The 68,336-nt window shown below is 58.0% G+C and overlaps 1 protein-coding gene and 1 pseudogene across 45 annotated transcripts; both read left to right on the top strand.

The window, feature by feature from the left end:
• The first annotated feature begins 2,706 nt into the window (after positions 1–2,706).
• LOC147378762 (histone H2A type 1-B-like) lies at positions 2,707–3,854 on the top strand (annotated as a pseudogene). Its single transcript, XR_015153336.1, has one exon. The product of XR_015153336.1 is annotated as a histone H2A type 1-B-like (transcript).
• A 4,808-nt stretch (positions 3,855–8,662) lies between these two features.
• Positions 8,663–65,313, top strand: BIN1 (bridging integrator 1). Of its 44 annotated transcripts, none has more exons than XM_086371870.1 (20): positions 8,663–8,846; positions 38,234–38,314; positions 43,938–43,992; positions 44,209–44,303; positions 44,991–45,086; positions 45,974–46,081; positions 46,799–46,891; positions 50,570–50,655; positions 50,830–50,905; positions 52,285–52,367; positions 53,580–53,624; positions 55,377–55,524; positions 56,745–56,873; positions 60,128–60,235; positions 60,722–60,745; positions 61,530–61,637; positions 62,396–62,464; positions 62,684–62,794; positions 63,016–63,117; positions 64,677–65,313. In XM_086371870.1, exons 1-20 carry the CDS (start codon positions 8,763–8,765, stop codon positions 64,782–64,784), a joined length of 1,809 nt encoding a protein of 602 aa, XP_086227996.1. In that variant the 5' UTR covers positions 8,663–8,762; the 3' UTR covers positions 64,785–65,313. The 44 variants fall into 44 exon arrangements, with proteins under 44 accessions (XP_086227996.1, XP_086228014.1, XP_086228005.1 ...); XM_086371940.1 differs by lacking the exon at positions 8,663–8,846 and adding an exon at positions 9,251–9,570; XM_086371951.1 differs by lacking the exon at positions 8,663–8,846 and adding an exon at positions 37,653–37,789.
• The last annotated feature ends 3,023 nt before the right edge of the window (positions 65,314–68,336 follow it).

Here is a 68,336-nt window from a genome sequence, read left to right as displayed (position 1 = left end):
GACCAGCATGTGAATGGCATGTCCTTAGCCTCTTGCCACCTGTGTTCTGAGTGTCTACCCTGTAACTTGGGCTTCCCTTGTGGCTCAGCTGGTAAAGAATCCGCCTGTGGAGTGGGAGACCTGGGTTTGCTGCCTGGGTTGGGAAGATCCCCTGGAGAAGGGAAAGGCTACCCACTCCAGTACTCTGGTCTGGAGAGTTCTGTGGATTGTATAGTCCATGGGGTCGCAAAGAGTTGGACATGACTGAGCGACTTTCGCTTTCACTTTCACCCTGTAACAAGGAACTTGGATGTCCCAATTTGCCCAGGACAGTCCTGGTTTAGGCCTAATGTCATTTAGGCTGGTGTCATTATTTTTTTCCCCCACTTTCACTCAAAACTATACGAGTTTGGACATTTCATCTTAAGTCAGATGAACCAGGTAGAGTTGCTCAAGGGAAACTCTACATCGAGGATACTTATAGCATTAGGGACTCATCGGGTTGTCTCTCAGAAGGATATCATTTTGATAACAATATATCAGTCATGACAGTTCCAGGTGCCTTCACGTTGGCTTTAGCAGGAAAAAAGTGCATTGGTTTGTTCAGCTGGACAGTGGGAGGTTGGGAGTGGGCAGGATTGAGCCAGGCACTCCAGCAATATTGGTATATCTGCCTCTCTGTCTCTGCTTCTCTGTCTCCATCTCTCCAGCTCTCAACTCTTGACTTTATTTTCTAGTCTGGCTCTTTCCCACGGTGAGCAAGCTGGCTTCTGGAAGCTCCATGCTCATACCTCGTGTCTTCTTAGCAACACCAGCAGAAAGAGGAACTTCTGTGTCTTACAGGGATACACACCTCTGAGGCCAGGGAAGACTCCTACTGGCTCTGCTGGGCTCATGTGCTCGTGTCTGAGCCAATCGTGTGGCCTGGGTGAATGGCCCACCTGGAGTATGTACTCATCCTGGTACAAGGGACAAGACAGCATCAGATCAGTTCAGTCGCTCAATCGTGTCCGACTGTCTTCGACCCCATGAATCACAGCACGCCAGGCCTCCCTGTCCATCACCATCTCCCGGAGTTCACTCAGACTCACGTCCATCGAGTCAGTGATGCCACCCAGCCATCTCGTCCTCTGTTGTCCCCTTTTCCTCCTGCCCTCAATCCCACCCAGCATCAGAGTCTTTTCCAATGAGTCAACTCTTCGCATGAGGTGGCCAAAGTACTGGAATCTCAGCTTTAGCATCATTCCTTCCAAAGAAATCCCAGGGCTGATCTTCTTCAGAATGGACTGGTTGGATCTCCTTGCAGTCCAAGGGACTCTCAAGAGTCTTCTCCAACACCACAGTTCAAAAGCATCAATTCTTCGGCACTCAGCCTTCTTCATAGTCCAACTCTCACATCCATACATGACCACTGGAAAAACCATAGCCTTGACTAGATGGACCTTTGTTGGCAAAGTAATGTCTCTGCTTTTCAATTTGCTATCTAAGTTGGTCATAACTTTCCTTCCAAGGAGTAAGCGTCTTTTAATTTCATGGCTGCAGTCACCATCTGCAGTGATTTTCTAGCCCAAAAAACGGCAGCATCAAGCCACACCAAAGGAGGAAGGACGTCCTAAGGACAAAGGGCAGTAGCCAGGCAGAGTAAATTTACAGCATCTGCTAGTCACTACATAGAATCACCACTTACAGAGTCACTTCTCACACTCCAGGGGCTTTATATCTATTGTTCTCTACTTCTACAATAATCTAAAGAGTGTTATATACCCCCATAATGCAGATGACGCTGGAACAGTGTATATGACACACCCAAGTGGTGAACCGAGGAGCTGACCTCTGACTCCAGGTCTGACTAGCCCTCCCACCACATCTTGGTCACATTTTATATATGAGAAGGACTGAGGATAATTTGAGTCAGGGGGCCCTTCTTGGACACCATGTCACATATATGCTGTCCAGAAATAATGCTTCTGGAAATACATATCCCCTCTGGTTCTGCCGGTAGACTCTTCTGCATGCTCCCTGTCTCTCTAAAAGATGAAGCTTGCTGTTCCAGGAAGAAGGAAGATGTTTTGTTCCCAGTTCTGAAGAAGGCCAGGTGCCAGGTGACCCCAGCACAGGACCCAGCAACCCTGTGCCTTCAGGCGAAGCTGTCTTCTCCAGGTCTCCACCTGAAAGAGAACAGCAAAAAGTCCTACTGCTGTTGAACACAGCATTACTGTGACGGTCAAATGAGTGTAAGCAACAAGTCTTGCTTTGTAAGACAGAACGATGCTGGTGATGACGGCAGACACGGTGCCAGCTCAGAGCCTCTTACTTGATTTTTTTTTTAATTTTTTTTATTTTATTTTTAAACTTTACAATATTGTATTAGTTTTGCCAAATATCGAAATGAATCCGCCACAGGTATACCCGCGTTCCCCATCCTGAACCCTCCTCCCTCCTCCCTCCCCTACCCTCCCTCTGGGTCGTCCCAGTGCACCAGCCCCAAGCATCCAGTACCGTGCATCGAACCTGGACTGGCGACTCATTTCATACATGATACTATACATGTTTCAATGCTATTCTCCCAAATCTCCCCACCCTCTCCCTCTCCCACAGAGTCCATAAGACTGATCTATACATGGGTGTCTCTTTTGCTGTCTCGTACACAGGGTTATTGTTACCATCTTTCTAAATTCCATATATATGCGTTAGTATACTGTATTGGTGTTTTTCTTTCTGGCTTACTTCACTCTGCATAATAGGTTCCAGTTTCATCCATCTCATTAGAACTGATTCAAATGTATTCTTTTTAATGGCTGAGTAATACTCCATTGTGTATATGTACCACAGCTTTCTTATCCATTCATCTGCTGATGGGCATCTAGGTTGCTTCCATGTCCTGGCTATTATAAACAGTGCTGCGATGAACATTGGGGTACACGTGTCTCTTTCCCTTCTGGTTTCCTCAGTGTGTATGCCCAGCAGTGGGATTGCTGGATCATAAGGCAGTTCTGTTTCCAGTTTTTTAAGGAATCTCCACACTGTTCTCCATAGTGGCTGTACTAGTTTGCATTCCCACCAACAGTGTAAGAGAGTTCCCTTTTCTCCACACCCTCTCCAGCATTTATTGCTTGTAGACTCTTGGATCGAAGCCATTCTGACTGGCGTGAAATGGTACCTCATAGTGGTTTTGATTTGCATTTCTCTGATAATGAGTGATGTTGAGCATCTTTTCATGTGTTTGTTAGCCCTCTGTATGTCTTCTTTGGAGAAATGTCTATTTAGTTCTTTGGCCCATTTTTTGATTGGGTCATTTATTTTTATTGGGTCATTTTCTGTTTGGTTTTCCTTGTGAAATATTTTGCTTCGTAATCTAGCAGGTATGTCATGCCGTGGTAAACAGGGTGGCAAGGCTCGCGCTAAAGCCAAGACTCGCTCTTCGCGTGCTGGGCTCCAGTTTCCCGTGGGCCGCGTGCACCGCCTGCTCCGGAAGGGCAACTAGTCCGAGCGTGTCGGGGCCGGCGCACCGGTGTATCTGGCAGCGGTGTTGGAGTACCTGACAGCCGAGATCCTGGAGCTGGCGGGAAATGCGGCCCGGGACAACAAGAAGACCGGCATCATCCCGCGCCACTTGGAGCTGGCCATCCGCAACGATGAAGAGCTCAACAAGCTGCTGGGCCGTGTGACCATCGCTCAGGGTGGTGTGCTGCCCAACATCCAGGCTGTGCTGCTGCCCAAGACTGAGAGCCACCACAAGGCCAAGGGCAAGTAAAGTGTTCACGTTCCCACGGCACTTTTACTTTCAGTTACCCAGGAAAAGTTGATATTGGGTCTTACTTGATTTTTGAAGGATGGAAGGAAAATATCTCGTGGTGCTCTTTTTCTCCAAGGGACAGGAGGACTGACCTTTGCCCCAGCCTGAGTCTTTCATGGTTTAAAAAATAATTTCCCCAGGTATCACCATTCAGACATGCAGACCAGCAGGCATGGAACACACGCCACAACATTGTGGTTTCCCAACCAGGGAACACTGTCCTCATTTCAATTTGTGTTTTTAATAGCATTTCTTCATGATTGTGAAAGTTGCTCATTCATGTCCGATTCTTTGCAACCCTTGAATTCTCCATGCCAGAATACTGGAATGGCTAGCCTTTCCCTTCTTCAGGGGATTTTCCCAACCCAGGGATTGAACTCAGGTCTACCACATTGCAGGCAGATTCTTTACTGTCTGAGCCACTAGGGAAGCCAGGAATACTGGAGTGGGTAGCCTATCCTTTCTCCAGCGAATTTTCCTGACCTAGGAATCTAACCAGGGTCTCCTGCATTGCAGGGAGGTAACTCATTTACCGGAGAAGGCAATGGCACCCCACTCCAGTACTTTTGCCTAGAAAATCCCATGGACGGAGGAACCTGGTAGGCTGCAGTTCATGGGGTCGCTAGAGTCGGACACGACTGAGCAACTTCACTTTCACTTTTCACTTTCATGCACTGGAGAAGGAAATGGCAACCCACTCCAGTGTTCTTGCCTGGAGAATCCCAGGGACGGGGGAGCCTGGTTGGCTGCTGTCTATGGGGTCGCACAGAGTCGGACACGACTGAGGCGACGCAGCAGCAGCAGCTCATTTACCAACTGAGTTATCAGCTACCCCTGATGATTTTGATGATTACAGAAATAGTACATGAACAAAATTTGCAAAATAAAAAAGGAAGAAGAGAGAGAGATAAAAAGACCAAACCCACCCCTTTACCACTCCACCCAGAGATACCAGCCACATTTGAATATCCATTGACACTATACCATTGTACGCATTAATATCCTGCATTATTCTATTAACAACACATTATAGCATTTCCCCATCACAAAAATGCAAGAGTGTTATTGTTTTGGTAAACATTTCATGTTTGGCTATTCTATAGCTTAATCACATCTGGTTAAAGGACTTTGTGCAGAGGCCTGGGGTTGGGTTGTGGCGAGTTGGTGCGGAGCAGGGACTGGGAGACCTGGATGCCGAAAGAACAGAAGGAAAGGCAGACCTGTGACATGCCAGACGCCTGTCTGTCTGTTCCTTTATTCCTGCCTCCGTATTTGAGGGCTTTGCCGGGCAGCAGGCTTCCCTCCCTGTTCTCTTGAAAGTGCTTCCGGTGGTCAACATCACTCCCTCAAAGAGCCTCCCAGCCCTCCCAGCCCCCACCCGGCCCCCACATAGTGAATTCCTGAGGGAGGGGATTCGCTGCATGCACCACTGGCAGAGCTAAGCCCAGGGCTGGTGCTCAGTAGGTAGGGGCTTCCCAGGTGGCATTACTGGTAAAGAACCTGCCTGCCAATGCAGGAGATATGAGAGACGCTGGTTCGATCCCTGGGTTGGGAAGATCCCCTGGAGGAGGGCATGGCAATCCACTCCAATATTCTTGCCTGGAGAATCCTATGGACAGAGGAACCTGGTGGGTTATAGCTCATAGGGTCACAAAGAGTCAGATACGACTGAAATGCAAGTCAAGAGACTGGAGGAGTTGGGGAATATGTATATTAGTATCGTAGTAACAAGAACAATAATAATAGCCAATGTACTGTCAATTTTGTACTATTATAATGGGATGGACATCTGTGTAATTAAACTTTGCTAAACTTTTGAGATGTTTCTTATACTTGGGATTCTGGGATTGAAGAGTATTTTGATAATTCTTAATACATATTGCAAGATTGCTTTCCAGAAATCCTGTATCTGTTATATTCTCAGAAGCAGTATGTGTCTGTCTCTCTGGTTTTAAATAACATAATTTAAAAAAATGACTTGCTGATTTGATGAAAATGACATCAGGGATGGTATCTCATTGATTTAAGAAGCAATTTTGTTTTTCTGGTAAGACTGAACTCTTAATACCTATGTATTGATCATTTGAATCTCCATTGTGAACTGTCCTTTTTTACCATTTGCCCATTTATTTGTGAAAATCTTTGTGTTTTTCTTATGAATTGTGAGAGTTTTATTTTCAAAAATGTTCCCCTAAATTCTTACGCTTTTTTATGTCAACTTTCTTTTCAAAATGTAAGTAATCTTTTTTCCTGATAGTAAAAACAATGGACTGTCCTGCTAAAAAAATCAGACACTATAGGAAACCATAAAGTAAAAATCCCCTACATTCCTAGCCTTTGGCCTTATGATATCTTGGGAGCATTTCCTTCCAAATTTCATCCTATTTGTCGATGGTACTTTTTGAGGTTTAAAAAAATTGAATTTTTACGTACCCCCAAACAAGTATTTTTTATTTCAAAACTTCTTCCAGTGGTTTTGTGCTTAAAAAAGTCTTTCCAAACTAGAGATCAGATCAAAGAATTGTCTTCTTTAAAGATAAAAGTCATATGTGTTTATGAAGGCAACACAGCTTATTATAGAATATTTAGGAAGTTAAGGGGGAAAAGGCTTCCCAGGTGGTGCTAGTTGTAAAGAAACTGCCTGCCAACGCAGGAGACAAAAGAGACATGGGTTCAATTCCTGGGTTGGGAAGATCCCCTGGAGAAGGCAAGGGCAATCCACTCCAGTAATTTTGCCTGGAAAACCCCATGGACAAAGGAGCCTGGTGGGCTACAGTCAGTGGGGTTGCAGAGAGTCAGACATGACTGAAGCGACTTAGCCCACAAAGGGGAAAAAAATCAGCCATAATGCCTTGACCTTAAAATATCTATTTCCTTGTGCATGGTTTGTTCCAGTCTTTGATCATGAGCATTTATATTTATTTTTATGTGGTTGCGAAGGCAGTACATGTGAAATTTCCTATCTTCTCCTTTTCACTCATAATTGTACCTAAGCATTATTTCATGTTGCTACACAGTCTCCTTAATTGTTTAAAATGATTCCCTTAATGGTCTCTGTGGTTGCTTTGCTGTCTAGCTGACCCTATCCTATTGATAACCATTCATGTTGCTTCCAATTTTTCTGTCAACTGACCCAAGTCCAGTGAAGCAGAATCTCCCACTTTCCCTGGGGGCTGACTGTAATCTGATTTGACTTTTGCACATTTTCTCCTTTCGTCAGAGGAGGGCTGGAAGAAATTGCTCTTTAGAGAATGGTTAGAAAAGTGCCATGCATAAAGTTAGGAGGAGAACACCTATGAGGTGAAAGCTGATGAGCATTTAAGAGAAAGCTGCCTGAGAAACTGCACTACTTTGGTTTTGTTTTTGTAATTCAGGAATCAGGCATGAATTTATAATAATAATTTTGACAAAATGCTTTCTGCTCCTGTGTGCTTGGTGCTTTTCCTCGAAAGCAGGTCCATGTTCTAGCTGAGGGCTTTAGTGCACAAGGGTCTAGGTCTGAATCTCTGCTTATCTCTTTGACCTTCAGCAGCTGCAGTTCCTCAGTCTGTCTGCCTGCAAAATAGGAATAAGAATAGGCTGGAACGACTGAGGTGCTGAGCAGTCTTGCAGGAAAAAGTGGAGGAGAAGCCAGGCTCTAGAGAGGAACATGTTTCCAGGGAGCCCAGGAGAAACCTTCTATTGCTGGGTCTCAGTTTCTCTGTGTATGGTGGGCTTGGTGGATGGTCTGCAAAAGCCTTTGCTACTCTTCCTGGAAGCTTGCCAGTGCCCTCTACCCTGGCTCCTGTGGGGTGCTGGACATGTCCAGGCCTCCTCAGCAGGGCTTCCAGGACTCCTCTCTCTACTCAGTTCAGCCTACATCCCTGGGACAGGCACTGGCCTCCCGGGCAACAAAATGCTGTGGCATCCTTCCAAGGCTCTGACGTGATTCTGGGGAGCCGTGGGGGTGGGATCAGTAAACCCAATGCATATTTATTAATTTCGAATAAGTGTCATTGGTCTGTTGGCACAGTTGTCAGTGATAGATTAACCTTCTTTCCTTTGAATAATGACCATTCATTTTTCTTCTAGCACGGAATAGGAGACCAACCACCCAGGATAGAGTGTTTGGAAAGCCTGGGATGTGGAGTCAGAGGTCTGGTTCCAGGCCTCTGTGTCTCACTTGTAAAAGGTGAAAAATAATAGCTCTACTTCATAGGGCTGTTGCCAAGGGGGCACTTAACAGAGTGCCAGGCACTCCTCAGCGCTCAGTACCATTAGGCTGTTGTTATCATAATAATTATCCGCAGATTAGAAGACCCAGCGTCTGGTTAGCAAGGCACTAAGCAAGAGGAACAGTTCCCCGGTGGCGTCCCAAGAACCCCGGTCGAGAAGGGTGAACCTAGAGGCCAAGAGGCTGAGTGTCAAGAAGGAGACCCTCGGTGAGCGCGCTCCTGCGCAGGCTCCCGGATTCCCGGGGCGCTCAGCAATCGCCACCCACTTTATCTTCGGTTTGTGAAAGGACCTTTCTCCTCCATCTGGCCTCTTTTCCTGGGCTGCGGGAGGTATCTACTGGGTTGAAAGAAGGGCTCGCGGCGGCGTCGGACCCGGGGCGGTCGTACTAGTTCCCGCCCCGGGGCGGTGTCAGCGAAGTGTCCTGGGAGTCCGGCCAGCCGCTGCAGCCGCGGCGACGGTGGGCGCCGCTCCCTCCCCGCCGGCGGACCGGGTCTGGCCTCCGGGGTGGCCCTTTAAAAGGCAGGGTCTTGTCCGGAGGGGGCGGGCGGGGGGCGCTGACCGCCACCCGAGGCCCGGCCCCTCCTCTCTCCCTCCCCCTCCCTCCATCCGTCCGTCCCTCCCTCGGTCCCCGCGTCGCTCGCTCGCTCGCCGGGCGCACGCTCCGCCTCCACCAGTCGGCTCGGCGGTCTAGTGCGCGGCGTGGAGCGGGAGCCCGGGGCCGGGGCCGGGGGCTGGGAGATCTGTGCCCGCCACCCGGCGAGCCTGAGCCGCAATGGCTGAGATGGGCAGCAAGGGGGTGACGGCGGGGAAGATCGCCAGCAACGTGCAGAAGAAGCTCACTCGGGCGCAGGAGAAGGTGAGCGAGCCCGAGCCCCTGCCCCCGCGCCGTCTGGACACCTGTCCCCTACCCCCGCGCCGGGGGCCGGTCCTCGTCCGCGGCTGGGCGCTGTCACCTCCAGACGAGGGCTGCCGAGGACCTTCGGGGGTCCACAGGCTGCGCCCCGCGGCGCTCTGGGTGTCCCCCCGCGCCCGCGTCCTCCGTCTCTTCACCCCCGGCGGGGGCAGGAGAGGGCGCAGCTGTCTCTTCCCCCTCCCCCCTCTCCTCCACCCGCAGCTCCAGCCGCTTTGTATCTTCGCTGCTTGTCTGCAGGGGAGAGGCGGCCCCGGCTCTCCGGGCGCGAGGTCCAGGCTAACCCCGCCTGGAGGCCGAGGCCGGGAGGCTGGGAGGCGAGGTGGCGCTCCTAGCCCTCCCCGCGGGCGGGGCCGGCGCTAGCCGGGAGGGCGTATGCCCCTTGTCCCCAGGGTCGCTTAGATCCGGGATTCCCGAGACTGTCCCTCCGCTCGCGAGTGCCGGCGCGTCAGCTCCAGGCCTCTGAGCGTCTCCTGCGCCCGCCGTGCCCTCCTCTCCACCCGCCTCTCCACCTTCTGTCCTCGCGGGCTGAGGGAGCGGTCAGGTTTCCTTTCACCAGGGGTGCCCGCGGCCTGGAAGCTCCGGTCCGGCTCCCGCGGGAGGGGAGGGCTGCGGGCCCCTCGGGAAGTGCCCTCGCCAGAGAAGGGGCTTCGCATTTCCGGCGGCCGAGGTGAGGGTGGCGGCTCTGGCTTTGGGAGCCCGCGGCCGGGTGGGGAGCCAGCTGGAGCGGAGAAGGCGCGGCAAGCCGCCGCAGGAAACACGACCCCTCGGCCGGGAGAGCCCCTGGTCGTAGGCTGGGGGATGGAGCCGGGGCTTCCCGTGGCAACCTGACTGTGCAGGAAATGCAGGGTTTGGGGGCGGGGGTCCGCGCGCGCCGGCTTTCCATCCCCAGCCACCTCGGGTTTATTGAATTGGATCGCGCCAGTTGCTGACGCCACTTCCCCTGCCGACTCCGACTCTGAAATCTGAGATCGCAGAATCTGTGATCCTACCAGGGTGGCCCCCCTCAGCGCCCCTCCCGGCCGGCTCTGTCCCCTCTGTCGCCCGACACACGGCCGGGTGGGAACCGGGAGACCGGCCGGCCTTCCCCCGCCTGGCTGTGGCTGTTTATAAACAATGACTTTTGCAGCTGAGACCTGCGGGCTCCCTAAGGATGCAGCCACGTGATCGTCGTGGGTGGGGGGCGGCGGCGGCCGCTGGAGCTTCCCCCGAGCTTCCCTCAGAGTCTGCCTCTCATCCCCGTGGTCCCGGGCTAAGGAGGTGGTGGGTCGTGTAGAGGGAAGGGCCCTCAACCAGACTCCAGATCTGGCCTGCCCCAGCTGTCCTCCTCCCCTCCCCAGAGCGGGCGGAGGGATTAGAGCCCCACAGATAGCTGGCTGGAGGCTGGGACGGCTTCAGTTGCCCAGATTGGGGGTGGGGGGCAGATGCTGCTGCTCTTGCTCCTCCTTCACACCCCCCTCCCCCCATGACTGGCTAATCCGTTTAGGTGCCTGGGTCTAAGCCTGCTTCCTGTACCTAAGGGGCTGAGGAAGATGAATGGGAAGCTGAATGAGGCTGAGACAATTTCCTTGCCCCCATTCCAGTGATGTCCTAGCCCTCCCTTTGCTCTTGCTGTGTCCCCTTTGCCCTACTTGCCTTGTTTCTGCAGCAGCATATTTCAGGGATTTCAGGGGTGGCAGGCCTGGGCCATATCCCCTGCGGGTATGTGGTGACATGTTTCCACTAACCCCCCTGAGCTGCCGCCCCTCCCTCTTTAGCCTCTGTTGTGTGGCCTTGGGTCGTTGGCTGACAGCTGCTCAGCTGTAGATACTGGCCTTGGCCAAGGGCTGGCCCTGCCCGAGCCTGGGCCTCATGGGACTGGAGTTGCTTAGCGCTGTGGCTGTTCTTTGCCCCATGGGCTCTGGTTGGGGAGACCCTCCCCTCCAGAAGCCAGAGCGGCAGCACAGGCCTCCTGGCTGAGTCTGGAAAAGTAGCCTCCCCTGTTGGTCCAGGAAGCTGGGTGCCTCGACCCACACCAGTCTCTCCCCTCTGCCCTTCGGAGGCTCAGTCTGTGTCGAAGCCTGGCTGCTGCTGGCCTGGCCGCCTCCTCAGCATCTTCTGGTGGCCTTCAGGGCCACATCTAATTCGCATTGTCAGTGGTCTCATGGGCACCCCACCCCCACCTTGCCTTGGTCAAATCTATGAGTAATGGGGCAATTCCAGTTGTCCCGTTGCCATGGCAAGGTATTTCCTGACCAGGGACAAGCAGGAGCTTGGCTGGGAGGGCCTAGGCAACATCTGCGTAGGAAGAAGGGCCCCATCTCTCCTTTTCCTCGCCTTGATTTCCCCCCATCTCCTCTCAGCCCCGTCCGCCAGGATTCAGGGGGGCCTGGGTGGGGGAGGAAAGCTTGCTCGCTGGTGCCTTTGGAACCAGCTATCCTATTCCCCGGTCCAGTGAGTCCCTCAGGGGCTTGCCATTGCTCCTCCACCTGCCAGCCTCCACCACTGGTCTGGGTGCTCCCTGGGGGTTGGGCAGATCTATGTGTGCACCCCACATTCACCTGGCCCCAGCCAGTGCTGAGGGACGGTTAGGAACAAACAGGGGTGTTTGGGGACTTGGTGTGGGAGCCTTGATGCTGGGTGGGTGATTTGACCAGAGTGCTCCTCAGCCTTCCTTCATTCAGCAAATCCCGCTTGTGTGGAGCGCCTGGGCCTCGCTCGGCCCAGGGTGCTGAGGGGAGCAGGGTGCTTGTGGCTCTGGCCATCAAGGAGCTAATTGTTGTTGTAAGGGCCTGTGGCCTCTGGCCCTGGTGTGAAGAGTGCACAAGACCACACTGGGGGGCTCCCTGGGGTCTGCCAGCCCAGCATGGCACTGTCACAGCTCACCTCCCAGCCCCCAGCTGCCCGCAGGGTGCTCAGTACCCTGAGGTCATCTTCCCATCGCTCATTTGGCTTGTCGGACCCTCTATAAATGACTCTCTCCATTTTTGGGCCTCAGTAGGTGGCTGGGCAGAGTCAAGTTGGGGTGGAGCGTGTGTCAGATGACAGAGAGGATTAGGGATTGGCGGGCTGGGTCCTTGGTGCGGGGGATGGGACAGTTGGGGAGAAGGGACAGCTGGGGTGGGGGTAGAATCTGGCCTGATTGCCCCTGAGTTCCACTGTTCAGAAGTCCTCATGGGGCATGTGCGAGGGAGGCCAGCCCGTGCTGGAGGAGCCGGAACCATGAAGGGCGCAGGAGAGGAGACTCTGCACCCCACCACCCCTCACTGCCGGCCCTGAACTGCTGGGAGTGGGGAGGCCCGGCGTGGAGGCTCAGGGCCCAGGGCTGTCTGTGGACAGAACAGCACTGGCAGGTCACAGCTGATGCTCCCTAGAGGGAAGGTGCAGTGGCAGTTATTTATAGGACCCCGACACATGGCCATGATGGTGCCACTCTCATCTGGATGGTCAAGGTCTCCCACGCTGTAGCCATGGACCTCCTCAGTAGGAGCCAGGCCTTTGCGACCAGTTCTTATGCTCAGAGTGGCCTTGAGAGCAGCCAGGCCACACGGAAGGGCGGGGGGCAGGGAGCCCAGGTCTGAGGCCCCAGGCTGCAGTCAGTGACTCCCACTGCTTTCCCCATCGGGGTGCCTCTCTCTCACCCCCGAGTGTCCTCTCTCGTGTCCATCCCCACGTCGGCTTTGCCTCCACCTCTCTGCCTCGCTGCTCTTGTCTCTTTCCTCTGATCCTGTACATGCTTCTCTGCACCTCTCCAGGCTCGGATCAGCTTCTCTCTGAACCCGAGTTATTTATGTCGTTGGTTCATCTTGCCAGTGCTTGAGGGAAGGCTCTCCAGCCAGGCGTCATCTCTGGGTGGGGTGTTTCTGGGGGCTCAGTGGACATTTGGCTGAGGTCCGTGGGTGTGGGGAAGTTGTAAGCATGGCCTCCAGACTTCCTGGGCCCCAACAGGCTGGGTTGGGCTGAGCCCAGGCATGAGCTGAGGCCCTCCTCTGTCGAAGCTGTTGGTTCATGCAGGGCCCAAAGCAGGCAGAGGCAGTTTTGCCCAGGTCGGCTCATGGGGCTGCCGGGGGCCTGGGGGCGGTGTTGGGGTAGCGGTGGGGTGGGGGACAGCTGTGGGCCAGGGAGTGTGTGTGGAGTGGGAGAGTGAGCTGCTGGTCACTAATGGAAGGTATGGGGTGTGTCAGGAGGTGGCTGGGGGATAAATTTGGGCTGGGTTTGCTTGAATCTTGAACGCCGGTAGGATCTGTGAATTCCATGGCTTCTCAGAGAGGCTGAGGCCTCGACTCTTCACTTCTTTCTTCTCAGATGACCCCGCTGGGTCCCCTTCTCACCTCCCCTCTCTGGCATCGCCCAGGCTCCTGGCCCTCTGCTCAGCTCAGCCCACACAAATTGTGCTTCTGATCCTCCTGCCTGCCTTAGCCTGGCCTTGCCTGTACTTTTTCCCTGAGGTTCTAGAACCCCTGTGTCCTTCCTCCCTGGATCTTGGGGTGGGTATGTAAGAGACAGAGCCCAGGCATGGGCTGGGTAGGCAGGCAGCAGTGACGCAGGGCTCCTGGCTCCTCCAACCAGCTGGGACCTTGGGCAAGTTTCAGGACCCTCCTGAGGCCGGTTTCTTCGGTGTGAGATGGGGATAACAATGGTCCCCTCCCCACGCCTGTTGTGGAGAGGAGGACCTTGGACAACAGTCAGTCACAGACCAAGTCTCAGTGGGCAGAGCCGAACCGTGGCCCAGAGGCCTGCCTTCCCCCAGCCCTCCTCCCTGCCCTTCTCCCTGCAGTGTCCATTACAGGCCCCTGCAGACAGCTAATCCCTGCTGAGCCCTGGATGGATCAGCCCAGGGTGGTGTGTGTCCATGTGTGGGTGCCTGTGTGTGTGTGTGTGTGTGCAGAGGGGCAGCATGTGATGGGGAAGGGAATCGCACAGTTTTCCGGGTCGGGGTGGGAGTGGGGATCTGGACTCATGTAAGTGTAAATCCTGTGGCCCTGGGTAAGTGTACCCCCCACCCCACCCCCCCACCCCCAGGCTTCCCTCTGACGATCAGTAAAGTGATCACGGGGTTTACTTCTTCATTTACTCGGAAAACAAATACTAAACACCCACTGTACTCTAGGCGCTGTGTGGAGAGGGCTGAACAAAGGCAAGTCCCCACCACTGGAGCATGGATGCTCTCCCCTCCTCCCAGGGTGTAGGCAGACACGAAACGAAAAGTATGGTGGCAGGTAGATACAGGGCAGGGTAGCCTTTCCATAGTGGGATTTGATGGTTCAGGGCAGTCTTTCCTGAGCACCCCAGGGCCAGTGCTCACATGGTGTAAGGGATTGGTGAGGGTGTGTGTGCGTGCAGGTGTGGGTGTGTGCTAAGCCGCTTCACTCACGTCTGACTCTGTGTGACCCCATGGACTGTAGCGCTAGGCTTTTCTATTCATGGGTTTCTCCAGACAAGAATACTGGAATGGGTTGCCATACCCTCCTCCAGGGCATCTTCCTGACCCAGGATTTGAACCTGCATCTCCTGCAGCTTCTGCAGTGCAGGCAGATTCTTTACCGCTGAGCCACCAGGGAAGCCTCTGGTCATGGAGAAGCTGAGCCAAAGCTTCTGGTCTCCAGGTGAGAGAGCACTTGGGGGACCGGGGCTTCCTGTTGGATGTCACCCTGGTAGGTCACCCATACGTAAGCTCCTTTTTTGGCAAGTCTCCCTTTGGGATTAAAAGTGCAAAGAAAAGGGCGCTCATGCTGAAACCACCCCGCAGGGCATTGAGAATGCAGGCCAGGCTGCTTGGGGGTTGTAAGAAGGGAGGCAGGAGGGAACAATAAAAGGGAAGGGGGAGGCACCAAAGACAGCCCAGCCTGTGGAGGACCGTTTGCAAAATTTCCGCATCAAGTAGCAGCGCAGGGTCGTGACGCAAGGTAGTGACAAGCATTCGGTTTCTAGAGAGCTGGGCTTGAATCCCTCTCCACCGGTTACCTCCCTCGGGCAGGTTGCGCTGACCTCTGAGCCTCACTTTCCTCACCTGAAGTCAGTGGTGTGAGCCACAGAGAATACTGTGAGATGAAATGGACACAAGTGAGGGGCAGGGCTGGTGGTTCCTGTGCCGGGAACTGGCTGGCACCCTGAGCTCCTGGGGCCTCCCCAGCGAGGTTGCCAGCTCCCAGAGAGGCCGCATGGTTCTGGCCCGGGCAGCGAAGCTGGCTTAGTGCCAAGGGCTGGCAGGGGTCAGGGCTGGGGAATTGAGAAGAGAAAGATAGGCTCTTCCTGCTCCGAGGGAAGCCTTTGTCAAATATTAACTTAAAAACAACCTGATTTTGTTGCAGACCTGCTGAGCGCCAGGTGCTTGGTGAGGATTCTCATCCCCAGTGCAGCCTGGGAGGTCATCATGATTCCCACTTGGCAGATGAAGAAACTGAGGCTCAGAGCAGTGGTGTCACTTGCCCATGGGCTGTTTTGGTCCACTGTCTAGGAGATTGCGTCTCCCTTGGTGACTAGGCCCTCAGGCTGGGGGAAAGCCTGGAGACACGCACTGCAAATAAGACGTAGGTCTCCACCCAGGAGGCGGCATGAGGAGTGTCAGCTGATAGATTTGGGTCCCAAGACCTTCTCCCCCGTTAAATGAGGTCTGAGGCTGCTTGTATGTCCCTGGGTCTCCACCTGGCGTCTAAGTTTATACTTCAGAATGTGGTCTTTCTGTTTGGACGTATTTGGTAGGCCTTGGGTGCTGCTGCTGCTGCTGCTAAGTCGCTTCAGTCGTGTCCGACTCTGTGTGACCCCATAGACGGCAGCCCAACAGGCTCCGCCGTCCCTGGGATTCTCCAGGCAAGAACACTGGAGTGGGCTGCTATTTCCTTCTCCATTGCATAAAAGTGAAAAGTGCAAGTGAAGTTGCTCAGTCGTGTCCGACTCTTAGCGACCCCATGGACTGTAGCCTACCAGGCTCCTCCGTCCACGGATTTTCCAGGCAAGAGTACTGGAGTGGGGTGCCATTGCCTTCTCCAGCCTTGGGTGCTAGTGGTGGAGAATCTGCCTGCCAGACATAAGAGACACGGGTTCGATCCCTGATTCAGGAAGATCCCCTGGAGAAGGAAATGGCAACCCACTCCAGTTTTCCTGCCTGGAGAGTCCCATGGACAGAGGAGCCTGGTGGGCTATGGTCCATAGGGTCACAAAGAGTCGGACATGACTAAAGCGACTTAGGACAGATGGACGAGGTGAGGGGACAGCCTGGGGTTTTGTGAGGCAAGTCTAGGGACAGGAGTTCCTGCAAGGGGGGACAAATGGTGGTGGTGGTGTGTGTGTGTGTGTGTGTGTGTGTGTGTGTGTGTATTCCCAGATGTGTAGGCTGTGTCTACTTTATTCAATATAAAGGAGTACACTTTATCCTGAGATTGTACCTACTTTGTTGATATTTTTGCAGTAGTGTTTCTCTCATGAAATGATGGTACTACTGGCTGTTCCCTATGTTCTTGGGGAGGAAATAGTCATGATGTTGATCCCTGCCCCCCCAAGCTGAGAAGATTTTCCTGGTGTGGAATCTAAATGTCTGGGGCCTCCTGCCCTGGGGCAGTTTGCTGCCTACCCTGTGGACTGGCCGCCAGGAGTTGGGGTGGGTTGGCTGTTCTGGTCCGCGCTCAAAGCTCGGCAGTGGCTTGAGCCCCTGGAACATCTGCTCTGTGCAGCTGGGTGCTGTCTGCTGCAGTCACTACGGTGCCCCCAGCTGTGCGCACAGTGGGCGCTCAGTGCATCCGTGTTGCCTGGATGCCCGGATTCTTCAGGGAGATGGAGACAGGTTGATGGCTGGCAGAGGTCCTGGAGGCTGTGGGTTCAGGGTGTAGGGTGGGAGGGGTAGGGGCGATGTGGCTGCAGGATTTCACGCCTCCAGCGAGCACAAGGGGTGTCAGAGTCCAGGTCTTGGGGTCAGGTTCGGGGGGCATACGATGGCCCTGGCACAGGCCATCCCCAGGGGCCTGGGCATCAAACACAGAACTCCCTCCCACAGTAGTCTCAGGGCTGTGATGGTGCTGACCTGAGCCACGGGTTGAGGGCTTGGGCCTAGATGCTGGCCTTCTTAGGAGTGGGCTGGGGCCCTGCTGGGGAGCCCTCCTTGGCTTTAGACCAATTGCCAAAGAGAGGTTGGCCTGAGTCATCTCTTCCGATATGAGAAAGCTTTGGGGTGACCGGGGTCCCGGGACTCACTGACCTGAGGGTCTCTGTGATTTGCCGGCCCCAAGACTCATGGCCTCGCTCAGACCCCCCGGCCTCCTGGACCTCACCTTCGGGCCCAGGCTGTGACCCAGGTCCCAGGGCCGCCACAGACAGGGTAGGAGCGAGCCCACAGCTTGGATGGACAGTGGGGGTTGGAGCCTGGTGCTGGGGTTTGACCTTGGTGCTGCCCACGGTGCCCTTGGGCGGGGTCATGTGTATCCCCCTGTGCTGTGCCCAGGGGCTTCCCTGGTGGCTCAGACAGCAGTGAATCTGCCTGCAATGCGGGAGACCCAGGTTCGATCCCTGGGTTGGGACAATCCCCTGGAGAAGGGCGTGGCGACTCACTCAAGTATTTCTGCTTGGAGAATCCTATGGACAGAGGAGCCTGGTGGGCTACAGTCCATGGGGCTGCAAAGAGTTGGACACGACTGAGTGACTGCCATATGCTGTGCCCAAGCCTGTGCTGATGGGCTGGGTCCCTGCTGCTGGCCCCGCTCGGTGGACGAGGGGCTTGGTGGATGGGTGGATGCAAGTTGGAGACACCGCAGCCTGTGCAGTGTGCAGGCTGCAGCAGGGTAGGAACTGAGCCCCAGCGGCTGGGGAGTGAGTGGGTGGCAGCCAACGGCAGGCAGCAGCCTCCAGCGGCCGCAGCGCTGGGGGCAGGGACTCGCCACTGCTGTCACAGCCGGGCTGGGCTGGGGCTCTCAGGGCCCCTGCAAGGCCTGCCCTCCCATCCTGGAGCCCCCAGGACACCTTCCTAGGGATATTGCTGCCGCTCCTTGCTTCACTCCTGGTGTTCTGTCGCCTCTCTCCCCCTTGTCATTCTCTGGTTCTGAGGCCACTCAGAGGAGGGGAACGGGCCCTGCCCTCAAGGAGCTCCCAGCCCCACACTCTGTGCCCACCGCAGCATTGGGAAGAGCTGGGGGAAGGGCACCGGCGCCTTCCATAAGGCCTGGGCAGTCAGGAAAGACTGCTTGGAGGAAGTGGTCTGCCCTCCTTAGGCAGCCAGAATCCAGCTGTGCCCAGGAAGGCAGGGCTGCCGTCCTGGAGTCCACTACGTCAGGGCTGGGGTCGGGGCCTTCCCAGAAGGCTGCTCTACATCCTGCATTCCCTCCCACTGCGTGCAGACCTGCCATTCTGTGTTTCAAGGCCCCAGGGTGGCACCCTGGAGGGGATGACGCTGCTAAGCTGGCAGAGCTGGACAGCTGTGAGGGGTCAGTGGGTCAGCTCACCCCCAGGGCCAGGCACTCCATTGCACTCGCCTTTTGAGACCAGACCAGATGGCCAAGTGGGGGCCCCCTTGGTCCTGGATCAGAGCCGGGCTGGGTCCTCAGGGGGTGAGGGGTCATGCCAGCTGGTTGGGATCCTGGCTCTGAGCGCAGATGGCCGGGTGAGGAGTGGACGACAGTAACGTCACGTCGTGAGGATGAGGCTCAGGACGAGCGGCTGGCCAGTGAGGGGTCCGGGTTTCCACCCAGGCCTGTGCCTGAGGAGCTTTGCAGGGGCTGTGCAGCCGGAAGGGGGCTGGAGTGAGCGGAGAGCCAGCCCTTTTTCCAACAGCTGCTGCTACTTTCTTTGGACCCGTGCTCAGCTCAGCCTCTCCCCGGGACTGCAGCCAGCACACTGGAGCCCTGGGCGGGCCAAGGCCCGGCACTGGGTGCTGAGGTCAGACCTGGCCCCGGGGGGCGGGGCCGGAGAGGCCCCTCTAGGGGACCCCTGTTGCTCCCTCTCCGGCCCCTGTGGCCCTCCACCCCCCACTTTTCTGCTCTGAGGCAGCATCACCTCTCTCAAGACATGCCCTCCAGCCTATCAACAACTACCTTGGGACCAGATGTGGGTGATAAGGTGGATGAAGATGGTGACCTGGGTTGGGCCCCTGGCAGGTGGGCAAGAGTCAGGGAAAGAGACTGAACAAGGGAAGGGGAAGAAGGAGGTTGATCCCAGGAACTACCCGCCTGTTCTGGGGTCCTGGGCACTCATGCCTTCTCTGAGCCCGCGTTTCCTCCTCTGTAAGTGGAAACGGGGGTTCCTGCCCATGGACTTGTGGCGAGAGTCCAGGAGGATGTGATATGATCAGGGCCTGCTGGGGTGGACACGCAGGTTCTGTCCCAGGGAGCATCTTGGGGAACCCCTGGGAACCCACAGGTAGGGGCCGTTCTGGCTTTTGTGTTTTGAGCTGTTTCTCTTTGCTGATGAACAGATTCTTGAAGTTGAACTGCAGTGCGGTTTCTGTTCCCTTTTTCCCTGTATAGTCTGAAAACGCTAAATTGGGAGGGGTGGTGTCATCTCCTACAGGAGGGAAGCCAAAGCGCCCCCTGAGCCAGAGCTTGATTGAGCGGGTTGGGGCAGGGGAGGGCAATCGGTTCCAGGTGGGCTGGGTTGAGGGGTCTCCCGTCCCTCATTCACTCATTCATTTGAGGAGCCGGAGGCGCAGCTAAAGGAGAGCCGGAGCTTCGAGACCTGGGTGGAAGCCTGCCTTGGCCGCCGAGCCTCAGTTGCTCATCTGGGAACGGGGAAGCATGAGATTCCCCTGGCAGAACAGAGTTCTACTGGATGCAGCTGGGTCTGGATGATTCTGGAAGGGAGGACAGGAGAGCATCTCTGCGGCATTTCGTGGGTTTACTCAGAGCCTTCCCACCTGCCATTTTTCGTTTGTTCTTCTCAGTGACCAGTGCGGTCGGCAGGACTGGATTATGGTCCCACTGGGGAGGTGAGAACACTGGAGCTCAAGCAAGCCCTGGGATTTTTTTCCCCCTTCTGTTCTCCGACTTGGCCCCAGGCTGGCCTTTCCTGGGAGCTAGCACCCCCATCCCTGAATGGGGGAGAAGGTGGTTGGATGATGCCGGAAATAGATTATTGTAGTGCAAATATAAATGCCTAAGTGTTTTCAAATGAAAGCCAGTGTGTGGGGCTGCCTTTGTGGGGCAAACACCTGGGGGAAGGGGTGTGTGTGTGTGTGTGTGTGTGTGTGTGTTTGGGGAGGAGGTTGGGGAGGAGGCTGACACACTGGAGGAGAAGGTGACCCTGCAGAAAAGCCACCTTGGAGCTTTTCACATGGCCCCTGGTTCCCCTATGACTCCATCATGGTGGTGGGGGAACGTGGCTTCACAGAGGAGTCACGGGGACCCCAGAAGGTCAATGTCGGATGTGGACAGGGCTGACATAGCACTCCTTAGGGGGCCTCAGTAGAAAGAGTTCCAGGCACAGACGCCAAAGCTGTGCGGGAAAACAGTTGGGGAGGGTGCGGGAGTCGCGAGGGCAAGGGGGGGTGTTGGGGGGCCCAGGGCCGGGGAGGGGAGGGACACTTGAGGACGAATTAATGGTCAGGAATACAAGCTGAATCTTGATCTAAACTGAGAAACAGAATCCGCAATTAATTGGCTGCATTTGCTGAACCTGGGACAAGGTGAAAACGTTCTCCTGAAATACAGCTTAAGCCAGGAGGGTGTGTGTGTGTGTGTGTGTGTGTGAGGGTGTGTATGTGAGTGTGTGTGTGTGAGTGTGTGTGTGTGTGAGTGTGTGTATGTGTGTGTGTGAGTGAGTGTGTGTGTGTGTGTGTGAGGTGTGTGAGTGTGTGTGAGTGTGAGTGTGTGAGTGTGAGTGTGTGTGTGGGGGTGTGTGTGTGAGTGTGTGTGTGTGAGGGTGTGTATGTGAGTGTGTGTGTGTGTGAGTGTGTGTGAGTGTGTTTGAGTGTGTGTGTGTGTGTGTGTGTGTGTGTGTATCTCCACCGTGGGCTCTGTGCAGCAGTCTGCTCTGGAAGTGGGCCTGGCTGAGCTGGAATGTCACTGTCTTCCCAAGTTTACCAGCCCAGGCCTCCTGATGGAGTGGACCGTGGGCCTGGAGCGGGCCACTGCTGAGAGGGGTCAGGGCCCTTCCAGTGGGCTGCGCGTGGTGCTGCCCTGGATCTGGTGGGCCAGCTGGGGGCCAGCCTGGTGCCACAGCAGGGACGCTGCCCCGAGGTGTGGGTGCTGGGCTGCCTGGCCTGCGGGAGAGCTGAGTCAGCTCCGTGGGAAGCCCGTGGTCAGCAGCGGGCCAGAAGCCGGTGCCTGCGTCCTGACTTGAGTCACTGCACTCTCAGGTCACCCTGTCCTGCTGCGTGCGCTGAGAGACCAGGGGAGGCCTCCCCACAGCCTGCAGCCAGCGCAGGGCTCTTCGGAGCCTGGTGGTTGGTGGGGGCCTGGGTGTGGGGCGGCTCTCAGCGCACATCACTTCTGATCCCCTCCCCTCCCCTCTGCTGGGGACTTGGGTCACTTACTTGACCTCCTCGTTTCGATTTGCTCCTCCATAAAACGGGGTGACAGTGCCCCCTGCTAGGCCCAAGCCTTGGACGGTGGAGTCTGTGACCCTGCACCTAAGTGCGCATAGTAGGCCCTTAGCGCAGAGTCAGTTGGGGTGAGGGGCTTCTGTGCCCCAGGGCTGGGAAAGCCTTAGCAGAGTACCTCGCATAGTGTGGCGAGTGGAAAACCCACGTTCAGGTCCCAGGTCTGCTCCTCCCGAGGCCTTGACCTTGGGCAAGTTACGTGTCTGCTCTGAGCCTCGGTGCTCTTGTGTGTGAGGGTTTAATGGGGGCCACGTGCCTCCATTTCACGCCGTAGAACACTGGAGTTTGGGGTGGGGGTGTAAGGCGCCTTAGCGGGCGTGGGGCGTTCTGCTTGCGGGTCCTGCTGGACCTTCTCACCCGAGTCTGGACCAGCCTGGGCCCAGCAGTGGCGGAGGTGTGCTGGCTCAGCTTGGGATCCAGATGGTGAGGCCGTGGGGGAAGAAGAGAGAGGGAGGGCCAGAGGGGGCCTGGCAGGGGCCAGGTGTCACCTGGACCCCTTCCCCTCATGCTCAGCACCTCCCTGCACCAGACCCGAGTTCCTTGTAGGTAGCAGGAGTCCCTTCCAGCTTTCAGATGCTCCGCAAGTGTCCAGAGTCATACCATGGGCTGGCTAGGGATCTAGCCCTGGATGTTCACCCCAAGCCATGCCCTGCTCCACTCTTTTCTGTTCTTTGGCACTTCCCTGTGATTTTGTCTTTTTTTTTAGAATTGGTGACTCTGGCAGCTTAGCTTCCCCTTACTGTTGAACTGCGTTTCTTTTGGGAAACAGGGCCCTGGGGGAAGAAAGGGCCAGGTCAGCAGTGGGCCCAGGGGGTGAGCTGGTGTTTGCTGTGATTTTGGGGGCCAGTGCTCTCTGGTGGGTGTGTGTGTGGGGCATGGGGCTGGCCTCTGCTACCCCTCCCCGTCCACGCTGCCTCACCTCCTCTTAGGGAGGGATGTGGTCTTACCCCAAGGACCTCTCTAGACTGCAAGATAGACTCCAGGGCTGATGCTCGGCCTGTGTCCTGATAAGTCAGAGATGCAGGGGCCCTTTGCGTCCAGCTGATCCTCACCTCTCCACTTTGAGGGTAGAGATGGGACCCTGAGTGGTGACTGCCCAGGCTTCTGGCAGCCCCCTCATCATCCCTTGTGGTCTCTAGGCTAGGAGGGAAGACCCCAGCTCCTGTCCACTGTGTGCTGATTTCCTGCGTCTGCTGGGCTGGGAGGACCAGGGTCTTCCCCTCAGGCCTCGCTTTGCCCACCATGTTTCTCTGCTCCCCGCCAGCCCAAGAACAGTGGTGCAGGCTTAGCAGGAGAGAGCCTGGAAAAGCCCTCCTGGTGCCCTGAACAGTCACTGCATCTGCCAGGGGCAGGGGCACCGCCCAGCTTCCCGTCCCTTCTTGGCCGCTCTTGTTTCTCATGCTCATCACCGTTGCTTGGTCTGTGCTCCCTACCAGCCCCCTCCCAGCCTTCCTCCAGCTCCCCCACCCTCAACCAGGGGAAAGCAGTGGGATTGGCCCTGGACTGGGAGAGGACCACCCTGTTCGGAACCAGTGAGAACCAGTGAGTCCCCACCCTTTGATCCACCACATCTGCGAAGTGGAGGGTCCTCACAGGTGCTGGGGACTTGGAATCAGCCCAGGGGCAGAGATAGGGGAGCCACTGGGGCCACCCCCTGGGCAGCCAAGGGCCTGGGAGTGACCACGGGACCGAGGGTGGGGAGGGGTGGTGGCCCTCCCCACTGCAGTGTCGTGGGTGGGGTGTGTGACTGCGCTTTTGCTTGGCAGGACTGGGTGGAACTATTTAAAGCTGACTCTGGGCATCAGCTCCTGTGAATGACACAAATAACAATAATAAGCAAAATAATAGCAATACTGTGTTGGGGAAAAAAACACCACGGCTTATGTCCTTTAGGTACTTGTGAATCATTCCAGGTTCACAGATGTGGCTATGGACGATTCCGAGTGGTAAAATGAAGGAATAGCCTGGTTCCACATTAGGTTGAACAGACATAGGCAAAGGGCTGAGGACATTTAGAGGCCTGAGTGCGTTCATGTGCCTGAGGTGAGATCAGGAAAGGCTGCCTGGAGGAGGTGGCAGGAAGGAGGTGACTTGGCCTGGCATCAGTGGGGAAGAAATTTCTTAATGACTATTGTGGGGGTGCCCGTGGTCCCTCCTGGGTCAGACTTGGCCCCAGGCTGGTGCGTGGAGGCAGGACCTTCACCTCCCCTCCCCAGGCTCTGGCTCCATGCTCTGTTGAGCTGGGGGTGGGCTCCTGCTTTGCTGCTGCTCCACAAGGGCTGTCCCCTCACCCAGCCCAGGAAGCAGCTGATGAGGGGCTGGTGGGAGGTGGCCGGGCTAGAGGGGCAGATTCCACCCCTCTGCTGATGGCCGGCGTCCTGGCGCCTGCCTGGGGCTGAGAATAGCACCCACACTTGCATGGAGGGGACAGGTGGGCAGGCAGTGGCTCTGGGGGGGGGCGTGGTGCTGACATCTCTCAACAGGTGGCCTGGAGGGCTGGGCCGAGGGCAGGGCTGCGGTGTCCTCAAACAGCCCCATCCAGCCCCTCCTCAAGCGGCCAGCGGGTGGGCTTGTGGAACTCCTATCCGGGGTGCCCTGGCTGGGAGCCCTCCTGGCCCTTCTGTAGTGTGGGCTGTGTCCCGGGCTCAGTGTGGGAGGTTAGGGATCAGGGTGCCCTAGGGCCGCGTGTGGTGGCTGCTGCAGGGCATCAGAGGCCAGAACTTCCAGCAGCTGTTTGGGCTCAGGAGCAGGGTCATGGTGGTGGGGCTGCTGGCAGGGCCCCTGCAGAGCCAGAGGGGGAGTCTGCTGAGGGAGGTGGGGCCAGAAGCGGGAGGTGGGGCGCGGTGGGGCGAGTTGTCTCCCATGTAAGCCTGGATGAGTCATGGGGAGCTCGGGGCACCAGGCACCAGCGCGGAAAGGCATGTGTGGGCTGGGCTGGGGAGGGACGGGGGTTAGGGAGAGCGTACTGGCTTGGGTGGGCACAGTCCTAGGTCATCAGGGGTCAAGAGGTGGCGGGGGGCGGGGGGTGGGGGGAGGCTAGCCCCCGCTCTGTGCTAGGCCCTCTAACCTACACAGCCCGAGTTCATCCTCACACTTCCTGAGGGAGAGGTCTTGGCTCAGTTTTACTAATGGGACTCAGGGCTCTGAAAGATGAAACTCCTTGCCCAGGTGTACACAGCCTGGACCTGCTCCTTATGTCTCCCGGCCCCCCTTCGACTCTCCCCATCAGAAAGGGTCCAGAGGGCCCTCCTTTCCTTCCTTTCTCTTACTCACTGTCCAGACCAGATATGGAGCTGGTTGCCAGGGGTGGGAGCCACTGAGGGGGTAGTGGGTGAGGAGGGGATCCTCAGGAGCCCATGGTGGGCCTGCCTTGGCTGCCTGTCCCCACCTCCCTTCCCAGCGTCTCTGGGGACATCCAGCTCACAGTGACCCCCAGGTGTTCCCAACTCGGGTGGCTCAGGTTCCTTTCCTCTTGTTGCTCACACCCGCTGTCCCCCTCACTTTTCTCCCTGTCAGCCTATCCTTGACCCTTCCTCACCATGTCCTGTCCCGGCCATAAGCCATTATTGCCTCACCTGGGTCATCACAGTCACCTAAGTGGGCTCCGTGCTCCAACCTGCTCTGTAGTCTGTCTGCACATGGCAGCCTGGGACTTTAAAACTGTGAGTCAGAGCACAGCTCTCCAGACTTCCTCCTCCCCGCTGGAGTCTCAAAGCCCCATGGCCCTGCCCTGGCTGCCAAGGCAGTTCATACAGTGGTTACAGCCTCTGGAGCCAGGCTCACTGGCTGTGTGACCCTGTGGAGTTTTTAAGGCAGTGCCTCAGTTTCCACATCTGCAAAGTGGGGTAATGGTAGTACTTCCTTTGTGAGGTTGTAGAGGGGATTGCTTGAGGAATTGTGCAAAGGCCTCAACTCCTGTGTTCCTGGGCATCTTCCTCCTCCGCCCACCCTCCTGTCCTCTTTCACGTTCTAGCCTTGCTCTTCCCACCCCAGGGCCTTTGCACATGCTGTGCCCCCTGCCTGGCATGCTCTCTCCTTCATCGGGTCACAGAGGCCACTTTCCTGAGCCCCACCCTTTCTGTGCCCTGCGGTGTTTTTGTTCGGTTGCCACTGGACATGCCTCCGTTGGAGCACTGACCCCTCCAGGGCAGAGACCTTGCTCTGCTCACTGTAGAGCACAGCCGGGCAGCTGGGGGAGGGTGTCGCAGACCACGAAGCCTCAGCTCCAGTCCCAGCCCTCGCTGCCTAGGGGCAGGTCCCAGAGCCCAGGGGTGGGGACTCCACTTCCCCTTCCCTGTGAAGGCCAAAACTGTGGGGATGGTGGGGGGTGAGGGGGCAGTGAGGAGGGGGCAGCCTGGGCCCATCCCGAGAGGTTGGTGAAAAGTTCCTTTGTCCCCCTGGAGTGTGGGTCAGGTGGGGCGACGGCTGGAAGGGTGGGGTCTGGACGGCAGGGTGGTGCCTGAATGCTGAAGGAGGTGGCTTTCTGCTCTGGGTGGCCCTGGCCCTTCCAGAAGCCCTCCTATCCTCATGGAGGCCTCTCCTGGAGGTTCTGGGTCTGTTGACATCTAGGAATGAACTCAGCCTGATGGGTGGTCCCTGAGGGGAGGAAGCCAGTCACAACCAAGCCTGGGCCCTCTCCTGCACCCCCTTGGGGCTCTAGGGCACCCCTTTTGGCCTGATCCCCCCTCCCCAGGCTCCCACGCATGGAAAGGGGCTCCTTTTGCGCCATTGGGTTTGGGAACCGATGGCCGTGTTCAGATTCTAGATCCTGTTTACTTACCCTGGGACCGGGGATGGTAGGCCTCAAGTTTCCTCATCTGAACACCTCCCTCTCTTAGAAAATGCTTGGCAGCCTCTTGGGATGTCTGTGGATTAGCGACTACTTCTGTTTTGTGGGTGCCACCTCACCTCACTGGCCCAGCCCAGCCCCCTCCCGGAACTCCCAATCCCTTCCCAACTTTGGCCCCTGCCCCTCTGCTCCCCTGCCTCTGTTCTCGGCCGTTCCAGCCTCCCCCACCCCCTGCAGCCCACCCTAGCTTCCTCTGGGGTCTGGGTGGCCCTGCTCTGGCTGCTGCCCACTAGCTTATCTGCTGAACAGGCTGGAATGTCAGGCTTCCTGGGAGGGGGAGAGGGGAGAAAGGAGAGGAGGGCAGGGTTTCCCAGCTGGAATCATCTGGAAACTTCTTACCTGGGGTCAGAGCCCTTCCCTTCCACCTGGCAGTGGGTGTGCAGGAGGAGACCCCCCAGCACCCCCTGAACCCAGTCCCTACCTTTCCCAGGGGCCTGGCTGGGAGGCTGGGAGAGGCTGCTTTTGACCAAGCAGTTGTATTTCAAGGCATTGTTGCGGGACAGACGTACGTGGCAGCCAGGTCTTTACGTACTAGTTAAGGACGTAAAAAAGGAAACCAAACATCACTGTTTACTCTCACCAGTATTTCAAAAGGAAAGGGAAAATCATTAAAAGAGGAAGGAGATAATTTTAGAGTGACAGTCTCCCAAGAAAGGCCCTTTGGCTTCCTCAGTAGGTCAGCCGTTCTTAACCAGGGGCCCACGGGAAAGGATGATGAATCTCTGTGGACTGGTGTCAGGGGACAGTGACTTCCAGAACACGAGGACTTGTGAAAAAAAAAAAAAAAAGATTACTGTGGGGTGAGGCCTTGGAGATTCAGGGTGGATGAGACTTGGAAAGATTGTTTTTAGTTTTATATTTCATTGCAAAAATCCTTGCACACTTTGCATTCTAATACACGGTCTTTGTTGCTTATGGCACAAAAGTGGTTTCTTCACCAGTTAAATCTTTGGAACGCAGGTGGGGCAGGAATTTTTGGAGTGGGCAGACATGCTGCCTGTCATCCCCGTTTAAGAATCAAAAGTTGAGGGAATTCCCTGGCACTCCCGTGGTTAGGACTGTCACTGCTCTGAGGGCCTGGGTTTGATCCCCGGTTAGGGAACTAAGAAAGCACAAACTGCGAGCTGCAGCCCCTGGCAGAAAAAAAGAATCATCAGTCGGGTCTGGGCGTAGAAATCCATCCCGCCTGGGGTCCTTGTTCTGCCGCTCTTTAGCTGAGCGATCCCTCTGAACCTGTTTTTTCATCTGTAAAATAGCACCCAAAGTCAAACCTTTGGATGTCCTGGTGGTATGAGCCCACCTGTAAGGGAGTGTCAAGGGTGCTGAGCCCCCTCAAGGTGAATCCTTGGTGCAAGCTCCCTGGGGTTGTGCCTTGCAATGTGATTTTTTTGTGGAGCTTTGAAGGAGGAGCAGCTGCAATCCAAGGGGAGCTTTCCCTGGCTGAGAGGTGACATCCCATGGTGAGGGGTCCCCTCAAGAGTGTGAGCTGAGCTCAGAGCACTTCCCCAAGGGGAAGGCGGGATGATGGTCACCACCTTCTAGCCACCAGCCTGGGAAGACGGAGGTCCAAGGATGGGGGTGCAGAGGAATCAGGGGAGGCGTCTCTCTCTTGGGGACAGCTTTGTGTGTGTACTGGATTAGGAAGAGGGATCTGAGTCAGAAGGTCCCCGTCTCCTCTGAGATGCTCTTGCCCAGAGCCGGCCCTTTCCGAGCCAGGAGCCCGGCTGGTTCCCCTGGGAGCCTGTTGCTTTCTCTTTCTCTGGTTTTCTCTCCAGCTCCCTTCTGCATTCTGGATTCTTCTTCCACACTGTCTCCTGGCCTCCACTCAGCTTCTCGCCTGGCTCTGTGGCTTCTGGATGGTTCCTGCCACCTTCCCACTGTGCCTGGAATCGACCGAAGGGTCGTGGGCAGGAGCCGTGTCAGGGAGCATGTGTGTGTCTGTGCAGACAGGTCGGTGAGCACCAGAGTATGGACACGTGAGGGTGCAGACAGGCCCACTTGGGGGGCCTACGTGGGGGCACATTCTTGCCTCCTGGGGGTGGAATGCTGTTCCTGCCTTTTGCCCAAGGCCAGCATTTTAACATTTATCTTTCTTAAAAAGTCATTGCCCTTTTGGGAAGTCGACAGGCTGAGTCTGGCACCGCAGGAGGGCTGAGGAGTCTTATCGGCCAGGCCTCTTGCTGTGCCTTCTGGAAGTCGTGTGTTCTGGGCTCTGCTCCCGGGCAGAAGAAGCCTGAGCTGCTTCTCCCCACTGTCGTTCACAACTGGGCCAGGGAGGCCAGGCCCCTCAATCTAGCCCCTCTCTGCCTGATACCCTCTCAACGCCAGGGCACAGCGACAGCTCCCAAGCTGTGAACTGTGTCACCCTGGCCAGCAGATAACCAGTCTCAGGCCTAAATACTGTGGCTCTGGTGGCAGAGATGTCCAACATGTCCGTGTGAGTGAGCTCACGGGCCCTCAGAGGGAGAGGCAGAGTTTTCCTTGCTGGATGACAAGATGAAGCTGCCCCCTGGTGCAGTCACTAGCCAGGCTGCAGGCAAGAGCCGTACCCCAAGAGTGGCATTCAGTGAAAAGGACCCTGGAGTCAGGAGCCCTGGGTCCAGTCCTGGCCTGTCCACAGTCTCTTCACTCAAAATAGGGGTGCCAAGGCCTGCTGGAGGAAGAGGCCCAGGGACCCAGACTGCAGCTTAGTGCCCAGAACGGGTCAGCCAGGCCAGCCGCCTGGGCCAGAGGCACCTCTGCATCCCCAGGGGTCAGTCAGCGGGCGGTGTGGCCTCAACCATGACACAGTGACGGACCCAGAGGGCAGCTGCTAGGGCCCTGAGTCCAGCCCCCTTGCCACAGCAGATGAGATCTGAGCTGCACTTGCTCGGCAACCACAAAGCTACCAGACTCTCCTGGGGTCGAGCTGTGGCCAAATTCCTTCCTTTTCTCATCTCTAAAGTAGGGGTGAGAATACTTAGAGGAGGCCAGGCATGAAATTGGCAAGAAAGGACCAGGAATAGGACACCCAGAAGCAGTGAACACACCTCTCCTTAAAGGGAACCCGGGCTTCTTTGAGAAATGGCTGATTGTAGGCCCAGGGCCTACAATACCCCCTACACACCCCCCTGAGCCTGGAGCATCTCGCAGTGTCAGGAAACAAGGACATGCCCAAAGACTAGTGGAGACACGTCCTCAGGCTCCCACTGGCCAAATTTAGGACAGTTTGAACATCAAAAAGAATAATGATAGTAATAGACTATAAAACATTGAATGCAAAATGGAGGCGAGAGTCCGTAATGATGTCCCTGTAAAGACATGACCTGTATAGAACACCAGGTAATACGGAGGAGGGTAGAAGCCCTCGGTAACAGTTAGTCCCGGCAAAGATGAGAGATGCAGAGCCTCTCAGACTTTCATTTGCACATAGGGTATAAGGGGTCTTGTCAAAATGCATTGTCAAATCCAGCAGTTCCAGGGCAGAGCCTGAAATTCTGCATTTCTACCAGATTACCAAAGGGCTGTGATGCTGTTGGTTCATGGACCCCACTTTGAGTGGTAGAGTATTAAATGGACATAAAGGCATCAGGTAAAAAGTTATGGGCTGTAAACATTTATGCAGGGATGATATATCGACCCTCAGATGACTGGTTAGTTACCTAGAGAAAAGTCACCTTAGTCACACCAGAGGTCTGGCAAACACTGCCCAACCTGTGCATGTGGTCAAGCTCAGCACCGGAAGCAGGAGACGCCCCGAGGTGTTGCTGTTGAAGGACACGTTGCCTCTGAAGTATGCTTGCCAAAACAATGTTTAATCTGGACTCAATCACGAGGAAGTGAGCAGATGAACCTAGAGTGTAGGTCATGCTCCACGGGACTGGTTTGCATGCTTAAAGAAAATGTCTGTTTGGCACAGGGTCCGATACTCAATATTTTGTAATAACCTATAAGGGAAAAGAATCTGAGCAAGAATATATATATATATATCTTACAACCTGAAACTAACACAACATTGTAAATCAACTATGGTCCAATAAAAAAGTGTCAACACCATGAAAGAGAAACAAATATGCACAGTGAATAGGTGTGGGGAAATGTTCTGGATTAGAGGAGACGGGAGACACACAACCCAATGCAGTGTGTATGCTAAGTGAAGTAAGTCAGAAAGAGAAAGCTAGATACCACGTGACATCACCCGTATGGGATGTGAAATACGACACAAACGAACCCACCTGTGAGACAGAAACAGACTCAGAGAACGAACTCGTGGCTCCGAGGCTGAGGGGCATGAGGGGGCGATCCACCGGGAGCTCGGGGTTAGCAGGCCAGCTATTATATATAGAATAAGTAAACAATAAGATCCTACTGTATAGCGGAGGGCCATCCCTCAGTGGGTAAAGAATCTGCCTGGAATGGAGGAGCCACAAAAGATGCAGGTTTATCCCTGGGTTGGGATGATTGCCTGGAGAAGGACGTGGCAACTCAGTCCAGTACTCTTGCCTGGAGAATCCCAGGGATGGAGGAGCCTGGTGGGGTACAGTCCATGGGGTCTCACAGAGGCAGACGCGACTGAAGAGACTGAGCATGCATGCATGCACGAATAGCACAAGGAACTCTACACAATATGTCATGATAAACCAGAATGGAAAAGAGTATGAAAAGGAATGTGTGTGTGTGCGTGTATGTGTATATATATATACTGAATCATGTATATATATACCGAAACATATGTGTATATATATATACTGAATCATATACATATATATACCGAATCATATATATATATATACTGCTAAGTCGCTTCAGTTGTGTCCGACTCTGTGTGACCCCAGAGACGGCAGCCCACCAGGCTCCCCTGTCCCTGGGATTCTCCAGGCAAGAACACTGGAGTGGCTTGCCATTTCCTTCTCCAATGCATGAAAGTGAAAAGTGAAAGTGAAGTCGCTCAGGTTGTCTACTTGAAAGTTAAACAGTCGTGTCCGACTCCTAGCGACCCCATGGACTGCAGCCTACCAGGCTCCTCCGTCCATGGGATTTTCCAGGCAAGAGTACTGGAGTGGGGTGCCATTGCCTTCTCCATATATATATATACTGAATCATATATATATGTATAACTGAATCACTTTACTGTACAGCAGAAACTAACTCAACATTGTAAATCAACTATTTGTGTTGTTCAGTAGCTCAGTCGTGTCCAACTCTTTGCAACCCCATGGACTGCGGCACGCCAGGCTCCTGTCCTTCACCATCTCCCGGAGCTTACTCAACTCATGTGCATTGAATCAGTGATGCCATCCAACCATCTCGTCCTCTGTCGTTTCCTTCTCCTCCTGCCCTCAATCTCTCCCATCATCAGAGTCTTTTCTAATGAGTCGGCTCTTCGCATCAGGTGGCCAAAGTATTGGAGCTACAGCTTCAGCATCAGTCTTTCAAATGAAAATTCAGGATTGATTTCCTTTAGGATTGAATCAACTATATTTCAATTAAAAAAACAGTGTGTGAACCACATTTGGATCCCAGATCAAAAAGCAAATAACCCAAACATAAGGGAGATGCAGGGGACAACTAGGCATGTTTGCACATGGACATGTGCTGGATAATAGTAATAAGTTAAGAGTGAACACTGGCTGTTCTCTGGTATTACGGGGGTTTAGGAGAATATTCTTATTCTTTGGAAATGTGCCAAAGTAGTTAGGGGTGAAGGACTGGGTTAAAGGGTCGTGATGTCTGCAGCTCCTTTCCAGGGGTTGGGCTAACATATGAACAAACGAACCAAACTATTTAAATAGAGAGAAAGAGAGAAAGGAAAGGTGGCCTCATGGTGACAATTGGTGAGTTGAGGGAAGGACAGATGGCAGTCTATCGTACTATTCTTTCAACTTCTTTTGCGGTTTATAGGGTTTATATTTCAGACTAGAAGTTGGGGAGGGGGCCTATGCAATGTGGCAGTGCCTGGTGGGCTGGGGCTTACCCCTCCCCACTCTCTCCTGGCTCTGCTGAGGCCCTGCCCACTTGGCTCCTGGGTTATTGGGAAGCTGGGAGGAGTGTGGGACCGAGTGTCCATCATGGGGGCCAGGTGCCTTGGGCACCATCTGGGCAGGAGGACTGTGAGGCCAGCTGCGAGCATAGCTCTGGGGCATGGCTGATACTGTGTGTGGGCGGGAGGGTTGAGCCGGTGGGCAGGAGACAGGGGGACCCCTCAGATGTCAGGGAGTGAGCCAGAGACCCTGAGGCTGTGGGCAGTAGGGGCGGAGTGCCCTACCCTGGCATGTCTACCAGGAGGGGACAGCTCCGGTCACCAGGTGGCCTTTGGTCCAATTCGGATGGCCCCTCTTGCCTCTTGAGGTGTCTCCCTTCACAGGGATCCCAGCTGTGTGACCCGTGGGAAAGGCGAGCCTTCCACCTGCCCACCCGTCACCCAGACGGCCTGTGTGTCTGTGTGCCCCTGCCCACCTGGGAGCCTCTGTGAGGGCGTGCATCCTGTTGCTGTGGTCCCGACCGCAGGCTCTGGTGTCGGCAGGGGAGGAGGAAGTACGATAGTGACGCCCAGCCACCCGGCGCAGCTCGTTCTGCGACCAACCTCCACTGAGGCCGTGACCTTGGGGTGCTGGGAGATGATGAGGAAGGTGAAGGCCCCCTGGGGTCTCGGCCGCTGGGTGGTGGGTGCCGGGGACCTGTCTGTGCGTGTGTGAGAGAGAGGGTGGATGGGGGTGCTGGGGATGCTCTGGATGGGGGTGGTCCTTCATCTCTGCTGGTTGCTAGAAGAGCTTTTCCTGTCCGGGGTTTCCCTCCTGGGCCTCCGGGCTCCGCTCTTCTCCCCAACCTTGGCTTCTAGAAAGTGCTTATTCTTACTTTGTGCCACATGCTCAGATGTGGGCATGTGTTCCCACACAGGGCTGGCCACGCTCTGGGGAGAAAGAGGGGTCCCAGAGGGCTCCTGGGGTCAGCCTAGGGGTAAGGGCCTGTGGGCGTGCTCCCCTGCCCTTGCTGGCCCAGCTGGGGTGGCGTGGAGAGGGCCAGGTCTGCTGGGTGCCCCCCCACCTCCAGTTTGGGTGCCCTTCTTCCAGTCTGGAGCTTGGGAGAAGCCCTTTGCCTGCTTCTGAGTGTGAGGCCCTAGGTGGCCTGATTTGCCTGCCGTCTGTCCCACGAAGGTAGAGACCGTAGCTGGGAGGAGGAGTGTGTGGGGCCTGTAAAGTGCTATGCTGGGTCAGCAGTGAGTGATAACTTGCTCCTGTTTCGAAGGACACTGGCCCTGGGCACCCTTTCTGGGTTTGGTGGCCGGGTGTGCGGCCCAGCTGTGTGGAGGCTGTCACCATGGGTGGCCTGTCCCCTGGCTCACTGGCTGGCCAGGAGCAGAGGAGCGGGCCTGGGAAGACCCCTCAACCGAGGCCTCTGGGCTGTGAGAGGCTGGGGAGGGGCAGGCAGGAAGCTGTCCCTGAGCCCTGGTACTCAGAGGTGCTCAGCCGTGTCCTGCGGGCCTCCTGCCCCGCCTGAGTCACAGCCCAGGCTCTGACAGGCCGACCTGCAGATGCTGTCAGGAGGAGGCTCATTCTGCCAACAGCTTCCTTCACTTGGCCCTGCTGGGGATTGGTCCTACCGAGATTTTCAGCCCCTCTTGTCCGTGGCTGCACTGAGGATGTGATGAGAGGAGCAGGGCCACCGATAAAGCTTCCCGGACTGCGCTGGGCTTGGGCTGAGCAACTCCCACCTTGGTGTGGTGGGGCTGTGACCTGTCCTCTGTCACATTGTCACATTGTCCCTTTGTTTATTACAAGGGAGACATGCGAGATTAGTGTGACATAGGGGTGTCTGCTGCCCCCGCCCCCGCCCCCACCACAGATCTCTGTAGCCTCAGGCAGGGATTGGGAAGCCTGACTGCCTCCAGGCCCCCTCCTCACCTGACTCCTGCCCGTTCTCCAATACCTGGCTCAGCCATCAGGCATCCCCTGAACCCCGGTGGCCCGCCCGCTGCTCGCAGTGGCTGGCTGAGCTCCACGCAGGGTGGCCCCACGCACTGAGTGTGACCTCTGTGTCCCCCAGGCCTGTGGCCAGGGCTCCCCTCTTGGCATGGAGAGGGCTCTGATCATGTGTGTGTGTCCCAGGCGAGGGCACTGGTGGCGGCTGGACAGAGCTGCCTTGGGGTCTCTGAGTGTGGGGACAGATCAGGCAGGGCTCAGCAGCTGTTGGGTGGCAGGGCAGGATACGGTGGGGTCCAGGTGCCCCAGGGGCCAGTGGGAAGGGCCTCTTTCCCAGTGTCTGGGGTGCAGCAGGAGCCGTGCTCCGGAGGGTGGGAAACAGGTAGCCGTCAGGGCTGTGGGGTTTCACTGCGCCAAGTTTAGTCCCGGTCTCTGTCCTGGGGTGGGTGGTGCCCAGCTTGTTCCCCCCTGTAGCCGCACTGGGGGCTTCCCCCAAGGACAGGGCCCCAGGGTGTGTGCCCTCGTCCTCCTTTCTGTGGAGCGAGGCAGGTACAGTGAGGAGGAGACAAGGCCTGAGCCTCCACGTGCTGTGGCACAGGCGGGCACTGAGCTATCAGAGGCGAGGCGAGCAGCTGGCTGGAGCTCACGCAGAGCCGTGCTGGTCATCCCCCTCTGCAGCATCCTGCAGGGCCCAGTGGGACCCACTGGAGCCAACTGCTTCCCCAGATTCTGAGACCAGACCTCAGATTCATGTGAATGCCAGTTCTAACCCCTGATCCTAATGGCTACCTTCATGGTGAGCTCTCTGCGTGTCAGGTTAAGTATTCTCCATATGCTGCTGCTGCTAAGTCACGTCAGTCGTGTCCGACTCTGTGCCACTCCATAGACAGCCGCCCACCAGGCTCCCCGCCCCGGGATTCTCCAGGCAAGCATACTGGAGTGGGTTGCCATTTCTTTCTCCAGTGCATGAAAGTGAAAAGTGAAAGTGAGGTTGCTCAGTCATGTCCAACTCTTCGCGACCCCATGGACTGCAGCCCACCAGGCTCCTCCAACCATGGGATTCCCCAGGCAAGAGTACTGGAGTGGGTTGCCATTGCCTTCTCGGTTCTCCATACAGACCCTCTCATTTTACGTAACAGGAAACTGAGAGACGGGCTGTTTTGTTCTAGGTTGTGACTCTGACCTCAAAGTTCACAGCTCAGATGAGAACGTGTTGTGTGTTGACCCTGTGCTCAGCCCTGTCAGTGAGCTGGGGACGCAGGAAGGCTGGACACTGTCCTCGACCTCAGGCTGTGCAGGCTTGGTGGGGCCAGAGGCAGACCCCCAGGCAATGAGGAGAGCTGGTCCCAGGCCCTAAGTGGTAGAGTCGGGGGAGGACGGAGAGGGCAGCTTCAGAGGACATGTCGCCTGAGCAAGGTTTTAAAGGATAAACAGGAGTTGGCTGTGTGCACCTGCCTGCCTATGTATTCGAGTACAGAGTGTGCATACTTGCCTTCTGTCTGGCATCTTGGGATGCCATCCGTATGGACTAGGAGGGTGGGTTCATGTCAGGCCCAGCCCTCAGCTGTGTAAAGACAGCTCTGAAAGCCCTGTACTTGAGTACCTGTTATGGGCTAGATGTGGAGACATGTTTCACGTGAGCCTTAAGGTGGACGCTAATGTTCTGTTTCTTGACAAGGTGCTTGAGATTCAGAGAGACAGTAAGAGTTCCTTTTCTCAGGGTTCTTCTCACTGCCTGGCATGTCACCATGGCTGGCCTCTTTCTCAAGGCCTGAAGGTCTCACTGGTAGCTACCGCTGGCTGGTGAGCCACGCGGCTGTGTTTGATGCCTGGAGCCAGGTGTGGATATCTGGGCCTCCTCGGGACCCCGATGGCGGGGAGGGGACTGGCAGCTCCGCTGATTGTGAGCATCTCCGCAGGGAGAAGGAGAGGCAGTGGGCAGATAGCGTCACTCCCAGTCCCCCTGCCTGAGGGCCGGCCGGGCTCTGCTCCCTAGGAGCCTCTGGTTTGCTCCGGTGGGCCATGCTGGCTTTTGGAAGTTCTTTCCCGCCTGGTGGTCCACTTCTCTCCTTGGCGTGGACGGGGGTGAGTCACCTGCCCGTGCCCAGTGTCAGGTGGGCCAGGCACCCCCGAAGCTCCACCCTGTTCCCGTGGGGCCGGCCGGATGTGGCTGCCAAGGGAAGGGGGAGCCCAGATCGAGGGAAGTGCCCGTTTTCTTGCTCATGGTGGTTTGGTTTTTCTCCTCAGTTCACTGCCACACTTGGCATCCGGTTGCCCTTGCCTGATGGACAGTGTCCTGACAGGGTTACTGGGGGCCGCTCCCCAATGTGCACTGCTCCCCACCGCTTCCCTCTCCCTCCTGTGCGACCTCGAGTCACCTTGAGCGTCTTAAAATTCCCTAACAATGGACCTCATCTTTCTGGTCCTCCTGCTGCCAGCGCTCCTCTCAGTCTGAGCTGCCACTTCTCCCAGGAAGTTTTCCTTGATTACCCAGGCTGGATAGGATCTCCATCCTGGGCTCCCACAGTCTCATGTACTTCCCTCTGTCTTGGGACTGGACCCTTGTCTGATCGGTCTGCTTCCCCAGTAGAGATGCCAAGGGCACAGAGCAAGTGCCTGGCAAGAGATGGCCAAATTCATTACACGATGAGAGAGAGGGTCAGAGAGCTGACTGGCCTCGCTGTGGCTCCTGGGCAGGTGGGGGAGGGGGAGCAGGGCAGCGCAGGCCACCCTAGGGTCAGTCGGGGTTCGGGAGGGTCTAGGCTCTGTTCTGAGACCGGGCATCCCTCGGTCCAGGACCCCGACCTGGTGTTCCAACCCCATCTGAGCTCCTCCCTGCTGGGAGCTCACCTGTTTTTCTCCTCCACCTGCCACCCCTAACCGGAGCCATGTGCTTCCTTCTTATTCTTGTTGGGTTTTGGTCACTCTCTGCTGACCATCATCTCCATGTTGTTCCTTCTGCTTCCCGTGGAGGTGCCTGCCCAGGCCTGTGGAGGGGGCCTCTGCCTCCGTCTCTCCCTGCACACCTCACCCCCTCTCTGCCTAACCTGTACCCCATCTCTTATTTTTCTCTGCTCTTCCCCTGTTGCCCTCACCCATCCTTGCTTCTTGAACTCCCTCTCTTTCTAACCAAAGAGAACTCCGGAGTTGGAGGCAGCGGGAGCTGGGAGATGGGAGTCTGGGAGAACCTGGTGGGCCAGCCCTTCTGCTCAGGGCTTTCAGGCTCCTGGTCCACTTTCTTCTTTTTCTAGAGCTTTCTCCCTCTCCAGACTTGGGGTCTCTCTCTGCCTTCACCCATCCATCTCCCCACCTGTGCCTGCCACTTCTTCTCTTTGACACCGCCAAGAAGGGACAGCCGTGACTCATCGAGGGGAGAGTCAGCCTCTGAGATGTCAGGAATAGGGTGTGTGTCTGTGAGCCCGTGTGTACGTGCTTTTGGGTGCCTCTGTGTGCATGAATGTGTGTGTGCTGGTGTCAGTTACAGGAGTGGGAGGGCGTCTAGATACGGGCTAGAATGGGTCTCAACTGGAAATCTAGGCAGATTGGAAGCTGACTCCTAGTGACAGCAAGAGCCTGACCCTCCGCCAGCCCTCCCTTCCCTCCTGGTCCTGGAGTGATTACCTCCCTGCCCCTCCCTCTAGGATTTGTGAGCAGTGGGCCCAAGAAATGGAGTCCTGTGGGGAGGTGGGGCCACCCCCGCCGGCCCCCTGGTGTTTGGCTCACTTTTCAGTTGCCAGGTTGGGGTGTAGCAGCCAGGGCTGCGGTGTGATATCAGCTGGGAGGGGCACCCAACCCCTCGTACTCCTGGTTTCTGTCACTACAGCAAGCCTGTCCTAAGCTCCTCCTCTTGACAGATGGGTGAGCCCTGAGAAGAGGAGGGAGAGATCTCAGTCCCTCAGGCCCTTGGGGGTCACAGCAACCACAAGACCTCTGGTGGTCCTGGTGGCCTGGGCTGGGTGATCCTGGCCATGGCCCTCCCAGAACCCTGCTGGGGTGAAGAGGAGTCTGTGGTATTGATGATCTGGTGCTCTTGGTTTGGCTACTTTCCTTCTCAGTGTAACATTCTTCCCTTCTCCCTCTGCCTTGGAAGGTCCTCCAGAAACTGGGGAAGGCGGATGAGACGAAGGATGAGCAGTTTGAACAGTGTGTCCAGAATTTCAACAAGCAGCTGGTGAGTATGGGTGGCCCTTGGCCTTCGGGAGCTTGTGAAAAATGGAACTGTGCCTGCCAGGTGGAAAATGTCAAGAGCTGAATTTGTGGAGTAGAAGAGCTTGAGAAGGGATTAGTGTGGGCTGGCATGTCATGGAAGACTTCTTGGAGGAGGGGGCACTGGCACTGGCTATGGACTAGGGGAAGAGGGGGACTGTGGGGGTTTACTTTAGGTAAGATGTAAGGTGGGGCGGGGTGGGAGTGGGAGTGAGTGTTAGATCACGGCCAGATTCTGGGCAACCTTCAGTGTCGAGGCAGGTGGGCTCTCTAGAAGTGTCCTGTGAGGAGAGTGGTATCTGCAAGATTTAATACGGGAGCGGAGCAGACTGGGTTTGATTGGGTACCCGCTGAGTGTCGACTGTGCCTGGCTGAGTGGTGGGCTCCAGGCCGGGCCATTTGTAGATGGCTTGTGGATCCCTCCGACACCCCTGTAAGGCAACTGGTATCAGTGCTCCCCTTTCGTAGATGAAGCAGTTGAGGCTTAGAGAAGTTGGGTAATCTGCCCAAGGCCATCCAGCTTTGGGAGTGGATTCAGACCCATACTTCTCTGGTTCTAAAAACTGCAAATGAATTAAAGGACATCCTTAGCATTTTCTTTTATAGACCAAGGGCTGGTGACAGAAGGGCCTTAATTATGTGGACAGCCTGGGGGGCAGTGGTTTTATCCAAGGGAGGATGTCCTGACCCCAAAGGGCCCTAAATACCTTGACTGGGTTGTGCTCGAGACATTCCCCCCTCAGATCTGCTAAGTCTAGAATAAGCCACTTTGGTGACTGTATCTGAAGATAGTAGAAGTTGGGAGTGAAATGACTCTGGTGATTCTCTCCTCCCTGGGAAAGGCCAAGGAAGCAGGGACAGAGAGCTGGGCCATGGCTCTGTGGCTTCTGCAAACCAGTCCCAGTGAGTGACAGACAGGAATGGAGGCCAGAAGAGGCCACAGGAGTGGGCATGGGTGTTGGCAATGAGGTCAAGATCTAAGCTTTGCTAGGAAAGGGGCTGGTGGGCCTAGACTGGGGGCTGGGAGGGACCAGGCCTCTTCCTACTCCTGGTCCACATCTGAGGCCTCAGAAAGCACAGAAGATACCCACCAATGCTTCTGTGGCTGGAAGGGAACCTCTGGGAGAAGGGGCCTCCTTTGAAAAACTCTGACAGCTCACTGGCCCGTGGCTGGGAGCAGTTGGGAGAGGGCCAGGGAGCATGATGGGAGAAGGCCAGGGAGCATGCTGGGAGAAGGCTGGGGAGCATGCTGGGAGAGGGCCAGGGAGCATGCTGGGAGAAGGCCGGGGAGCATGCTGGGAGAGGGACGGGGAGCATGCTGGGAGAGGGACGAGGAGCATGCTGGGAGAAGGCCAGGGAGCATGCTGGGAGAGGACCGGGGAACATACTGGGAAAGGGCTGGGGAGCATGCTGGGAGAGGGCCAGGGAGCATGATGGTAGAAGGCCGGGGAGCATGCTGGGAGAGGATCAGAGGGCATGCTGGGATAGGGCAAGTGTGCGTGCTGGGAGAGGGCCCAGGGCCAAGTCACCCTCACCTGCCAGAGAGGCTCAACTGAGGGGTTCCTCAGAGCAGGGTTGGGAGCCCCCATGGCTGCTTGTCCCCCGAGGCCAGTAATGGGAGGTGTTTCAAAGCCCATAGCAGAGACGGCTTGTTTGGCTCTGGGTGACCGCTCGCCCCTTGGGCCTCGGTTTTCTCACCTTCAAAGTGGAGGCTTGAAGAAGAACACTGAAGTCCCCTCTGGCTCCCTGGCTTTTGGCAGGCAGTCACTGATCCTTGCCCAGAGCGGCTGGGGAGTGAGGCTAGGGCTAAAGATAGCCAGTGCTTTTGGCTCCCTGGCTGTGGATATGGGTGGTCATTTGAGCTGGTGCTCTGTCTGCCCGCAGATTGGGTGGTGTGGTCAGCTTCTCAGGGGCCGAGGGTAGAAGCAGGAGTGGGCAAATATGAGGTCTCGTTTGAGGTTCAGGGTAACCCTCCCTTAGGAGTTAGGGCAGCTGGACAGTTCTGGATTTGATTGGTGTGTGGGGGTGACTGGGGCCTGGGGGTGGGGTCACTAAGTGAGGATCACTCTTCTCAGGGAAGTGAATTCAGAAAGCTGCGGGGTGTGAGGAGCCCTGGGAAAGGCGAAGTGAAGCTTGAGCATGGGGAGCCCTGCTCTTCCTCTGGGAACGCCAAGCCTAGTGCGCCAGCGCCAGTTGGGGCCAGGGATGGCGGGGAGTTTGGGCTTCAAGGACACGAGTCCCCCACGCCTTCCTCTGGGGGTGGGCCCTAGGAGAGGGGCTGGGTCGCCTTGCTGTCGCCTGCTTTCACAGGGACCCAGTTTACATAGCCACTCTGGGCCCACTCAGCTTCAGGTCTGGCATCCCTGGCCCTGTCCTCTTTGTGAAGCCCTGGAGGGCTCACTCACACTCTCACCCACCCAAGTGTTTTAAATCCAGCTCAGATCCTTGGAGCCATTCTTGGGTCCTCCAGATGGCTCAGCCTCTTCCTCCTAGGGGACCGCCTGGACCTGGCTCCCCAGGGCTCAGAGTTGCTATTTGTCAATGAGATAGGGCAGGTTTGGTTCCTTCTTATTCTTCAGGGCCCACCCAGGGCTCTCCTCCAAGTGGGCATCCCTGGCTATCACGTGGAGATCCTCTGGCACTGACCACAGAGGTTCACGAGTCCAGCTGGAGCCAGAGGGGTCGGTGGAGGGAGCACTTCCCTGGGAAGATGGGGGCTGACGTCAGGGAGTTGGGGGATAGCCTTTGGAGGGAGGTGTGGGGGGTGTGGAGTGCCTGCTGGCCGGCTTGTGGGGCCACACCTGGTGTTAGTCCTGGGCTGCCAGGAGAGCAGGCTGAGGGCAGTGGCTCCAGAACTTTCTCCTTCCCCCAGCTGCTCTGAAAGGCATATGGTTAGAGCCCAGGGACCTCCAGAGAGATGTTTCTCAGAGCCAGGGTGGAGGGTAGCCTGCTGCCAGGGCCGCCTGAGGAAGCAGCTGGCTGGGAGCCCCGGGAGGGGGACGTCGACACTGGGGACCAGCTGCAGTTGGCACAGGGGAGGCAGGGCCCCGGGCGGCCCTTGCACATCTGTGCCCAGTGTGCCTGCTCACAGCATGGCCTTGTTTGGGAAGCACAAGGGGCCCTGGTACAGCCTGAAGCCTGGGCAAGCACAGCAGCCTGCCCTGTGGGTGACCCCTTTCCCTGGGTGCCTTGTAGACAGATGTTGGGGGACAGTGGGGAGGGGAGCAAGCTGATGAGGCTTGGTGGGAAGAGAAGCTGGGTCTGGAAGATTCTGACATCGGATGAATACAAGAGCATCGCATCATAGGTACACTTAAATCCTCGTCTCTACCACCACAGCACTTAACTGTTAAGACTGGGGAGGCTACATGGGGAGTGGGGTAGACCCTTCCTCTTGCCCCCATCTCGGGACCACGCATGGCCCCGATGGGCTTCCAGGGAGGTGTGAGTGCTTGTGGGCTGGCCTTGGTTTCCTACTCTAATCAGCACGCCTTGAACTTGGATGTTTGGGAGATTCCTACGTGGCCAGGGTTGTATACTCCATGGGGACTGAAGGAGTCTGGGAGAGGGTCTCCGTTTTTAACGTGATGCCCTGGAACCCTCTCTGTGTGGTGTCTGCTGTCCCATTGCTGCATTTGTCGTAACGAATAGGCAGTTGCCTGTGTTCCTGGCCCTGTCAAGACCAATTCAGCAAACTGGGGCCCACGTGCCCGGGACTTGGAGGTTCTCACCAGCTCTCCCTGTGCCAGTGTGATCCTGGGCAAGTCTCGGAACCTCTCAGCTTCCTTTTCCTCAGGTGGCGCAGTGGCGTCGAGAGGCTATGTGTGGGACGTTCTGGCCCCAGTGAGGAACTGTGCCCCAACTCTGAGGACTTCAGGGCAGGAGGAGAGGGCTCTGGCCAGGAGGAGGGGCCCGGTTTGCAGGGGGACAGGAGCGATTTGAGGGTGCTGGGGTGGGCCCATGCCTGGGGCCCGCGTCCTGGCCTGCTCTCGGCAGGGGCGTTGTTTGACTGGCAGGGGTGGAGACCACTTCTGTCTCAGGCAGGAGCTCCAGGCTGGCAGGTGGAGCCCTGTAGGGGCTCAGGTCTTCCGGGACTACAGCTTGCTGCCGTGGTCTGTTTAGGTCTCCCTCAGAGAGCGAGACTTCCACACAAGGTGTCCCTGAGGCATGGGCTGGCGGGGGCCCAGGAGGCCAGCCCCAGGCTCAGCCACTCACGGCCCTCCAGAAGCCGGGCTCCCTTGTGTCCCCCTCCACACCCATCGTGGTGCCCAGGGTAGAGCCCGCCTCCTGAGGCTGCTCTTCACGGCCGCAGTGAAGCCACTCCCGGTGCCTGCGATGTGCCGGGCACCCTGCAGGTGCTCCATGCCCATGTGCTTGTGGTCTCCCAGGCCAGGGTCATTTGACCCGGTTGACAGATGAGGAGACTGAGGCTCCGAGAGGTTCAGTAACTTTCTTAGGGTTACGTGTCTAGTATGTAGAAGGAAATGGGCCCCCACTCCAGTATTCTTGCCTGGAGAATTCCATTGACAGAGGAGCCTGGCGGGCTACAGTCCATGGGGTCACACAGAGTTGGACACGACTGAAGTGCCTGAACACATGTGTCTAGTAGAGACAGAGCTGGGTCTCCACAGCCCCACAGCCTGTGTGTGGAATCTCCTGCATTCCATACGGCTTCTGGAAACTTCAGCATCTCCCTGGCGGGAGTCTCAGACTTTCCTTGCTGGCCTCAGCCAGCTCACCCGTCCTCACACCTGGAGCTCAGCTTTCCTGCTCCTGCCTCCTGCTGACGCCAGAGGGAGTTGAGGCTGCGCCCGTGGTTTTACCGCTCTGCTGGCCCTACTGCTCCAGGAAGCCCCTGGGGCTGCCCTCCCAGCTCCGAGGGTTTCATTCCCTGGGCCACTCCCCCCTTTCCCCTTTCCCCTGCATCTTCCCTCTCAACAGGGCCGGTGTCCTGAGAAGCCTGGACACGACCCCACCCTTCTCTGCATTCCTTTCAAAGGCCTCCCCCCTTCTGGGTCTCTCCTCTCCCCAGCAGGTCGTCCTCTGTCCATCAGAACCCTCCTGACCCTGTAAAGGCCTGCCCCCGGCCCCCCATCTCCGGTGGGATGCGCTGGGAGCCAGCTGGCCTCAGGCAGAACCCAAGCTTTCAGGACCAGGTGCTGGGTGGTCCCTGTACCCCCATCATCTTCCTGTGCTTGTCGGTCACCTGGCTCATGGTTGCCTGAGGGCAGGCTTGCCACCCACTGGTCCCATCTTACACACGGGCTGTGCTCCAGTGTCTCGTCCAGGGTGGAGGGTCCCTGTCTTGCTGCCTTCCTTCCAGGGCTGAGAACAGTGCCTGGGAGAGAAGGTGAATGTCCCTTCAGGCACAGGGCTCCCCAGGTGGGAGCTCAGTGTGTGTCTGTGGCCAGAGAGGCAGTAGCCGCCATACCCCAAAGCCAGGGTGTTTTCCTATCTGGTCTCCCGTAGACCCGATGCTTTGCAGTAGACAGCCCATCCGTGGCAGGTGTCCCCAGGATGCAGAAGGCAGGGGGCAGGTGTGGGCTGTGCTCCAGGCCCTCCCCTTCTCCTTGTCGTTCTCTTTGTAGACCGAGGGCACCCGCCTGCAGAAGGACCTCCGGACCTACCTGGCCTCGGTCAAAGGTAAGGGGCAGGCCCAGCCTGGACGGGTGGGCTTCCTGGGACACCGAGCGGGGCCTTCCCCAGGTGGAGCTGATGGATGCAAAGCTGGGAGGGGAGCAGGGCTGCCAGGTATGTCCACACACCTCCTGGGCCTTCAGGGGTGGGGGCAGGGGTAGCCCCTGCGCCCCCTGCCCCCGCCACCAGCCCTGCCTGCAGTGTGGCCTGTCTTCCCACCAGCCATGCATGAGGCCTCCAAGAAGCTGAACGAGTGTCTGCAGGAGGTGTACGAGCCCGACTGGCCTGGCAGGGATGAAGCAAGCAAAATCGCTGAGGTGAGTGTGGGCCCAGCGGCCTTGGTCCTTGCCCTGAGGGGCCTCTGACCTCAGCTGGCCGCCCATCGCACCCTGCACCCTCTGGGAACAGCCCTTCCCGTTCCCACGTGCCAGGTGCTCTTGGGCAAGGCCCCGCCCCTCTCTGGGGGTCATTTTCTCCTCTGAGACGTCACGCTGAGATGCGTTTCCTGTGGTGTCTGGAGGCATCTCTCCTCTCTGAGTCGCATCGCCTGGCTCCAGAAGCCTCCCTCCCGGACCCCACCAGCCCTGGGCGTATCTCATCCTCAAGGTCACCTTGTGAAAAGGCAGGACTTGTGACCCTGTTTTATAGATGAGGTTGCGCTTCCCTCATCGCTCAGTTGGTAAAGAATCTGCCTGTGATGCAGGAGACCCGGGTTCAATTCCTGGGTCGGGAAGACCCCCTGGAGAAGGGAATGGCTACCCACTCCAGTATTTTTGCCTGGAGGATCCCATGGACAGAGGAGCCTGGTGGGCTATAGTTCATGGGGTTGTAAGAGTCGCACACGACTTAGTGACTAAGCCACCACCACCACCACCAGTCTGAGGTTCTGAGGTGCCACCCAGCTGTGGGGTGACGGGGCTGGCCCCTGGGTCCCCGGGAGGGGGAGCTGGCCCTGCTGCAGCCCAGCGCGCCAGTGTGCACGCCTGTGCTCTCGCCTTCTGCAGAACAATGACCTGCTCTGGATGGATTACCACCAGAAGCTGGTGGACCAGGCGCTGCTGACCATGGACACGTACCTGGGCCAGTTTCCTGACATCAAGGTGAGCGGTGCTCTGGCCCTCCATCCTGCTGCGGCCTGGCAGCCTGTGTCGGGGGGCGGGAGTGGGAGAGGGGTGCGGGGGCATGCAGGCAGCCCAGGGCTGGAGGCAGGCCTCCCCTTCGCCTCCCAGTTCATCCTCTGGGGCTGCTCCCTCTGAGGCTGGCCTTCCAGTCCCCAGGCCTGGGCCTTTCTGAGCTGGAAACCCTGTACCTGTGGGTCTCTGGACTGTGGAAAGAGACCTCGTGGAGCATGTGCATGTGGGGCCATGTAACTGTGGAGTGACTCTAGGGCTGACGACGTGTATTAAGGGGCTGGAAGGCCTGGCGTTGTATGCCCTGTATGAGACTCTGTGCTTGCAAGGGAAGGTGTGTATCATTGTGTGCGTCGCCTCTTATCTGGATGTATCTGTGTGACTGCGTGTGTTCAAAACGCCAGCTGCCCTTGCCGGGCCCAGGTGAGTTAGGACTGAGGACTGGTCGGTGTGTCAGGATCTCCACGGAGGCACCTGGGAGCCCAGGTGCCCCCGACACACAGGCACAGTTGTCTAGAGCTCAGGTAGTGACCGTGGTGCTGGGCCTGATCCTCTGGAGGGGTCACACTCCATGCTGGCCCCCGGCCACACAGTGCAAAGGCTCCTGAAGGAGTTTTACAGGGAGTGCAGGAGGGAGGCTGGTGGGGTGGCTCAGGAGGAGAGAAGCCTTCAAGGGGTGAGCTCTTTGCTGCCAGAAATGTTCACTCGAGTGTCTCGGGCATCTGTGAGACAGACTTGCTGAGCCTGGGGTCGGCGGCCCTAAGCCCTCCGGGTTCATCCAGTCCCCCTTGCCTGGGTCAGCATCTCAGCATGGGCGTCAGGCCCTGTTCAGCTGCCTCCTCCTTCCTATACTTCAGTCACGCATTGCCAAGCGTGGGCGGAAGCTGGTGGACTACGACAGTGCCCGGCACCATTACGAGTCCCTTCAAACCGCCAAAAAGAAGGATGAAGCCAAAATTGCTAAGGTAAGGCTGGCCGTGTGGCTGCTGGGGGAGAGTCCTCGGGAGTCTCCACAGGGTGCCTTCCTCCTGGGCTGGTCCACCACCCCCTCTGCAGGCTTGTCACTGCGCCCTGGCGGGCAGGGGTCCTCGGCCCCCTTTGCAGAGGGGTTCACCTCCGGTGACTAGTTCGGGTCACAGGTCCAGGGCGAGTGAGTGGGAGGCCTCGTGGGCCTAATGGGTGGGGCCCCCGCCTGGCCCCTCCGCCTGTCCTGAGGCCACTTTCCAGGATGAGAGCAGGCCTGGCTTGGGTTTCACTGGCCCAGCCCCTCCTGGCCTGGTGTGCTCCGAGTGGAATTCCATCACCGGATCCAATGTGAACCTGTCTCAGCTGGAACAAGCCGGGTCGGGTCGGGGGGGGGTGCACCCACATTTGCCCCGCAGTGAGTGCCCCCAGGGCAGGAGCTGCTTGCTGAGTCTGTCTGCCCTTGCTAACGATTCTCATATTCTGCTTTGCAGCTGGAGTTCACCCAATTCTCCGCCTTCCTCGGGGCTCCCCTTAATTCTCTCAGCCTCAGGGGCCTTTACCTGCTGTGGGGGCTGGCCCTCTGGAGGGTGGCAGGGCTCCGTCACTGCCCTGGAGACGTTTGGATGTGGTGTTTAATGTCTGTGTCGTTTCTCTCTCCCCGTCTCCCTCCTCTCTCTCTACTCTCCTTGGCCTTGACCTCCCCTCCCCACCCCTAGCCTGTCTCGCTGCTTGAGAAAGCCGCCCCCCAGTGGTGCCAAGGCAAACTGCAGGCTCATCTCGTAGCTCAAACTAACCTGCTCCGAAATCAGGTGACACTGGCTTCTAACCTTGCACGTGCTGGCGCCTTCTGGTCTGTCGTCCTGTCCTTGGTGCTGGGTGGTGCTGGGTGCCCGTCTGCCCAGCCCTACTGGGGGGTTGGGGAGGGCTCGACTCTTTCCCCGGTTGGGAGGCAGGGCTGTTTTCAAATGTCTCTGCTGGGAGACCTCCTGCTTTCAAAGGGAGGATGTGGATGGGGGCTGGGGCTCCGGTTAACCTGGGATGGCCATCTCTGTCCTAGCGCCTGGACCTCTGGTCGTCCCGGCTCCGACTCTGAAATCCTAGCCTCCAGGAGCCCAGGAAAGCCTCAGACTCTTTGTCCTCTGTGAGGGCTCTTGCAGGGACAGATGTGGTGTCTTTAGTGCATTGTCCTTCAAACCTCATAAGAACTGTGCGGTTAACCTGGGTTTGCTGAGGAGACAAACCCGTCCAGAGAGGCCGGATCTCCTGCCCAGTTCCCAGAGCCATTTAGTGACTGAGTTGGGGCTCACCCACCTCAAGGCCTGGGTCATTCTCCTAGCTCCCTAGACTGGGGGTCCCTGTGGGTGGTCCTGCCACAACTGGCCAGAGTCATGGTGACCCTTGGACCTGTAGGCCCCAGGGTGCCCCTGAGGGGACGCTGAGAAGGCTCTTCAGTCTGGCTGGGATACTGAGACCTGGGCCGAAAGGACTGGCTCTTTGGGAATTCCACGGAGGGCAAACAGTCTATATCACAGTGGTCCCAGAGGGCTTCCTGGAGGAGGCTCTTTGCACAAAGTGATACTACTATCCTGGCAATAGGAGTGGGCTGGGTCCTGGTAAGGACCATGAAGCAGTGCCCTGGGAGAGGTAGCCTCATGGTTCTCAGTCAGTGACACTGACATGACTGTAGCAGCACTTTGTGGTCCTGGGAGGGGGCAGGAGACAGGCCCCACTGAGGAGGTTGGGTTTCTCTCCAGGCAGCTGCCCCATGTTTTCTGGGCCACTTCTGATTTCATCATCTTCAACTCACATGTATTGGATACCTGTGATGTGGAGAGGGCTGGGTTTAGCAGGGGCTCGTGGCCCAATTTCTTATTCACCCTGCTGCCTGATTTCTCTTAGGCCAGAGCTGTGGGCTGACTTTAGAGGCTCTGAGTGACAGCCCCACCTCTTTCTGGTCTAGGGGAGATGGCCTGGGTTAGGTCAGCCTGCGGGAGTGCTGAGGGACTGGCCTGTCCCGCCTGTAGAGTTCAGGACTTCGGGCTGGAGGGGGAATAATGGGGCCACTGACCCAGGGCCAGGATTTCTGCATAATTTTCCCTGAAATGGGTTTGGGAGGATGCCAGGTGAACATTTTAGTCCAGTGGGATAAGCTCCTGGGAGACTGTGGGGCCAGGGTGGTGGCCATGGCCGATTTGGGGCTCCTGGGATGGGTGTGGTTGGGGATCCAGCTGGTAGGGTCCCATCCCCCACCTTCACCCCCCACCCTGGAGGATTGGCAGGAGAAGCCAGGGCACGGGATCTCGTCTCTGGATGTTGGACGGCAGATGTTTTGCCTTTTGGCCAAATTACATTCCCATTTGGATCCAGTTTTCATCTGAGCCTCTCTTCTTTCTTCCTCACCCTGCCTCACCCCTGGCCGGGGGCTGGGGAGCCTTCAGGCAACTGGCTGGCAGTGAGCTGGGGTACTTGGGGCCCTGTGCCGCCTTTGCTGGCTGACTTGACTTTGGAGGGACAGCACCAGCTCCTGAGCCTGTGTTCTCCTGAGCTGTCCAGCTCTGGGTGTTCCCTGGTCTGGTTCCAAGCTGCTCTCCACACGTGTCATGGTCTCCCCAAAGCTGCCTGCAGGACCCTGGTGACAGGCTGCATGGCAAGGGCGTCACTTTGTCACTGTTCCCCGTGTGCGGAGGCGTGTAGTGGAGCCACGGGGGCTGCAAGGTCTCCCCAGCAAGGGACAGCTCTCCCCCCGCCTCCTGCCACCCCTTGTATTTCTGAAAGAGCCAGAATATGAAGAATGTGACTCAAAGGAAATAAAGGATAGGCCCTGACTTCTAGGAACTCTAAAACAAAGCCACCCTGCCCTTTGCAGCATTGCTGAGCTCTGTGAACAGAGCTTGGTGTCCAGCTGTGAACTGCTGTGCCGTCCACACCGTCTTGGCCATGCTTGTACACTCGAGGAGTTAGGACCAGCATCGTGGGGACCAGAGGGGTGGTCTCTGTGGGTACGGAAGCCGGGGAGGTCAGTGTCCTGGAGGAAGTGGGACTTGAACCAGCCAGTGGGCACTTGAATGGGAAGTACACGTGACGTGTGAGGCTCTGGTGTCTGGAAGTGTGGGAGTCACTGTTTTGAGGGTGGTAGCCCCTTTCAGGCACTGGGGTTCTCAGAGAATTAAGACAGGGATGATCTGGCTTCTGGCCTGGAGGGCACCCCAGGTCTAATCCATTCTAGGTGTGGCCAGAGGCATGCATATTTAGAGACATTTCTTTGATTTCTTATACTCCCTTTAATTTTTAAATGAGATTTTAAAAAAGTTAGATGAGACGCTCATGCTCAGTCTAGCAAGTTCCAACAACCTCAAGGTGATGGAGTCAGGAGCGTGGTGACCCCTCTCTCCTCCGGTTCCCTAGTCATCCTGGCTGGGCCAGACACAGAAGGAATAGGATGTGACTTGGGCTGATCCCGGTGTCTGTAGCTGCATGGACAGCCGGGTGGGCTTAAGTGGGACGGGCAGCTCTGGTGTGCTCTGCAGCAGTGTGGCGTTCAGGCCAGCTGGCCTGAGAACGTGAGGCTGCTGGAGGGAAGTTTTCTCCTGGGCGAGGCCACCACGTTCCTGGGCTGTGACTCAGACCCCGAATCCAAGTCACCCCCCTGAGTCACCATTTCCTGCAGCGCTCTCCAGAATGAGCCAGCAGAGCCCTTTCTGGGGCCGGGGTCTGTGACTCACCTCCGCCCTCCGCCCAGCTCCCGCCTTTCTAGGATTCTGCCATGGGGCCTTAGTGCCACCAACTGGTGTGTGTGTGCAGGCATGGAGGGCGCGGGCTGGCCTGGGAGGGGGCACAGGCACCTTGCCCAGCAGCCCAGCCCACTCCTCGCCTGCCCTCTCACCTGCCTCTCCGCATGTCCCCGAGCTCCTGCCTCTGTTGAGGAAGTGTCAGGAGAGAGGGGTCAGAGGAGAGGGTCGGAAAGCTTCTCCCATGGAAGTGAAGTCAGCCTGGTGGTGGAGGCTGAGTAGGGGCCGGCCCTGGGAAAGGAGAAGGAGAAGTCAGAGGGGCCAGCATGGGCCAGGGCCAGAGTGCTGGGCAGCAGGCAGACCCTGAGCTTGAGAGGGGCTCCAGTGTGAGAGGACAGGGTCCCACCTGGCTGGATCTGGGGCCTCGTGGCCTGCCTGGGCCTCAGCCCCCTTGTCCCCTTGGCCGGCGCCTTCTCGTGTGCTCCATTCTTTCCTCGGGGCCCCCTGAGGCACCTGGACCAGATGGGGGTTCTCTCATTGGCCATGGCTGCTCTACTGCCCCCTGCCCGGCGCACCCCGGGGTTGCGGGGGAGGAGATCGGGGAGGTCTGCCCAGGCGTCCACAGCTAGTTCAGCCTGTCTTGCCCGGAGCCCTGGTTCCAGTGCACTGGAGAGAGTAGGTCTTGGTGGGGGCCTGGCCTAGCCTGGGCTGGCTAGGACACAGGCCCTGCAGAGGGGAATGACCCATCCCACCCCCCAGGCTGAGGAGGAGCTCATCAAAGCCCAGAAGGTGTTTGAGGAGATGAATGTGGATCTGCAGGAGGAGCTGCCATCCCTGTGGAACAGGTGAGGGGTGGGAGGGGGCGGGCAGAGCCTCGGCCACCCTCCGGAGGCTGCAGGGCTGTGCTGCTCTGCTCCATGGCCTCCCGGGGCTGGGGTTGGTGAGGTGGAGGTATGGCTCTCCCGGGCTGCCCACCCTGACCTGTAATCCACCTGGCCCTTCTTCCCTGTGTACTGCAGCCGTGTGGGTTTCTATGTCAACACATTTCAGAGCATTGCGGGCCTGGAGGAAAACTTCCACAAGGAAATGAGTAAGGTAGGTCCCTTTCCTCCCCCGCAGGCCCCTCACCCCCTCACCCAGGGCCATGCTCCACCTGCCGAGGGTCAGGGTCAGCGGCACAGGGTGGCCCGGCTCCCTCTTCCCTGCGGGGGTTAGAGACACAGGTTACCGCAGCGCCCCCTCTGAGCCTCTGCCCTTGAGGAACAGGGTCAGGGCCCAGTAGGAGCTGCTGGGTGCACTGGGAGGCTGCAAGCCAGCCCCACGGGTCTAGCCCTAGCCCCTGCCCTGCTCCCAGTTCTTTCCTCCTTGCTTGGGCAGGGCCAGCGGCCCTCAAACTGGAGAAATGTTCTCAGGCAGCCTTGGCCCAGGGAGCTCAGTGTTAGAAAATGGTGGTGGTTTCCCAATTTGTAGGCTGATGATAAATAGTAAAATTTTTCCAATTAAAAAAAATTTTTAATATTCCTGAAGACATTAAAGCAGATTTGCCTTACCTACTGGAATCTGATGTAAGATGGGGTCTGATTAGCTTAAATTCCTATGTTGTATTATTTTCATTTTGATGAAAATGGCAGTTAAACTGCAAAGCTGAGTTGTAAAAACCTCATGTTGGCAACTTCCTCCTTCCCTGTGCCGTGGGTGGGCCTGACTGTCTCCAGGGCCCAGAAGAATGAAGCTATAGATCATGGGGGATTCCAAGCCCAGGACAGGAAAAAGGCTTTGGCCACCTTGGGGCCTGTCCTGAGGGACCACCCTGAGTATTGTTTTCTGCCTGATTTTTCCTTTTTTCCCTTTTCCTTCCTTCTTTTCCTTCTTCCCTTCAGTATGAGACAACTTGTGAAAAATTAAAAGAAAAAAACAGAGATGTGTTTTGGGGAGAAAATATTTGTAAAGTCAGGAGGAAGATTCAGCTCTGGGCTTCCTAGTGGCTGAAGGAGAGGGAAATATTTTCAGTAAGCAGAACCACAAGATGCATGGGGTCAGTCCCTCATCCTGCTGGTGCTTTTGGTGAAATCTCTGTCAGTTGTAACGTGGCCTGAAAGCATCTTGGCAAATGACTTCAGCAATTAGGATCAACAGTTCATTTGCAAAATTGGAAAAAAAAAAAAAAAGAACAAGCAAAATAAAACAGTACAAGCTTTGTGTGGCATTTTAGGAAGTGCCTGTAAGTAGAAAGAAGAAAAAGATGGTCCGCAGAAACCGTGATGCTAAGCAGCGCAGCCCACTTCCTCCTCTTTGGTTTTCTTTCTGGGGTTGGTGTGCTGGCTCCCAGCTCCCACTGATGGAGAGACAAGAGCTTGTTCCTGGTCCAAGCAGAGGCACAGGGCAGGACCAGGGTAGAAGAGAGGCAGGGATTTCGCTGGGAGGTGGGGCTGGTTGGTGGCCCCCACCCAACATGCTTGCTGTCCCTCCTGCAGCTCAACCAGAACCTCAACGATGTGCTCATCAGTCTGGAGAAGCAGCACGGGAGCAACACGTTCACAGTCAAGGCCCAGCCTAGGTGTGTGAGTCCCCTGAGGGTGCTGGGGGGCTGCGGGAGGTGTCCGCTGGGGCAAGGCATCTTCCTGCGGTCCCCTGTGGGTTCAGCCTTTCTGGCTTGGCCTCCCTTGTGCTCAGGGGAGCAGGCGAAGGCGCCTGTTCTCCTTGGCTGTGTCCCATCTGAGAAGGAGCGACCCCGGGCAGTCTGTGGCTCCCCCAGTGCGTGCCTGGCTTCCTCCACCGTGGAGCCCAGAAGCGGTGCGTCCACTGCTTTGCAGGCAGGGCTGGGGCTGAAGGACTCAGGGGATCCTCGCAGCGGGGAGCCCCCTTCCACCACTCACGGCACGGAGGAGAGCCCTGCTTCCTGAGGGGAACCTCAAGGGAGGAGGGGATGCGCCTGGCCCGCAGCCCCCAGGAAACCACAGCGAGTCTGGGGCTTCCCTTCATCTCTGTCCTTGAGGTGCCGTGCGTCACGGCATGGCGTGGAGCGCTGCGGTGCGCCTCGCTTTCCTTATCAACCACGCAGGGTGGTTGCATCAGGTTCTTGGGGTACCTGGGGAGGAGGAAGGCAGTCAGTATTCCGTGACTGTCACTGCCCCACTCCCCGCTGAAAACACAGTGTGGGAGCAGCCCACAGGCTGCCCTGTAGGAAATAAAGGCCAGGGGCGTCGGTTTCACAGGTCACCTTCCTGCCTGGAGGTCAGGGTGGCACTCGCAGGGTGGTTGAGGAGGGGGACCGTGCAGGCAGTGGGGCCAGGCTGCCCTTGGGAAAAGGCTGGTCTGAGAGGAGAGGACGGGCTGCAAAGGAGGCTCGTATGTCTCCTTTACTCCAGAGTGGCCCCCAGGGCAGCCCAGTGGCCTTCTCCCGGGGCCCCGTGCTGGTCCGCTGACCCGGCTCCTTCCCGGGTCCTGAGCTCCTGTGGCTGGACCCCAGGCAGGGAGGGCGGCTGGCATTGTCCCGCCGAGAGCCGCCCACCAAGCTCTGTCTCAGGGGGCGTCTGCTGCTCGTTCTGCCAACACCGCCTCAGGGCGCTTGGCCGGATGCCAAGGCCTTGGCCCTGGACAGCAGGGATCGTGGGCAGGCCTGGGGCCTCTTCACACCCAGGGAGTCGGGGGTGCTTCAGCCCTTAGTCTTCCTCCAAGCAGAGGGGCTGCCGGCGAGGGAAGGGGTCAGGCCAGTCCCACATCCTCATTCCCCCAAATGAAGGCCTCCACGTCCCATCCGCCCCCACAGAAAGAAAACTAAACTGTTCTCCCGGCTGCGCAGAAAGAAGAACAGGTACCAGTAGGGAGTGCTGTGCTGTGGGGGCCTCTGAGGACAGCCCCCAGACCCCCATGCATGCGCCTGGCCCAGCCGAGGGCGCCACTAACCCCTAACCCGCCTTCCCGTGTGTGGTGTGTCTTGGGGTGGCAGAGGGCAGAGAGGTGTCGGTGGGAATCGGGCGGAGGGGAGGGTGGGCAGACCACCTTAGCACGTTCCTCTCGGGCTGCAGCCCAAACAGGAGTGGAGGATCCGCCAGAAGGGAGGCCTGGGAGGCTCGGGGAGAGCGTTGCTGCAGCATGCCAGATTGTAGGAATTCTGTGTGCGTGTGTGCGTGTTCATGTACTGGATGTATATGCAGTCTTTAAGGAGGCAAAGACACCCCGGGCAGGTGACAGGGTTCCTAGTTTCTGTCTGTCCTTCTGGACTTGCCCTATCCAACATGGTGTCTGTCCACCCCATGTGGCCAGGGGACACTTAAAATGTAGCCCTTGTGACCGAGGAGCTGCATTTTCATTTAATATAAACATAAAATATGGGCTTCCCTGATAGCTCAGTTGGTAAAGAATCCGCCTGCAATGCAGGAGACACCGGTTCGATTCCTGGGTTGGGAAGATCCCCTGGAGAAGGGATAGGCTACCGACTCCAGTATTCTTGGGCTTCCCTTGGCTCTGCTGGTAAAGAATCTGCCCGCAATGCGGGAGACCTGAGTTCAATCCCTGAGTTGGGAAGATTGTCTAGAGAAGAGAAAGGCTACCCACTCCTGTATTCTGGCCTGGAGAATTCCATGGACTGTATAGTCCATGGGGTTGCAAAGAGTCAGACACGGCTGAGCGACTTTCACTTTCACTTTTCAAACATAAGTGTAAGCAGCCCCCTGTAGGTGGGGCTGGTCTCGGTCAGCACTGTTCTAGAGTCTCTCCAGGCAAGTACAACATAGATGTCTATTTCTGCCCCTTTGTGCCCAAGTGGTGGGCTGTGCATGCCGTTTGTCCTTGTCGGTACTGAGACTTGACGGCTTCTCCCACTTCATCCAGGCTCTGAAGCACCCCCTTTATTTATCCCCTCTGCCTGTGGCCTCTGCTGATCACCCAGGTTCCCTGGGAGGACCCGCAGGAGCAAGAGCTTGGAGCCAGCCACTCTGGTGTGGTGGGGAGCCGGGCCCTGGAGGTGGGGCTGGCTGGGGTGAGGGCAGATGGCAGGCAGGCCTGCCCGGAGGCCCCTGGGGTCAGGCTGAGGAGCAGGCTCGCCCTGAGCACAGGGGCTGCTGCGTGCCATGTCGGATGATACTCTCTTTGCTTCTAGGATGTTTGGCTTTCTCCTGCTGTGGGCTCAGCGCCCCTGCACGAGGCTGGGGATCCCGCCTGGTGATGCCTCCCAGGGACCCTCCCTGCTCCTCCAGCTGGGGTGGGGTTGTCACTGTGTCCAGGGCAGGCCCTGCTGCAGATACCTGCGTGTTCCCAGTGCTCATGCCTGTGTGGCCTCATTTCCACCTGTTCTTATGCACATTCACACATAAATGTGTGGGGACATGCACTCATGCACACATGGGTGTCATATTTTCACAGTGAGTCTGTGGACACACAAGCACCCTGAGTCTCCCAGGATCTACATGGACACACACACATGTGCATGCACATTTCCATACACAGATCCCCAGGGCATTGGTGCGTGCACACAGCCTGTCACACACACACACGTTTCCTCTCTCCCTCTTGGACACCTCAGCCTCCCTCCATCGGGCTCTCTCTCCCTCCTCTCTCTCTGCAGTGACAACGTGCCTGCGAAAGGGAACAAGAGCCCCTCACCGCCGCCTGATGGCTCCCCTGCTGCCACCCCCGAGATCAGAGTCAACCATGAGCCCGAGCCGGCTGGCGCGGCCACCCCCGGGGCCACCCTCCCCAAGTCCCCGTCTCAGGTAGGTGCCTGTCTTGGTGGCCTGTCCCCTCCCTTGCTTCTTCCTGCTCTGCCGTCGTCCCGGCTCCTTCCAGTCCCCTGTCCCTGTGGGCTCGGCCCCTCCCAGGGCATCTGTGACAGTCTGGTGCCCCCACCCTGCTGCGGCACCCCTTCTTCCCTTTCCCTGGCCTCCGGGCTGCTGAACTCTCTCCATCTTTCTTTCTTGCGGAGACACAGGCTCCAGGGCCCTCAGCCCCCAGAGCATCTGGGTCTGCCAAGGTGGCCGCCTCTCCCTCTGCCTCACCTCCTTTCTTGTGGGGGTGGAGGGCACCCAGGACCCTGAAAGGGCCGGCAAGAGGAGGGGCTCGGTGAGGGCCCTCCCCCCAACCCAGTTTCTTCCAGGTTTCTGCAGCATCCCCAGGAGCCAGAAAGGGAGAAAGGAGGAATGGGGTCCACTGTGCAGCCCCATCTGAACCCTGATGGGCTGACCGACCCCCCCCCGCCCCCACAACCAGCCACTGGGCTCCCGGCTGCAGCTCTGCCGGTTGCAGGCCCGCTTCACAGCTGATTAGGAGAGCGATGCTGAGAGGGTGATGAGAGCCCACACTCGGACACTTACTCTGGGCCGCACCCTGCGCCAGCCTTTCTGTATTTTCATTCATTGTCCTCACACCAGCCTGTGAGGTGGATACTCTTATCGCCTCAACTTGACAAGTGAGGAAACCCAGGCTTGGTGGGCAGATGTGTGGCCCTCGGCGGGGCCCTGGCTGCATGGTGGCCTCCAGAGTCTGGACTGCAGCTCCTCCGGGGGCGGGGGCAGGAGGCTGGGCAGAGGGGCAGGGGGCCTGGGTGCTGGCTCTCTCTCAGCTCCTGTTTCTCTCCTCAGCTTCCCCACCAAGGGCAGCAGGAGCCGGACCCTCCGACGTGGCCCCTGACAGCCCGGCAGGCCCGTCTTGCCTTCTTTTCTGTCTTGCTCTCTCCCTTTCTCCTGTCTCACTCCCTTGCCCTCTGACCCACCTCTCTCTGCAGGGCTCCTGACCGCCGGGCCTCGGCCGCTCCCAGGGGCCCTTGTGGTCTCCGGGTCGGTGTCTTGGGGGTGATGGCTTTCCCTGCCTGTGTTCCTTGGTTGCTGGTGGGGCCGTGGCTGGGCGGTGACTAACCATGGCTTTGTCTCTGTCCCCCCCACCCCCGCGCTCTGCTGCGCCTTTCCACGCGGCCCCCTCACCTGCCGCCGACCCCCAGCTTCGGAAAGGCCCACCAGTCCCTCCGCCTCCCAAACACACCCCGTCCAAGGAGGTCAAGCAGGAGCAGATCCTCAGCTTGTTTGACGACACGTTTGTCCCTGAGATCAGCGTGACCACCCCTTCCCAGGTCAGCCGCGGCCACCGCGGCCCAGCTCTCTCTCCGCCTTCTCTTGCTCTTTCGGGGCGTGCATGGCCTTCCCCTCCATCCCATGCCCTGTGCCTGTGCCTCAGGACCCAGGAGGCTGACTGCAGGGATTGGTTCTGAGCCTCCTTCTCGCACATCCGTCCACTCCCCCGCCCATCATTCTTCATTTCTCTCTGAGCATGTGGCCAAATGGAGGGACAAGGGGAAATGGTCCTCATAGAGATGGCTGACTCAACAGTGGCCTCCAGAGTCCGTTGACATTGTGGCCCAGAGGGCTGGGCGGCTCAGAGGAATTGGGCCAATCAGGGAAGACTTCCTGGAGCAGGTGAAGTTTGCCAAGTGGCTGTGAGCAGACGCAAGCTGTAGCCAGAGGCGGCAGCTTGTATATAGGCTGGGAGTGGCGGGAGGCAGGCTCAGGAGGGGCAGGAGTTCAGTGTCAGGTGAGGAGGCCACCGGACCGGTTCGGGAGCCCTCCAAGGCACCAAGACTCCAGCTTCTAGAATTGCCGTCACCACACGGAGGTGCGGCAGTGGCCGGGTCACAGAGCAGAGAGGCTGCTGTACCCGCCCTCAGAGGCGTGCAACGCCCGTTCCCAGAAGGACGAAGGGAGGGCGGAGCAGGGAAGGTCGCTTTGGTGGCAGAAGAGGCGGGCTGCCCGCAGTCAGATCAGCTCACAGAGGCCACAGTATGCCGACCTCTCCAAGCCTGGCTTCCAGGCCTCCCTGTCTGTGCCGGGCTCACCTTTTGTGTAGGCCAGCCAGTCCCAACCTGCGCTGGGCCCCGAGTCGCAGTGCTCCTGTGGGCTTGCCCTGCCAGGGGTCTTCCTCTGCACAAGCTCAGAGGCCTGGAGGGGAGGGGAGGACTGGAGGGTGTGCATGTGGCCGAAGAGGCAGTTGGGAGCACAGGACAGCGTTTCCTGCTACAAGGGGCCGTGGCCGAGTGGGCTTCAAGCCCCCACAGGAGGACTTTGGATTAAGCTTGGAACTTTCAATACAGATGGCTGGGGGCAGGCGGGTGGTGCTTCGGCTTGGGGACCAGGGCGGGAGCCCCTCTGCAGAGTACGGCTGAGACTGGCTCAAGGTGCTCCTGGGGTCTTGGGGAAACCACGACCTCCGGGCGGATTGCAGCTGGGGTGCTCGCTGCCTGGAGCCTGCCTCCGCCTCGGGCACGTAAGGGCTGGTAGATGCTACACAGAGAATGCAGCCAGCCGCTGACCCACTGGCCCGGCTCAGTGTTCAGTCCTCTCTGGGAGGGGTTGTTCCCACTGAACCGGCTAGGAACTGTGGGCCTCAGCTGCAGCCAGGCGGTCTGCCCTGCCCCCGGTCCCTGCATGCCTCTCCTGCTGTCTCTCTGCCCACTCCTGGGAGCTGAGGCCCTGCCTGGTGGGGTGGGCAGTGCCCCCATGGGTTCTGTTGCCTGGGGTGGGGGTGGACTGGTCCATCCATGATGCTGTGCTGACTAGGCTGCTCTGCTGGCCAGGGCTGAGTAGCCTGTGTCCCTATGCTCAGGGGAAGGCTCCCAGCCTGCGTGGGGAAGGCTGAAATGCTGGGAGGTGGGGCAGAGAAGATGCAGCCTGCCTTCAGCCTGGTGACCCTGTCCACTCGGAATCTGAGGGGCTTCTGTCTGGGCTTGGCTGACTTCTGAGCGAGGGTGGGCTGTGGGGCGACCCTGGGGAGAGAAATGCTACCTGTCCCTGGCCGGAGGGCACCCAGAGCTCAGCCTCCACAGTGTCTTGGACTGATGCTAGAGAGACAGCGGTGACCTTCCTTCCGGGCTCACTGGACAGGGCTTGACCTAAAGGAGAGCCTTGTGGCTGGGGGTGACCGTGGGGCGGGAGTGAGTCCGCTTGGTGTGACGTCTCTGAGCTCAGCCCCTTGTCCCCTGAGCTGTGGATTGGCAACTCCAGTCCTTCTCAGGACCCTGGTCTTGGCCTCCCTGGACAGGCCACAGCTCAGCTGGGAAGGCCCTCCAGGAGTGCCCTGCCCATGGTCTTGCTGCTGCTGCTAAGTCGCTTCAGTCGTGTCCGACTCTGTGCGACCCCATAGACGGCAGCCTACCAGGCTCCCCCACCCCTGGGATTCTCCAGGCAAGAACACTGGAGTGGGTTGCCATTTCCTTCAATGCGTGAGAGAGAAAAGTGAAAGTGAAGTCGCTCAGTCGTGTCCGACTCTTAGCGACCCCATGGACTGCAGCCTGCCAGGCTCCTCGGTCCATGGGATTTTCCAGGCAAGAGTACTGGAGTGGGGTGCCATTGCCTTCTCCCAGGTCTTGGGCCCTTCTGAATGGAGGATCTCTGGTGCCTTGGGCTGGAGGGCGAGTCCCATCAGTTCTGGGCACCATCAAGGGGGTAGGGAGGGAGCTGGCTGCCCTGGGCTTGTGGGGCTGTGGCCCTTTCAGCTCTGCTTTAAGGACCGCACCCTGGGCCAAGGCAGGGCAGGCAGAGTACTCCTGGTCCCGGGGTAAGCCCCTGGTATGAGACGAGGATGCAGTTGAGCAAGCCATCCTCGTAGGGAGGCGGTGTGTCCACTGGACCGGGGCCGGCTCTGGGAAGATGTCTTCCGTGGTCGTATGGCCCCGCTTACTAAGCAGCTGGCTTCTCACAGTGGCAGTGCCACTGCGCTGCGGTCTCCTGGGGGCCGTGCCTGCTCCATGCACATCCCTGGGCTGCGCTCAGCCCCGCTGAAGGGACCGTGGGGTGACTGGAGAGGGCCCTGCACTGTGAACACGGGTGCTCCAATGTTGGGGACCCCTGTGTTTACGATGGGGCTCCCGGGCACGGTGTGCTGGCTCGGTCGGCCCTGAACTGGCTGGGGGTGGGGGTCACTGAGGGACCACCTGTCCATCTGGGACAGCCCGTGCCTGTGCAGGGCTCCTCTGAGCCAGAGGGGCTGCGTGGTCTTGTCGCTGTGTGGTCTTGTCCAGGCCGCACCGTGGCTGGGCCGCTGCTGGAAGGAACACGAGATTAGGGGAGTTGTTGGGCGCGCACACTGGGACATCTTCTCGGCCCGTGGGACGGAGAGCGTTGGAGGCTGGGCATTGGTCTGGGGGTGGCTGCCCGGCTGAGGGCTGAGCTGGCCCCAGGTGTGTCCTTGTGAGGGTGGGGCCGGTGCCAGGTGTGTGGGACGGGCCTCCCTTGTGTCAGTGGGTATGCCTGGGAGAGGAGCCTGCTGTGCGCGTCCTGGCTGAGCGCTTGCTGCCCGTCACTAACCGCCTTCCTCTCTGCCACTGCTGCCAAGTTTGAGGCCCCGGGGCCTTTTTCGGAGCAGGCCAGTCTGCTGGACCTGGACTTTGACCCCCTCCCGCCTGTGGCAAGCCCTGTGAAGGCGCCCACGCCCTCTGGTCAGGTTGGTGTGAGCCCACCACCGCCCACGGGCCCACTGGCCTCTGGGCACCGGGGCCTGGGTTCATGTCTGCCCACCAACCTCCTTTGGGGGTTTTGGGGTCCCTGGCTCTCCTCCCACTCACCTGCCTTCCCCTGGAGCCCTGGTCCCCACTCTTGTCACTTCCCTTGGTCCTGACCACAGGTCAATGAGAGACCCCTCAGGAGGTCAGCTGCATACCTGACTGGCAGCTCACATAGTCCATCCATCTGAGCACCCCGTTCCTCTCCCGGTGGCAGCCCTGGATGTGGGTGTGCCCTGGCCTGTGGTCTCGGTCTCCTGAAGGTGTCCAGGACTCGGTCCTCTGGAGGCCTCAGAGCCTAGTTCTGCTCTGTCCCACACCTATTGGGCTCGAGGGCCCTGGGGTGGGCCTGGGGTGGGCCTGGGGACTGTTTGCCTGCCTGTCTCTAACCTCCGTGCTAACTGTCCTTCTCCCCTCTCTGCGCTCAGTCGATTCCATGGGACCTCTGGGAGGTAAGCTGTGCTGGCGCTGTGCCCGCCCCGCAGGGGAGCCGCTGTGCTGTGTGTGCGGCCCCGCCCACCGCGTGCCGCACCGTTCACAGGTGTACGGGCACGCACGGCCGCGCCTCCCGCTGTTAGGGACCCTGCGCCTTCAGCCAGGCCCTTTGGGACAGGGCTCCTCAGTTCAGCCTCTGAAGAGTTCCCCAGGGTGCAGCCCAGTTTTCAGGGGCTGTGAATGGCCCTAGACAGTGACCGGCTGGTCCCCAGGGTGGATGGGGTGTCCCTGTACTGGGCCCAGGTCTGGGGAGCAGGGGGACCTCGGGGTGGAGGGGTTTTCTGTCAGCAGAGGCCCCTTAGGGCAGTGGGACTAGCGAGCTGGTGGGACACAGGAGAGAGGGGTGGCGACTCGAGGAGCAGGACAAGCGGCCTGAGGCTGGACCGGGAGCCGCCGTCACCTGGGGGCTCAGGGACGGAGACTCGGGGGGCAGGGGACGCCCCGCAGCCGGCGATGGAGCTCCTGCAGGAGCAGGAGGGGCTGGCGTGAAGGCGGGCAGCCCAGGCCTGGGGCTTGCGAAGCTCCACCGGAGGAGGCCCGAGGAAGTCTGGCGCGGCGGGCAGCGCCGCTTCCCTGGCAGGAGCTGCGCTACTGCGGCATCCACACCTCCCTGCCCTCTGGGCACTCAGCTGGCCCATGCTGGCGGCTCACCACCTTCTTCTCTTGTCTCCTGCCCCGCCCGACACCTCCCCCTGCCGCCCCGGCCCTCCCTCCCCGTTCCCCGCGCTGGCCCGTCACTAGCCCACAGAGAGTCCAGCCGGCAGCTTGCCTTCCGGGGAGCCCAGCGCTGCCGAGGGCACCTTTGCTGTGGCCTGGCCCAGCCAGACGGCCGAGCCGGGGCCTGCCCAAGTAAGTGCCCTGTCAGCGCCCCCACCCTCCCTGCCTCTTGGGGGTGTAGCATGGAGGAAGAGGCCGGAGGAAGGGGCACAGGAGGGGTCACGGTGGGACTGAGGGTGAGCCTTTAGCCAGGAGGCCCCTGCACAGGGCTTGTCTGTCACTCGTGCCGGAGGGGCCAGATCCGCTCAGCCCTCGTCTGCTGGCCAGCACCAGCCTCCCAGCTCAGGGCCCCCGCGGTGGGAGGGAGGTGTGTTGAGATGACCTCCTGGTTTACAGTGGGCACTTTCTAGAATTCTCCTTGAATCTTCAGCCTAACCTAGACATTGCCTCCTGGGGGCCAGGAGGGTTGAGTGATTGCTCCCAGAGCTCAGACGTGGCTGAGTCTCAGGGCAGACCCAGCTCGGCCCGACTGCAGCCAAGCAGCGTCCGCGGTGCCCTGCCTGGGCCCTCACCGTGGGAGCCACCTGTGAGGGGCCAATGGGGCTGAGCAGGTGGGAAGAAGGAAGCCGAGGCTCGACCAGGGTTTGGGCTTAGAAGGCAGAGCCTGTGAGGGGGGCCCAGGGGCCTGTGCTGGGCTTCTCAGCAGCTCCTCACTTTGGGGTCAGGGTCTGTGTGCCTGCCAGCGCCTTCTCCAGCTGCTCCCCACACCCAGGGCCTTTCCTTCCGGGGCTCCCTGCACTGGACAGAGGCGCTGGCCCTCTGCAACGTCTCCTTGTTCTGGCCGGCACACCCTGTCTTGCGTCTGACCCCACGTGGCATTTATGTTGCAGCCAGCGGAGGCCTCGGAGGCGGCTGGAGCCCAGGAGCCTGGGGAGACGACCGCAAGTGAAGCAGCCTCCGTAAGATGCCAGGGACCCAGGCCCTGTGATTCCTCCCCGCCACTCGCGGCTCCCTAGCCCGTGTCTTGCTCTGTGCTGGTCCAGGTCACAGTTCCTGTCGAGGAACCTGGAGGCCCGCTGGCCTGGCGTCAGGCACAGACACCCCCCCTCCTCTGCCGGCGCGGCCCGCCCTCCGGGACCCCCTCCCCGCGTCACTGACCTACTCTCCTCCCCCGCCAGAGCTCTCTGCCCGCGGTGGTCGTGGAGACCTTCTCGGCAACAGTGAATGGCACGGTGGAGAGCGGCAGTGGGGCAGGACGTCTGGACCTGCCCCCGGGGTTCATGTTCAAGGTGAGTCTGGCCTGCTGACCTACGATCTCCTTGGGCCCTGGGCTATGGGGGTGGCCCATGCCCACCCCACGCCTCTCCCCCCCGACCCCCCGCTCCCCAGGTGTGAGGTGGTGTCCCAGCCCAGTTCCTGCTGCGTTCACTTGCTCCCGGTGCCCATGGGACTGCAGGGGGGGCAAAGGTCGCTGAGGGAGGGGGTGTCAGCTCTCCCCCACCCTCTGCAGGTGCAGGCCCAGCACGACTACACGGCCACTGACACGGATGAGCTGCAGCTCAAGGCTGGGGATGTGGTGCTGGTGATCCCCTTCCAGAACCCGGAGGAGCAGGTGAGGCCGGCTCTGTGGGAGGCACGGCGGCCAGCAGGGGGCAGCAGAGCCCCGCCTGCCAATCCGTGGCCTCTGCCCACCACCGAGCATTTCCTTCCCTTCCATCCCTGCGGCCCTCAGGGCTCCCCTTGGCTGTTCACTCTTCTTCCCACCTCAGTCTCTCACTTCCTGCTTCCTGCTTCCTCCTCTCCTCAGGCTCGGTCTGCCTTCCCCTGGGCTCTCTGCATCTCAGTTCCTTCGTCATCTTCTCCCTTCCCTGCCCCTCCGCGGTCTCTCTCATCCAGGACAGGACCCCTGGCTGCCTCTCCATGGGCCTCCCCCACCCCCCAGCCTGCTCTACAGCCTCCCACTGGTCCTGGGTGCCACCCCCCAGGCTGGCCCTGCCCTGTCTACAAGGACCGCACACGTCCCTGCCCACAGGGAGAGACCCCTGAGTCTCCAGCCCTGTCCCCAGCTGGTCCTCACTCCGAAGCATCCCAGACGCTTCTGCTGCGGCTTTGCTTTGTTAGTGAATGTCCTCAGAGTGGGTCCCTCAGCAGGAGCCCTTGATTGTGGGGCATTGATGGTGCCGTGCGGGTGCCCATGTGAATATCCAGGTGGCAGCGATGGTGCGGAGCAGACCTGGCGGGATTCCTAAGCTTTTAGTCGTCAACACGTCTGTGTGATCTAATTATCAGAGTGACTGAGTCGGGGAGGAGGGCCGGGTGTGGATTGAGGCCAGTCTGGCTGGGGCGTCCTGGGCTGGAACTTGAGGCTACTAGGTACTTTTTGAGCCCACCGTGGGCTGGGAGGTTTGAATAAGAAGGCTTTCCTGGGCCTGGTGCTGAATTAGTTACTTCTCCTAAAGCCCCAGGTCTCCGCTGATCTCCCTGATGGGCCAGCCCTGGGCTGGGTGGGGTTCTCAGGAGCAGAGTCTTGGTCCCCTAGCACACAGCGGGAGCCGTCTGTGATGGTAGACACGGCTCACGTAGGACCCACATAGGGTGTCAGACAAGGCAGGAAATCATGTGGGTAGGTCCCAGGGATGGCCCAGCTGCAGGGGCAGCAATGGCCTTGGCTTCAGGCAGGGTGTGTGGTCACCGCAGGCCCAGGGTCAAGGCTTGTCAGGGCTTGAATGGATGATCCCTGTGAGGGGTCAATATTAAAGCAAAGGTCAGGTTCAGCTTGGAGGGCTTGGTGGAACACCTCAGGTCACTCTAGAAGTTTTTAAGTGGTCAGTGCATTGTTTGTAGAAGGCCGGAAGGACAGCTGATATGCTCCTTGGTGATGTCCTCTGTGGGCACCAGCCAGTGAGGAGCTCTGTGGTGGGGACTGAGGGAGTTGTTTAGAGGCGTTTGGACCAGTGCGGCAGTCAAGCTGTCTTTCTGCAGTGAGGAGGACTCACCAAACAACAAAGAGTTAAATCTGCCTGCTGAAGGCCGGGATGGCTCCTGGGGTAGGAGGTGTCAGTTTGAGTCTTTTAAGTCTGACAGCCTAGGAGAAACAGCCTGCAGAAGGAGGGCCCAGCCCGTAGGTGTGAATGCCCTCCTCCCCCTGCAACCTTGCTCACTTCCCCTTAGGATGAAGGCTGGCTCATGGGCGTGAAGGAGAGTGACTGGAACCAGCACAAGGAGCTGGAGAAATGCCGGGGCGTCTTCCCTGAGAACTTTACCGAGCGAGTACAGTGAGAGTGCAGCTGGCGGAGCTCTGGGCGCGTGAAGAACAGCACCTTCTCCCGAAAAATGTGTGTTTCTTTCTTTCTTTTTTGTTTTTGTTTTTGTTTTTAAACTTTTGAGAAGTAAAAGGGAAATTGAGAGGAGAGACCTAAGCCAGGAGGTGTTCTCCCAAAGATGAGGTTGTTTTCCAAAGAGCCTGGTTTCGGCGAGTCCGACAGAGTCGCCAGTGTTCCTAAAGCTGCTGTGTTCCCTAGTTGAGCTCCCGGCCGCCTCCCCCACCCTCGCCCACTGGTGTCACCGCCGCCGGCCACGGGACGGGGCCTGGGGGCCACCGAGCCACCACGCTTGCCTGAAGCTTGGGCCGTGCCGCCTGGGCCAGGCTCTCCTTTCCTGGCAGCCGCCGTGGGTGGGGTCCAGGGTCTCCAGAGACTTCGGGCCCAGTCACCAGCCTAGCCTGGCCTGGCCCAGCCCCGCAGGAGTCTGTGTGCTGTTTGAAAATAAATCTTAGTGTTCAAAACAAAACGAAACCAACAAAAGCTGACAGACGCGCTCAGAACGTGTGTGTTTATTTTCTTTCCCCTCCATTTCCGTCTGCCACGTGGGCTTACCTTGTGGCTCATCTGGTAAAGAATCCGCCTGCAGTGCAGGAGACCTGGGTTTGATCGCTGGGTTGGGAAGATCCTCTGGAGAAGGGAAAGGCTGCCCACTCCAGTATTCTGGCCTAGAGAATTCCATGGACTATATAGTCCATGGGGTCGCAAAGAGTCGGACACGACTGAGCAACTTTCACTTTCCGCCTGCCATGCAGTGGAGCTGTGGTTATCTGTGCTTTTGTCCTGGGACGGCCCACCCGGCAGGCCCTATGTCTTGGACAACCCCCCACCGGCGTGTGACCTCCACTTCCTTTTGAGTTCCCCTGGGCTTCAGCCCCATTCACTGATGTTTTCGCTGGTGGTTGGCTGGGGTGCAGGGCATGGGGACCAGGTGACAGGAAGGGCAGATAAGGGTGCCAAGGAGGCTGTTGGGTGCTGTCCTCAGTAACATTATTTAACAGGGAGAACTCAGGAGGCAGTCCCAGGACTGCATTTCACAGATGTGGCATCAGGCCCAAGGAGGGGCGGGGATAAACCTGGACAGTTGGCCCCCAGGCGCAAGAAGGCCTGGGCATGATGGGCGAGCTTCCCTGTCTCCCCACCTGCCTCCCTTCCCAGCATGCAGCCCGGGTCCCCAGCGCCATCGGGGTGCCTGGGCTGCACACACAGCAGCGGCCTGCGTCCTTTCTGGGGGTCATGGAGCTGTGCTCTTGGGCCCGGGGGCCAGCCTGGGCTTCCAGTGGCAGGGATTTATGTCTGCATAAATCTGTTCTGTGGGAAAAGCAGGTGAAGGGGATGCCTGTCAGAGTCTTGGTTTTATTTATCCTGAGCTTTGTTTCAGGTGGCAGCATTGTTACTGCTGGAGCTCTGCCTTGTCCTGTGGCTGACAGTGTTGGCTCTGACAGCCAGGATTCCTGTGAGCAGAGCAGTTAGGAAAGGGGGCGTGGGGAGCTCATTTCTAGGTGTCCCTGTTAGAAAACTTAGCTTTTCCCTCCCTCCCTCCCTCCCTCCTTTCCTTCCTTCTTTCCACGTTGACAGGTTAATTTTCTTGCCCAAAGCCACACAGCTCATTGGTGGTGGAATCAAGCTTGAAGCCCAGACCTAGCAATCTCCACTGAGCTTCCAAACCTGGGGCGCCATGCCCCAGGGTATGTGGGGGATCTGCCTCCAAGGTGCCAACATGAGAGTCTTCACTTTCATGTCATGATGAGGAATTTTTATTCAGTAGCAAATATTCACATTAGGTTTCTTACAAGATGAGATTCAAAGATGTATCAGCTGGTGGGGTACTACGCCGGGAGAGCCCTGCTCTGTCACAGGTGGGGCTTGCAGGGAGCATCTTGTGGGAGGGGGGTGGGAGCCGGCTCTACAGAGAGAGCTCCAGGGGTAGGACCTGGTGTGGTGATCCTACCCAACTGAGTAACCAGCAGGCTAGAGGTCTGAGCTGCACCGAGTGTGGGAGCTGGTACATCTCCAGGTGTGTGTCAGTCCAAGAGAGCTAAGAGGTGGGCAGGTCACACTTGTTGGAGTTCTCTCCCCATTCTCAAGGCCACAGATGCCCCTGGTCCATCTCAGGGCCTCCCCTAGCCACACTTCCCTCCAGCCAGCTCCCAGGCCTTCCACAGTGACTTGGACGCTGTCCAGCCTGCTGGCCCCCTTCTCTTCATTCTTGGCTGGATTTGGTAACCACACTGGACTTACTCCCCTTGGTTCCACTGGCCTGCAGAGCCTTGGCCCTGCCTCTGGAACTTTTAAGTATTCACACCTCTAGCCTCCCCCACCACTAACACCAGGCTCTCACTATGCAGGGATGTTGTGACCGAACTTCGGGTTCGTTGGCTCAGCAAGCCTCGACTGGCTGTCTTCAGTGTCCGAGGTGGCTGGGCACTTGGGCTGCAGCTCAGGCCCTCTGAGATGCTCTTGGGGGAACTTCCTTCCCTGAAGCCCCTAGCAAATCTCCTTTGTCTCATTGGCCTGAACTGGGTCAGGTCCCCAGTGCTGAACCAGGGGTGGGACCTCTGGGGTGGACCACTTCCATGGCCTGGACATGGAAGTGGGGCTGGGCTAGGGGAGACAGGACACTCGAATAAAAAATCTGGATATAGCTTCCAAGAAGAGGGATGGATTTTGGGAGCTCAAAGCCCTGACTGTGCGCTCTGTGGTGGCTTCCCATGAGACCCAGGAAACGTGCCTGGATGGAGACCACAGGTGTGTGCGTGTGAATGTGTGTGTGAATGTGAATGTGTGTGTGTGTGTGTATGAATGTGTAAGTGTGTGTGAGTGTTGTGAATATGTGTGTGAATCTGTGACTGTGTGAATGTGTGTGTGTGTGTGTGTGAATGTGTGTGTGTGTGTGTGTGAGAGAGAGAGAGAGAGTAGTTGACACTTGCGAGATCCTGGCTTTTATTCACCCCATCCAGTCTATCTCGGGCTGATCTCAATGAGGTCAGCATGTGACTGGCAAACACAACCCATGAAAGGCTGTTCGTATTCAAGGAGTAATGTTCACCTGACCCTCCCCTGCAGCCCCAGAGATAGGACCTGTCTGTCCTGCCACTGGAGACAGTGCATACTGTGACCTTTGCCAGCCATTTGGAGACTTGAGGCTGGGGGTCTGCACCACCTGGCTTCACATGGGAGGGGGCATCTTTGCTGGAGGTCCCTGGGAGCTGAGGCACCCGAGGCCCACTTCAGACGGAAGCAGTCGGAAGCGTGGGTGAGTCTGGGGGTCAGATCAGTGGGATTGGAGGGGCCTGGAGCTCAGGAGAGAGGCCAGACTGAGGGGCAGGGGGGTGGAGATGGGCCAGGGACAAGAAGAGGGCACTTGGGAGAGGGGAGAGCCCTTGGGCGGGGCGGTCCAACCATAGCATCCAGTGGAGGGGGATGAGGAGGTGTTGTGGGAATGGGATGCTGAGGAGTTGGGAAATGCCTTCCTGTAAGAAGAAATGTCTGTTTAGGTCTTATGCCCATT

This window comes from Bos grunniens, chromosome 2 (genome assembly GCF_055505025.1).
Source record: "Bos grunniens cultivar Pamir isolate PY7600 chromosome 2, Bosgru_T2T1.0, whole genome shotgun sequence".
NCBI classification, from domain to species: Eukaryota; Metazoa; Chordata; class Mammalia; order Artiodactyla; family Bovidae; genus Bos; species Bos grunniens.
This window is presented reverse-complemented; position numbering and strand designations above follow the sequence as displayed.

Bases quoted from the DNA above. Each gene is read 5' to 3' on its own strand.
- BIN1 (XM_086371870.1), top strand. From the start codon at position 8,763: ATGGCTGAGATGGGCAGCAAGGGGGTGACGGCGGGGAAGATCGCCAGC. The intron at 45,087-45,973 runs GTGAGCGGTGCT...CCTATACTTCAG, and splicing joins GCCAGTTTCCTGACATCAAG to TCACGCATTGCCAAGCGTGG. The intron at 55,525-56,744 runs GTAGGTGCCTGT...GCCGACCCCCAG, and splicing joins TCCCCAAGTCCCCGTCTCAG to CTTCGGAAAGGCCCACCAGT.